The sequence below is a fragment of the Chionomys nivalis genome, chromosome 8 (assembly GCF_950005125.1).
Source record: "Chionomys nivalis chromosome 8, mChiNiv1.1, whole genome shotgun sequence".
Lineage (NCBI taxonomy): Eukaryota > Metazoa > Chordata > Mammalia > Rodentia > Cricetidae > Chionomys > Chionomys nivalis.
In genome coordinates this window covers 97,412,438-97,484,526 of record NC_080093.1, presented here as the reverse complement: position 1 = coordinate 97,484,526, position 72,089 = coordinate 97,412,438, and positions in this window count along the sequence as shown.

The following is a 72,089-nucleotide window of genomic DNA, read 5'->3' as shown; positions in this document are numbered from 1 at the left end:
AGTATTTCATGAAATAAATGCACTTTCAAAAAAACGTGATTATCTTCCAAAGTAAAGCTTCTATAGAGAAAAGGAACACTGATCTCACTTCTAAAAAGACTTTGACATGTAGCAAAAACTGCTTCTCTTTACCAAGAAACACATGCGTTTCTTAATAAAGCTTTTCAAGAGATGAATACACTTTCAAAAGAACATGATTATATTTCAAAGCAAAGCTTCTACAGAGAAAAGTAACACTGATCTCACTTCTAACAGTAATTTGCCATGTTGCAAACAACTGCTTTTCTTTACAAAGAAACACTTTTGCGTTTCTTACTAAAGCTATTTTTGAAATGAACTCTTTCAAAACAATGTGATTATCTTCCAAAGTAAAGCTTCTACAGAGAAAAGGAAAACTGATCTCACTTCAAACAGTAATAGATATGTTGAAAAAAATCTGCTTCTCTATAAGGAGAAGCACATGTGCATTTCTTAATAAAGCTTTTCCTAAAATGAATACACTTTAAAAAGAACGTGATTATATTTAAAAGCAAAGATTCTACAGAGAAAAGGAACACGGATCTCACTTCTAACAAGCCTTTGACATGTCACAAAGAACTGCTTTGCTTTACAGAAAAAGACATGTGCGTTTCTTACTAAAGCATTTCAAGAAATGAATACACTTTCAAAAGAATGTGATTATCTTTCAAATAAAGCTTCTACAGAGAAAAGGAATACTGATCTCACTTCAAACAATACTTTGACATGTCGCAAACAATTGCTTCTCTTTAACAAGATACACGTGGGTTTCTTAGTAAAGCTTTTCAAGAAATGAATACACTTTCAAAAGAACGTGATTATATTTCAAAGCATAGCTTCTACAGAGAAAAGGAACACTGATCTCACTTCTAACAGTAATTTGACATGTCGCAAACAACTTTTCTTTACACAGAAAGACGTGTGTTTCTTACTAAAGCTATTTATAAAATGAATACACTTTCCAAAGAATGTGACTTTCTTTCAAAGTAAAGCTTCTACGGAGAAAAGGAACATTGATATCACTTCTAACAATAATTTGACACGTCGCAAACAACTGCTTCTCTTTACAGGGAAACACGTGTGTGTTTCTTCCTAAAGCTTTTCATGAAATGAATACACTTTGAAATAAATGTGATTATCTTTCAAAGTAAAGCTTCTACAGAGAAAGGAACACTTATCTCTCTTCCAAAAATACTTTGACATGTCGCAAAAAATGGCTTTTCTTTACAGAGAAACAGTTGTGCGTTTCTTACTAAAGCTATTTTTGAAATGAATACACTTTCAAAACAATGAGATTATCTTTCAAAGTAAAGCTTGTAGAGAGAAAAGAAAACTGTTCTCATTTTTAACAGTAATTTGACATGTCACAAACAACTGCTTTTCTTTAGAGAGAAATACATGTATGTTTCTTACTAAAGATTTTCAAGAAATGTATACACTTTCAAAAGAACGTGATTATCTTTCAAATTAAAGCTTGTACAGAGAAAAGGAATATTGATCTCACTTCAAACAATATTTTGACATGTCCCAAACAACTGCTTCTCCTAACCAAGTAACACATGTGCTTTGCTTACTAAAGTTTTAAAGAAATGAATACACTTTTAAAAGAACATGATTATATTTCAAAGCAGAGTTTCTACAGAGAATGGAACACTGATCTCACTTCTAACAATACTTTGACATGTCGCAAACAACTGCTTCTCTTTACAGAGAAACACTTGTGCGTTTCTTACTAAAGCTATTAATGAAATGAATACACTTTCAGAAGAATATGATTATCTTTCAAAGTAAAGTTGTACAGAGAAAGGTAAACTGATCTCACTTCTAACAATACTTTGACATGTCGCAAACAACTGCTTCTCTTTACCAAGAAACACATGTGTTTCTAACTAAAGCTGTTCAAGAAATGTATACACTTTCAAAAGAATGTGATTATCCTTCAAAGTAAAGCTTGTACAAAGAAAAGGAACACTGATATCACTTCTAACAAGACGTTGACATGTCGCAAAAAACTGCTTCTCTTTATCAAGAAACACATGTGTGTTAGTTACTAAAGCTTTTCAGGAAATGAATACACTTTCAAAAGAATGTGATTATCTTTCAAAGTAAATCTTGTACCTAGAAAAGGAATATTGACCTCACTTCAAACAACACTTTGACATGTCGCAAACAACTGCTTCTCCTTACCAAGTAACACAAGTGCGTTTTAACTAAAGCTTTTCAGGAAAGAATACAGTTTCAAAATAGCGTGATTATCTTTCAATGTAAAGCTTGTACAGAGAAAAGGAACACTGATCTCACTAATAACAATACTTTGACATGTCGTAAACAATGGCTTCTCTTTACAAGGAACAGTTGTGCGTTTCTTAAGTTATTTATGAAATGAATACACTTTCAAAGAATGTGATTATCTTTCAAAGTAAAGTTTCTAAAGAGAAATGAATACTGATCTCACTTCTAACAAGGCTTTGACATGTCAGAAACAACTGCCTTTCCTTACCAAGAAACACATGTGTGTTATTACTAAAGCATTTAAAGAAATAAATACACTTTCAAAAGAACGTGATTATATTTCAAATTAAAGCTTGCACACAGAAAATGACTACTGATCTCACTTCTAACAATACTTTGACATGTCGAAAACAACTGCTTCTCCTTACAGAGAAACACATGTGTGTTTCTTACAAAAGTATTTCATGAAATAAATGCACTTTCAAAAAAACGTGATTATCTTCCAAAGTAAAGCTTCTATAGAGAAAAGGAACACTGATCTCACTTCTAAAAAGACTTTGACATGTAGCAAAAACTGCTTCTCTTTACCAAGAAACACATGCGTTTCTTAATAAAGCTTTTCAAGAGATGAATACACTTTCAAAAGAACATGATTATATTTCAAAGCAAAGCTTCTACAGAGAAAAGTAACACTGATCTCACTTCTAACAGTAATTTGCCATGTTGCAAACAACTGCTTTTCTTTACAAAGAAACACTTTTGCGTTTCTTACTAAAGCTATTTTTGAAATGAACTCTTTCAAAACAATGTGATTATCTTCCAAAGTAAAGCTTCTACAGAGAAAAGGAAAACTGATCTCACTTCAAACAGTAATAGATATGTTGAAAAAAATCTGCTTCTCTATAAGGAGAAGCACATGTGCATTTCTTAATAAAGCTTTTCCTAAAATGAATACACTTTAAAAAGAACGTGATTATATTTAAAAGCAAAGATTCTACAGAGAAAAGGAACACGGATCTCACTTCTAACAAGCCTTTGACATGTCACAAAGAACTGCTTTGCTTTACAGAAAAAGACATGTGCGTTTCTTACTAAAGCATTTCAAGAAATGAATACACTTTCAAAAGAATGTGATTATCTTTCAAATAAAGCTTCTACAGAGAAAAGGAATACTGATCTCACTTCAAACAATACTTTGACATGTCGCAAACAATTGCTTCTCTTTAACAAGATACACGTGGGTTTCTTAGTAAAGCTTTTCAAGAAATGAATACACTTTCAAAAGAACGTGATTATATTTCAAAGCATAGCTTCTACAGAGAAAAGGAACACTGATCTCACTTCTAACAGTAATTTGACATGTCGCAAACAACTTTTCTTTACACAGAAAGACGTGTGTTTCTTACTAAAGCTATTTATAAAATGAATACACTTTCCAAAGAATGTGACTTTCTTTCAAAGTAAAGCTTCTACGGAGAAAAGGAACATTGATATCACTTCTAACAATAATTTGACACGTCGCAAACAACTGCTTCTCTTTACAGGGAAACACGTGTGTGTTTCTTCCTAAAGCTTTTCATGAAATGAATACACTTTGAAATAAATGTGATTATCTTTCAAAGTAAAGCTTCTACAGAGAAAGGAACACTTATCTCTCTTCCAAAAATACTTTGACATGTCGCAAAAAATGGCTTTTCTTTACAGAGAAACAGTTGTGCGTTTCTTACTAAAGCTATTTTTGAAATGAATACACTTTCAAAACAATGAGATTATCTTTCAAAGTAAAGCTTGTAGAGAGAAAAGAAAACTGTTCTCATTTTTAACAGTAATTTGACATGTCACAAACAACTGCTTTTCTTTAGAGAGAAATACATGTATGTTTCTTACTAAAGATTTTCAAGAAATGTATACACTTTCAAAAGAACGTGATTATCTTTCAAATTAAAGCTTGTACAGAGAAAAGGAATATTGATCTCACTTCAAACAATATTTTGACATGTCCCAAACAACTGCTTCTCCTAACCAAGTAACACATGTGCTTTGCTTACTAAAGTTTTAAAGAAATGAATACACTTTTAAAAGAACATGATTATATTTCAAAGCAGAGTTTCTACAGAGAATGGAACACTGATCTCACTTCTAACAATACTTTGACATGTCGCAAACAACTGCTTCTCTTTACAGAGAAACACTTGTGCGTTTCTTACTAAAGCTATTAATGAAATGAATACACTTTCAGAAGAATATGATTATCTTTCAAAGTAAAGTTGTACAGAGAAAGGTAAACTGATCTCACTTCTAACAATACTTTGACATGTCGCAAACAACTGCTTCTCTTTACCAAGAAACACATGTGTTTCTAACTAAAGCTGTTCAAGAAATGTATACATTTTCAAAAGAATGTGATTATCCTTCAAAGTAAAGCTTGTACAAAGAAAAGGAACACTGATATCACTTCTAACAAGACGTTGACATGTCGCAAAAAACTGCTTCTCTTTATCAAGAAACACATGTGTGTTAGTTACTAAAGCTTTTCAGGAAATGAATACACTTTCAAAAGAATGTGATTATCTTTCAAAGTAAATCTTGTACCTAGAAAAGGAATATTGACCTCACTTCAAACAACACTTTGACATGTCGCAAACAACTGCTTCTCCTTACCAAGTAACACAAGTGCGTTTTAACTAAAGCTTTTCAGGAAAGAATACAGTTTCAAAATAGCGTGATTATCTTTCAATGTAAAGCTTGTACAGAGAAAAGGAACACTGATCTCACTAATAACAATACTTTGACATGTCGTAAACAATGGCTTCTCTTTACAAGGAACAGTTGTGCGTTTCTTAAGTTATTTATGAAATGAATACACTTTCAAAGAATGTGATTATCTTTCAAAGTAAAGTTTCTAAAGAGAAATGAATACTGATCTCACTTCTAACAAGGCTTTGACATGTCAGAAACAACTGCCTTTCCTTACCAAGAAACACATGTGTGTTATTACTAAAGCATTTAAAGAAATAAATACACTTTCAAAAGAACGTGATTATATTTCAAATTAAAGCTTGCACACAGAAAATGACTACTGATCTCACTTCTAACAATACTTTGACATGTCGAAAACAACTGCTTCTCCTTACAGAGAAACACATGTGTGTTTCTTACAAAAGTATTTCATGAAATAAATGCACTTTCAAAAAAACGTGATTATCTTCCAAAGTAAAGCTTCTATAGAGAAAAGGAACACTGATCTCACTTCTAAAAAGACTTTGACATGTAGCAAAAACTGCTTCTCTTTACCAAGAAACACATGTGTTTCTTAATAAAGCTTTTCAAGAGATGAATACACTTTCAAAAGAACATGATTATATTTCAAAGCAAAGCTTCTACAGAGAAAAGTAACACTGATCTCACTTCTAACAGTAATTTGCCATGTTGCAAACAACTGCTTTTCTTTACAAAGAAACACTTTTGCGTTTCTTACTAAAGCTATTTTTGAAATGAACTCTTTCAAAACAATGTGATTATCTTCCAAAGTAAAGCTTCTACAGAGAAAAGGAAAACTGATCTCACTTCAAACAGTAATAGATATGTCGAAAAAATCTGCTTCTCTATAAGGAGAAGCACATGTGCATTTCTTAATAAAGCTTTTCCTAAAATGAATACACTTTAAAAAGAACGTGATTATATTTAAAAGCAAAGATTCTACAGAGAAAAGGAACACGGATCTCACTTCTAACAAGCCTTTGACATGTCACAAAGAACTGCTTTGCTTTACAGAAAAAGACATGTGCGTTTTAACTAAAGCTTTTCAGGAAAGAATACAGTTTCAAAATAGCGTGATTATCTTTCAATGTAAAGCTTGTACAGAGAAAAGGAACACTGATCTCACTAATAACAATACTTTGACATGTCGCAAAAAATGGCCTCTCTTTACAGAGAAACACATGCGCGTTTCTTACTAAAGCTATTTATGAAATAAATACACTTTCAAAGAATGTGGTTATCTTTCAAATTAAAGCTTCTACAGAGAAAAGCAACACTGATCTCAGGTCTAATAGGACGTTGACATGTCGCAAACAACTGCTTCTCATTACCAAGAAACACATGTGCGTTTCTTACTAAAGTTTTTAAAGAAATGAATACACTTTTTAAAGAACCAATTGTATTGCAAAGCAAAGCTTCTACAGAGAATGGAACACTGATCTCACTTCTAACAATACTTTGACATGTCGCAAACAACAGCTTCTCTTTACAGAGAAACACTTATGCGTTTCTTACTAAAGCTATTAATGAAATGAATACACTTTCAAAAGAATGTGATTATCTTTCAATGTAAAGCTTGTACAGAGAAAGGTACACTGATCTCACTTCTAAAAATACTTTGACATGTCGCAAACAATGGCTTCCCTTTACCAAGAAACACGTGTGTGTTTCTAACTAATGCTTTTCAAAAAATGTATACACTTTCAAAAGAACTTGTTTATCCTTCAAATTAAACCTTATACAGAGAAAGGGAACAATGATATCACTTCTAACCAGACGTTGACATGACGCAAACAACTGCTACTCTTTACCAAGAAACACATGTGTGTTAGTTACTAAAGCTTTTCTGGAAATGAATATAGTTTCAAAAAAATGTGATTATCTTTAAAGGAAAGCTTCTACAGAGATAAGGAATATTGACCTCACTTCAAACAATACTTTTACATGTCCTACACAACAGCTTCTCCTTACCAAGTAACACAAGTGCGTTTCTAACTAAAGCTTTTCAGGAAAGATTAAACTTTCAAAAAAATGAGATTATCTTTCAAAATGAAGCTTGTACAGAGAAAAGGAACACTGATCCCACTTCTAACAAACATTTGACATGTCACAAACAACTGCTTTTCTTCACAGAGAAAGACATGTGCTCTTCTTACTAAAGCTTTTAATAAAATGAATACACTTTCAAAAGAATGTGGTTATCTTTCAATGTAAAGCTTCTACAGAGAAAGGTACACTGATCTCACTTGTAAAAATACTTTGATATGTCGCAAAGAAATGCTTCCCTTTACAGAGAAAGACATGTGCGTTTCTTACTAAAGCTATTTATAAAATAAATACACTTTCAAAAGAATGTGATTATCTTTCAAAGTAAAGCTTGTACAGAGAAAGGTACACTGATCTCACTTCTAATGATACTTTGATATGCCGCAAACAACTGCTTCTCTTTACCAAGAAACACAAGTGCGTTTCTAACTTAAGCTTTTCAAGAAAAACTACACTTTCAAAATAATGTGATTATCTTTCAAAATAAAGCTTGTACAGAGAAAAGGAACACTAATCTCACTTCTCACAATACTTTGACATGTCACAAACAACTGCTTCTCTTTACTAAGAAACACATGTGCGTTTCTAAATAAGCTTTTCAGGAAATGAACGCACTTTCAAAGCAATGTGATTATCTTTCAAAGTAAAGCTTGTACAGAGAAAAAGAATACTTATCTCAGTTCTAACAATACTTTGACAGGTCGCAAACAACTGCTTCTCTTTACAGAGAAACACTTGTGTGTTTCTTAAAAGAATTTCATGCAATAAATACACTTTCAAAAGAACATGATTATCTTTCAAAGCAAAGTTTTACAGAGAAAAGGAACACTGTTCTCACTTCTAACTATACTTTTACATGTCCCAGACATCTGCTCCTCTTTTCAGAGAAACACATGTGCGTTTTACACTAAAACATTTTATGAATTTATTACACTTTCCAAAGAATGTGATTATCTTTCAGAGTAAAGTTTGTACAGAGAAAAGGAACACTGTTCTCACTTCTTAACAATACTTTGACATTTTCCAAACAACTGCTTCTCTTTTCATAGATAAAAATGTGCGTTTCTCAATAAATCATTTCATGAAATTATACACTTTCAAAAGAATGTGATTATCTTTTAAAGTAAAGATTGTACAGAGAAATGGAACACTGTTCACACTTCTAACAATACTTAGTCTTGTCGGAAAGAACTGCATCTCTTTTTAGAAAAACACATGTGTGTTTCTCACTAAAGCATTTCATGAATTTATACACTTTCAAGAGAATGTGATTATCTCTCTAAGTAAGGTTTGTATAGAGAAAAGTAACACTCTTCTCAATTCTTAACAATACTTTGACATGTTCCAAATAACTGCTTCTCTTTTCAGAGATACACATGTGCGTTTCTCACTAAACCATTTAATGAAATTATACACATTCAAAAGAACGTGATTTGCTATCAAAGTAATGATTGTACAGAGAAAAGGAACACTGTTCTCACTTCTAACAATACTTTTTCCTGTCGCAAAGAACTGCACCTCTTTTCAGAGTAACACATGTCCGTTTCTCAATAAAGCATTTCATGATATTATATACTTTCAAAAGAACGTGATTATCTTTCAAAATAAAGTTTGTACAGAGAAAAGAAACACTGTTGTCACTTCAAGCAATACTTTTACATGTCCCAAAAACTGCTACACATTTCAGAGAAACACATGTGCTTTTCTCACTAAAGCATTTAATGAAATTATACACTTTCAAAATAAGGTGATTTTCTTTCAAAGTAAAGATTGTACAGACAAATGGAACAATGTTCTCACTTCTAACAATACTTTGTCATGTCGAAAACAACTGCTTCTCTTTTCAGAGATACACATGTGTGTATCTTACTAAACCATTTCATGGAATTATTCACTTTGAAAAGAATGCAATTTTCTTTTAGTAAAGATTGTAAAGAAAAAAGCAATAATGTACTAACTTCTAACAATACTTTGTCAAGTCTCAAACAACTACCCCTCTTTTCAGAGAAACGTGTGCATTTCTCACTAAAGCATTTCATGTAATTATACACTTTCAAAAGAACGTGATTTTCTTTCAAAGTAAAGTTTGTACAGAGAAAAGGAACACTGTTCTCACTTCTAACAATACTTTTATATGTTCCAAACAACTGTTCCTCTTTTAAGAGAAACACATTGTGTTTCTCACTAAACCATTTCATGAAATTATACACTTTCAAAAGTACGTGATTTTCTTTCAAATAAAGTTTGTACAAGAAATGGAACACTGTTCTCACTTGTAACAATACTTTTTCATGTTGCATACCACTTCTTCTCTTTACAAAGAATCACATGTGCTGTTCTCACTAAAGCATTTCAAGAAATTATACACTTTCAAAAGAACGTGATTATCTTTCAAAGTAAAGTTTGTACAGAGAAAAGGAACACTGTTCTCACTTCTAAGAATACTTTTATATGTTCCAAACAACTGCTCCTCTTTTAAGAGAAACACATGTGCATTTCTCACTAAAGCATTTCATGAAAATATACACTTTCAATGAACATGATTTTCTTTCAAATTAAAGCTTGCACAAAGAAAAGCAAAACAGAACTCACTTCTAACTCTTCTTTGACATGTTCCAATCTTGATATCTTCCAAACAACTGCTTCTCTTTTCAGACAAACACATGTCCATTTCTCAATAAAGCATTTCATAAAATTATACACTTTCAAAAGAACGTGATTATCTTTCAATGTAAAGTTTGTACAGAGAAAAGAAACAGTCTTCTCACTTCTAACAATACATTTACATGTCCCACACAAATGCTCCTCTTTTCAGAGAAACACATGTGCGTTTCTCACTAAAACATTCTATGAAATTATACATTTTTAAAATAATGTGATTTTCTTTCAAAGTAAAGCTTGCACAAAGAAAAGTAAACAGAACTCACTTCTAACTCTTCTTTGACATGTTCCAAACTTGGTATCTTCCAAACAACTGCTTCTCTTTTCAGACAAACACATGTCTTTTTCTCAATAAAGCATTTCATAAAATTATACACTTTCAAAAGAACGTGATTATCTTTTAATGTAAAGTTTGTACAGAGAAAAGAAACAGTCTTCTCACTTCTAACAATACTTTTACAAGTCCCACACAACTGCTTCTCTTTTCAGAGAAACACATGTGCATTTCTCACTAAACCATTTCATGAAATTATACACTTTCAAAAGAATGTGATTTTCTTTTAAAGTAAAGATTGTACAGATAAATTGAACACTGATAATACTTGTAACAATACTTTGTCATGTTGCAAACAACTGTCCCTCTTTTCAGAGAAACACATGTGCATTTCTCACTAAAACGTTTTATGAAAGTGTACACTTTCAAAACAATGTGATTTTCTTTCAAATAAAGTTTGTACAAGAAATGGAACACTGTTCTCACTTCTAACAATACTTTTACATGTTGCAAACCACTCCTTCTCTTTACAAAAATTAAATGTGCATTTCTCACTAAAGCATTTCAAGAAATTATACACTTTCAAAAGAACGTGATTATCTTTCAAAGTAAAGTTTGTACAGAGAAAAGGAACACTGTTCTCACTTTTAACAATACTTTTATATGTTCCAAACAACTGCTTCTCTTTTCAGACAAACACATGTCTGTTTCTCAATAATGAATTTCATGAAATTATCCACTTTCAAAAGAACGTGATTATCTTTCAATGTAAAGGTTTTACAGAGAAAAGAAACAGTCTTCTCACTTCTAACAATACTTTTACATGTCCCACACAAATGTTCTTCTTTCCAGAGAAACACATGTGCGTTTCTCCCTAAATCATTTCATGAAATTATACAGTTTCAAAAGAATGTGATTTTCTTTTAAAGTAAAGATTGTACAGATAAATTGAACACTGTTAATACTTGTGACAATACTTTGTCATCTTGCAAACAACTGCACATCTTTTCAGAGAAATACATGTGCGTTTCTCACTAAAACATTTCATGAAATTATCCACGTTCAAAAGAACGTGATTATCTTTCAAAGTAAAGTTTGTACAGAGAAAGGGAACACTGTTCTCACTTCTAACAATACTTTGACGTGTTCCAAACAACTGCTTCTCTTTTTAGAGATACACATGTGCATTTCTCACTAAACCATTTCATGAAATTATTCACTTTCAAAAAAATGTGATTTTTATTCAAAGTAAAGATTGTACAGAGAAAAGGAACACTGTACTCACTTCTAACAGTACTTTGTCATGTCGCAAACAACTGCGCTTCTTTTCAGAGGAAAACATTTACTTTTCTCACCAAAGCATTTCATGAAATTATACACTTTCAAAAGAATGTGATTATCTTTCAAAGTAAAGTTTGAACAAAAAAAAGAAACACTCTTCTCACTTCTAAAAATACTCATAAATGTCCTAAACAACTGCTCCCCTTTTCAGAGAAACACATGTGCGTTTCTCACTAAATCATTTCATGAAAATATACACTTTCAATGAATATGATTTTCTTTCAAAGTAAAGCTTGCACAAAGAAAAGCAAAACAGAACTCTCCTCTAACTCTTCTTTGCCATGTTCCAAACAACTGCTTCTCTTTTCAGAGAAACACATGTGTGTTCCTCAGTGAAACATTTCATGAAATTATACGCTTTAAAAGAATGTCATTATCTTTCAAAGTAAAGTTAGTACAGAGCAAAGGAACACTGTTCTCACTCCTAACAATACTTTGACATGTTCCAAACAACTGCTTCTCTTTTCAGAGATACACATGTGCGTTTCTCACTAAATCATTTTATGTAATTATTCACTTTCAACAGAATGTGATTTTCTTTCAAAGTAAAAATTGTACAGAGAAAAGGAACACTGTACTCACTTCTAACAATACTTTGTCATGTTGCAAACAACTGCCCGTCTTTTCAGAGAAAAACATTTACTTTTCCCACCAAAAGATTTCATGAAATTATACACTTTCAAAAGAACGTGATTTTCTTTTAAATAATCTTGCAGAAAGAACAGAAAAACAGAACTCACTTATTACTCTTCTTTGAAATGCTCTAAACTAGACATGTTCCAAACATTTGCTTCTGTTTGAAGAGAAACACATGTGCATTTCTCACTAAAGCATTTCATGAAATTATACACTTTCAGAAGATAAAGATAGTACAGAGAAATGAAACACTGTTCATACTTCAAAAAATACATTGTCATGTCACACACAACTGCCCCTCTTTTCAGAGAAACACAGGGAGTTTGTCACTAAAGCATTTCATGAAATTATACACTTTCAAAGAACATGATTATCTTTCAAAGTAAAGTTGTACAGAGAAAAAGAACACTGTTCTCACTTCTTAACAAGACTTTGACATGTTCCAAACAACTGCTTCTCTTTTCAGAGATACACATGTGCATTTCTCACTAAACTTTTCATGAAATTGTACACTTTCAAAACAACGTTATTTTCTTTCAAATAAAGTTTGTACAGAGAAAAGGAACACTGTTCTAACTTCTAACAATTCTTTGTCTGATCGCAAAGAACTGCTCCTCTTTTCAGAGAAACACATGTGCATTTCTTACTTAAGCATTTCATGAAATTATACACTTTCAAAATAACGTGATTTTATTTCAAAGAAAAGCTTGAACAAAGAAAAGCAAAACGGAACTCACTTCTAACTCTTTTTTGAGATGTTCCAGACTTGTCATCTTCCAAATGTTGTCATTCGAAAACTACACTGTTCTTACTCTAACAACTTTGTCATGTTGAAAACTACTTCTCTTTTCAAAGAACATGTGCATTTCTGACTTAAAGCATTTCATGAGATTATACACTTTCAAAAGAACATGATTATCTTTCAAATAAAGTTTGTATAGAGAAATGGAACACAGTTCTCCCTTCTAATACACTTTCAGAAAACGTGATTATACTTCAAATTTAAGCTTATACAGAGAAAAGGAACAGTGCTCTCACTTCTAACAATCCTTTGACATATCCCAAACAACTGCTTCTCTTTTCAGAGAAATGCATGTGCGTTTCTCACTAAAGATTCTCATGAAATTAGCACACTTTCAAAGAATGTGATTATCTTTCAAAGAAAACTTCTACAGAGAAAAGTAACAATGCTCTCATTTCTAACAAACCTTTGACATGTCCCAAACAACTGGTTCTTTTTTCAGAGAAATGCATGTGGGTTTCTCACTAAAGCATTTTGTGAAATTAATACGCTTTATAAAAAACGTCATTATCATTCTAAGAAAAGCTTCTAAAAAGAAAAGTAACAACACTCTCACTTCTATCATTCCTTTGACATGTCCCAAACAATTGCTTCTCTGTTCACAGAAACACTTTCAAAGAAACTGATTATCTTTCAAAGTAAAGCTTGTACAAAGAAAAGTATAAATTCTCTCACTTCTAACAATCCTTTGACATGTGCTGAACAACCGGTTCTCTTTTCAGAAAAACGCATCTACATTTCTGACTAAAGCTTCTCATGAAATTAGTATATTTTCAAAACAACGTGATTACCTTTAAAAGTAAAGCTTCTACAGAGAAAAGTAACAATGCTCACACATCTAACCAACCTTTGACATGTCTTAAACAACTGCTTCTTTTTCAGAGAAACACATGTGGGTTTCTCAATAAAGCATATTGTGAAATTAATACACTTTAGAAAGAACGCCATTATCTTTCAAAGTAAAGCTAGTAAAGAAAAAAGCAACTCTACACTCAATTCTAACAATACTTATAGATATCTCTAACAACTGATTCTCTTTCAGAGAAACACGTGTGCGTTTCTCACTAGAGATTTTCATGCAATTAATACACTTTCAAAAGAACGTACTCCTTCAAAATCAAGCTTGTACAGAGAAAGGGAACACTGCTCTCACTTAAGCAATCCTTTGACATATCCCAAACAACTGCTTCTCTTTTCAGAGAAACACATGTGCGTTTCTCACTAAAGCTTCTCATAAAATAGTACTCTTTCAAAAGATCGTGATTATGTCTCAAAGGAAATCTTCTACAGAGAAAAGTAAGGTAACAACGTTCTCACTTCTATCAATCCTTTGACACATCCCAAACAATTGCTTCTCTTTTCAGAGAAACAAATCTGCATTTCTCATGAAAACTTTCCACGAAATTAATACAATTTTAAAACACTGTGATTAGCTTTCAAAGTAAAACTTGTACAAAGAAAAGCTAAAGGCTCTCACTTCTAACAATGCATGGACATGGCCGTAACAACTGCTTCTCATGAAATTAGTACAGAGAAAAGGAAAACTGCTCTCACTTCTAACAATCCTTTGTCATGTCCCAAACAAATTCTTCTCTTTTCATAGAAATACATGTGCTTTTCTCACTAAAGCATTTCATTAAATTAATACACTTTCAAAAGAATGTGATTATTGTTCATATTCAAGCTTGTACAGAGAAAGGGAACACTGCTCTCATTTCTAATAATCCATTGACATGTCCCAAATGATTCTTCTCTTTACAAAGAAACACATATGTGTTTCTTACTAAAGCTTTCATGAAATTAATACACTTTCAAAAGAACATGATTATCTTTCAAAGTAAAGCTTCTACAGAGAAGAGGAACAATGGTCTCCCTTTTAACAATGCTTTGACATGTCACAAACAACTGCGTTTTTTTTTTGAGAGAAACACATGTGCTTTTCTCACCATGTCCCAAACTGCTTCTCTTCTCAGAGAAACACATGAGCGCTTCTCACGAAAGCTTTTCATTAAATTACACAATTTCAAAAGAACGAGATTATCTTTCAAATTAAAGCTTGTACAGAGAAAAGCAACTCTACACTCAATTATAACAATACTTTTACATTTCCCAAACAACTACTTCTCCTTTCCGAGAAACACGTGTGAGTTTCTCACTAGAGATTTTCATGAAATTGGTACACTTTCAATGAACGTGATCATCTTTCAAAGGAAAACTTCTACAGAGAAAAGTAACAATGCTCTCACTTCTAACAATGTTTTCACATTGCCCAAAAAACTGCTTCTCTTTTCAGAGAAACACATGTGTATTTCTCAGGAAAGCTTTCCATGAAAGTAATACAATTTCAAAACAACATGATTATCTTTCAAAGTAAAACGTTTACAAATAAAAGCTAATGGTTCTCACTTCTAAAAATGCTTTGACATGGCAGAAACAACTGCTTCTCTTCAGAATAACACATGTGCTTTTCTCACTAAAGCTTCTTATGAAATTCATAGATTTCAAAGCAACTAATTATCTTTCATGTAAAGCTTGTACAGAGAAAAGCATACCTTCTCTCACTTCTAACAATCCTTTGACTTGTGCCAAACAACTGCTTCTTTCGTCAGAGAAAGACATGTACATTTCTCACTAAAACATCTCATGAAACTAGTATACTTTCTAAAGAATATGATTATCTTTCAAATTAAAGTTACTACAGAGAAAAGTAACAATGCTCTCACTTCTATCAATCCTTTGACATGTCCCAAACAACTGCATCTCTTTTCAGAGAAACACATGTGTGTTATTCACAATAGCTTCTCATGAAATTAGTACACTTTCAAAAGAACGTGATTATTTTTCGAAGGAAAGCTTCTACAGAGAAAAGTAACAATGCTCTCTCTTATAACAATGCTTTGTCTTGTCCCAAACAACTGCTTCTCTTTTCAGAGAAACACATGTGTGTTACTCACAATAGCTTCTCATGAAATTAGTACACTTTAAAAAGAACAAGATTATCTTTTAGGTAAAGCTTGTACAGAGAAAAGCACAACTACACTCAATTCTAACATTACTTTTACATGTCCCAAACAACTGATTCTCTTTTCAGTGAAACTCATGTGTGCTTCTCACTAGAGATTTTCATGAAATTAATAAACTTGCAAAAGAACGTGATTATACTTCAAATTTAAGCTTGTACAGAGAAAAGGAATAGTGCTCTCACCTCTAACAATGCTTTCCCATTGCCCAAACAACTGCTTCTCTTTTCAGAGAAACACAGGTGCGTTTCTCACTAAAGCATTTTGTGAAATTAATACACTTTAAAAAGAACGTCATTATCTTTCAAAGAAAGCTTCTACAGAGAAAAGTAACAAGGATGTCAATTCTAAAAATCCTTTGATATGTCCCAAACAACTCCTTCTCTTTTCAGAGAAACACCTGTGCATTTCTCCCTCAAGCTGCTCATGAAATTAGTACACTTTCAACAGAACGAGATTAACTTTCAAAGTAAAGCTAGTACAGAGAAAAGCCCACTGCTCTCACATCTAACAATGTTTTCACAATGCCCAAGAAACTGCTTCTCTTTTCAGAGAAACACATGTGTGCTTCTCATGAAAGCTTTCCATGAAATTAATACAATTTCAAAACAACACGATTATCTTTCAAAGTAAAAGTTGTACAATGAAAAGCTAATAGCTCTCACTTCTCACAATGCTTTTAAATGGCCAAAACAACTGCTTCTCTTTTCAGAATAACACATGTGTTTTTTTCACTAAAGCTTGTTATGAAATTCATAGACTTTCAAAGCAACTGATTATTTTTCTTGTAAAGCTTGTACAGAGAAGAGCATACTTTCTCTCACGTCTAACAATCCTTTGACATGTACCAAACAACTGCTTCTTTTATCAGAGAAAGACATGTGTGTTTCTCACAAAAATTTCTCATGAAACTAGAATAATTTCTAAAGAATGTAATTATCTTTCAAATTAATGCTTCTTCAGAGAAAAGTAACAATGGTCTCACTTCTATCAACCCTTTGACATGTCCCAAACAACTGCTTCTCTTTTCAGAGAAACTCATGTGTGTTACTCAATATAGCATCTCATGAAATTAGTACACTTTCAAAGAATGTCATTATCTTTCAAAGGAAAGCTTCTACAGAGAAAAGTAACAATGCTCTCTCTTATATCAATCCTTTGTCATGTCCCAAACAACGGCTTCCCTTTTCAGAGAAACACATGTTCATTTCTCAATAAAGAATTTCATGAAATTAATACACTTTAAAAAGAACGTGATTATACTTCAAATTTAAGCTTGTACAGAGAAAAGGAACAGTGCTCTCACTTCTAACAATCCTTTGACATATCCCAAACAACTGCTTCTCTTTTCAGAGAAACGCATGTGAGTTTCTCACTAAATATTCTCATGAAATTAGTACACTTTCAAAAGAATGTGATTATCTTTCAAAGGAAAGCTTCTACAGAGAAAAGTAACAATGCTCTCACCTCTAACAATGCTTTCCCTTTGCCCAAACAACTACTTCTCTTTTCAGAGTAACACATGCGCGTTTCTCACTAAAGCATTTCGTGAAATTAATACACTTTAAAAAGAACATCATTATCTTTCAAAGGAAAGCTTCTACAGAGAAAAGTAGCAATGCTCTCACTTATCAATCCTTTGACATATCCCAAACAACTGCTTCTATTTTCAGCGAAACACATGTGCGTTTCTCACTAAAGCTTCTCATGAAATTAGTACACTTTCAAATAAATGTGATTTCTTTCAAAGAAAAACTTCTACAGAGAAAAGTAACAATGCTCTCACCTGTAACAATGGTTTCCCAATGCCCAAAGTACTGCTTATCTTTTCAGAGAAACACAAGTGCGTTTCTCACTAAGGCATTTCATGAAATTAATACACTATAAAAAGAACGTCATTATCTTTCAAAGTAAAGCTTATACAGAGAAAAGGATTTCGGCTCTCACTTCAAACTATCCTTTGACATGTCCTAAACAAAAACAACTGCTTCTCTTCTCAGAAAAACACCTGTGTGTTTCTCACTAAAGCTTTTCATGAAATTAATACACTTTCAAAAGAATGTGATTATCTTTCAATGTAAAGCTTGTACAGAGAAAAGCCCACTGCTCTCGCTTCTAACAATGCTTTGCCATGTCCCAAACAACTGCTTCGTTTTTCCGAGAAATACATGTGCGTTCCTCACTAACGGTTTTCATGAAATATATACAATGTCAAAAGAATGTGATGATGTTTCAAAGGATAGCTTGTACAGAGAAAAGCCCAATGCTGTCATTTCTAACAATGCTTTCACATGGCCGAAACACCTGCTTTTTTTGTCAGAGAAACACATGTGCCTTTCTCACTAGAGCTTTTTATGAAATTAATACACTTTCAAAAGAACGTGATTATCTTTCAAAGTAAAGCTTGTACAGAGAAAAGCAACTCTACACTCAGTTATATCTATACTTTTACATGTCCCAAACAACTAATTCTCATTTCAGAGAAACACGTGTGCGTTTCTGACTAGAGATGTTTATGAAATTGATACACTTTCAAAAGAACATGATTATCCTTCAAATTCAAGCTTGTATAGAGAAAAGGAACACTGCTCTCACTTCTAACAATCCTTTGACATGGCACAAACAACTGCTTCTCTTTTCAGAGAAACACATGTGCATTTCTCATTAAAGCTTCTCATGAAATTAGTGCACTTTCAAAAGGATGAGATTATCTTTCAAATTAAAGCTTCTACAGAGAAAACTAACAACGTTCTTGCATCTAACAATGTTTTGACATATCACAAACAACTGCTTTTATTTCAGAGAAACACATGTACGTTTCTCACTAAAGCATTTCGTGAAATTAATACACTTTTAAATGAAAGTCATTATCTTTCCAAGTAAAGTTTGAACTGAGAAAAGGAACTCTACACTCAATTCTAACAATCCTTTGACATGTCCCATACAACTGCTTCATTTTTCAGAAAAACACATGTGCGTTTCTGACTAGAGTGTCTCATTAAATTAAAACACTTTCAAAGAACGTGATTATCTTTCAAAGTAAATCTTGCACAGAGAAAAAGAATAAGGCTCTCACTTCTAACAACCCTTTGAGATGTCCCAAAAATTGATTCTCCTTTCAGAGAACCACATGCACGTTTCTCACTAAAGCTACTCATAGAATTAGTACACTTTTTAAAAGAACAAGATTATCTTTCAACGTAAAGCTTGTTCAGAGAAAAGGATCTCTGCTTTTACTTCTAACTATCCTTTGACATGCCCCAAAAAACGGCTGCTCTTTTCAGAAAAACACTTGTGATTCTCAATAAAGCATTTCATGAAATTTATACACTTTCAAAACAACATGATATCTTTCAAAGTAAAGCTTGTACAGAGAAAAGCCCACTGTTCTCACTTCTAACAATGTTTTGCCATTTCTCAAACAATTGCTTCTCTTTTCAGAGAATCACATATGCGTTTCTAACTTAAGCTGTTCATGAAATTCATGCACTATCTAAGAAACTGATTATCTTTCAAAGTTAAGCTTGTACAGAGAAAAAGAACACTGATCTCACATCTAACAATCCTTTGACATAGCCTAAACAACTGCATCTTTTTTCAAAGAAACACATGTGCGTTTCTCAGAAGAGATTTTCAGGAAATTAATACATATCCAAAAAACGTGATTATCCTTAAATTCAAGCTTGTACGCAGAAAAGGTATTGGCTCTCACTTCTCACAATGATTTGAAATTTCCCGAAACAACTACTTCTCTTTTCAGAGACAAACATGTGCATTCCTCATTAAAACTTCTCATGAAATTCATACACTTTCAAAGAAAGTGATTATCTTTCAAATTCAAGCTTGTACACAAAAAAAAAAACGAATGGCTCTTACTTCTAACAATCCTTTGATATTTCCAAAACAAGTGCTTCTATTTCAGAGAAATACATGTGTGTTTCTTACTAGAGCTTTTCATGAAATTAATACACTTTCAAAAGGGCGTGTGTATCTTTCAAATCATAGCTTGTACAGAGAAAAGCAACTCTACACTCAATTCTATCAATATTTTAAATGTTGCAAACAACTGATTCTCTTTTCAGAGAAACACTTGTGTGTTTCTCACTAGAGATTTTCATGAAATTAATACACTTTCAAAAGTACCTGATTATCCTTCAAATTCAAACATGTACACAGAAAAGGTAAAACTCTCACTTCTCAAAATGCTTTGACATTTCACAATACAACTGCTGCCGTTTTCAAAGAAACACATGGGCATTTCTCACTAAAGCTTCTCATTAAATTCATATAATTTCCAAGAAACTGATTATCCTTCAAATTCAAGCTTGTACACAGAAATGCTAATGGCTCTCTCTTCTCTCTCTTCTAACAATCCTTTGACATGACCCAATGAAATGCTTCTCTTTTCTGAAAAACACATGTGCGTTTCTCACTAACGATTTTCATGAAATTAATACACTTTCAAAAGAATGTATTATCTTTCAAAGTAAAGCTTGTACAGAAAAAAGCACACTGTTCTCACTTCAAACAATGTTTTGACATGTCCCAAACAACTGCTTCTCTTTTCAGAGAAACACATATGCATTTCTCACTAAAGCTTCTCATAAAATTAGTACACTTTCAAAGAGCATGATTATCTTTCAAAGTAAAGCTTCTACAGAGAAAAGAAACAACACTCTCAATTCTAACAGTCCTTTGACATGTCCCAAACAATTGCTTCTCTTTTCAAAGAAACACATGTGCATTTCTCACTAAAGCTTCTCATGAAATTAATACACTTTCAAAAGAATGAGATTATCTTTCAAAGTAAAGCTGTATAGAGAATAGCCCACTGTTCTCACTTTTAACAATGCTTTAACATGACTCAAACAATTGCTTCTCTTTCCAGAGAAACACATGTGAGTTTCTCACTAAAGCATTTCATTAAATTAATGTACTTTAAACAGATCGTCATTATCTTTCAAAGTAAAGCTTGTACAGAGAAAAGGATCTCGGCTCTCACTTTGAACTCTCCTTAGACATGTCCCAAACAACTTCTTCTCTTCTCAGAAAAACTCTTGTGTTTTTCTCACTAAAGCTTTTCATGAAATTAATACACTTTCAAATGAACGTGATTATCTTTCAAAATAAAGCTTGTACAGAGAAAAGCCCACTGCTCTCACCTCTAACAATGCTTTGCCATGTCCCAAACAACGGCTTCTCTTTTCAGAGAAATACATGTGCGTTCCTCACTAAAGCTTTTCATGAAATATATGCAATTTCAAAACAATGTGATGATGTTTCAAAGGAAAGCTTGTACAGAGTAAAGCCCACTTCTATCATTTCTAACAATGCTTTCACGTGGCCGAAACAACTGCTTTTCTTGTCAGAAAAACACATGTGCATTATTCACTAGAGCTTTTCATGAAATTAATACACTTTGAAAAGAACATGGTTATCTTTCAAAGTAAAGCTTGTACAGAGAAAAGAAACTCTAGACTCGATTCTAACAATACTTTTACATGTCCCAAACAACTGATTCTATTTTCAGAGAAACACGTGTGCGTTCCTCACTAGAGATTGTCATGAAATTAATACACTTTCAAAAGTACCTGATTATCCTTCTAATTCAAGCTTGTAAAGAGAAAAGGAACACTGCTCGTGCTTCTAACAATCTTTTGAACTGTTCCAAACAACTACTTCTCTTTTCAGAGAAACATATGTGCATTTCTCAATAAAGCTTCTCATGAAATTAGTACACTTACAAAAGAACGTGATTATCTATCAAAATAAAGCTTTTACAGAGAAAACCAAAACTTCTCTCACCTCTAACAATCCTTTGACATGTCCCAAACAAATGCTTCTCTTTCCAGAGAAACACATGTGTGTTTCTCACTAAATCATACAGAGAAAAGGAACACTGCTCTAACTTCAGCTTGATTATGTTTCAAAGTAAAGCTTTTACAGAGAAAAAGAACAATGCTCTCACTTATAATCCTAGTACTTGAGACCCTGAGATAAGTGTACTGTCAAACGGGTTTGCTCAGTTAGACTGTTCAAAACTAAAAATGTCATGTACTGAGAACGCTGGAAGTACAGTGGGCTGGGAAGGTCTCCACATCTCTTGAATTTGTAAAAATTGCCTAATCTGGAAAATGGTCCTCACGCAAGTGATTGGGAATGCTGACATGAGAGAACCCTCGATTATGCAGGTGTGCCTTAAACATCACCATAGGTACCACTGTAAGATAGAGGTAAACGGAGAATTCATGCAGATAGGAAGATGATGACTTAGGGACCAGAGAGATGCACAACATTTGAAGAACATAGTGCTCTTCCATAGGGCCCAGGTTTAGTTCCCAGAGCCTACATGGGTAGCTTACAACCATCTGTAACTCCAGTTCCAGCAGATCTGACACCCTCTTCTGACCTGAGGATATCAGGTACACAAGTGGTACACATAAACTTAACATACATATAAAACTTAAAAAAAAAGGTGGGCAGTGATGGCACACACCTTTAATCCCAGCACTCGGGAGGCAGATCTCTGTGAGTTCAAGGCCAGCCTAGTCTACAAAGAGAGTTCCAGGGTAGCCAACACTACAAAGGGAAACCCTATCTTGGAAGAAAAAACACAAACCAACAAACCAAAAGGAAAAAAAAGAAAAAAGAAAAGACAGAGAGAGGGGAGAAAAGAGAAGGATGTGGTGGCAATTTATAATTCTGATTTTTGGAGGCAATATTTTGAGTTTGAGGTGAGCTTAGGTTATGTATTATTATGAGCCCTGGATGCTGGGGCCAGAGGATCTTCAATTCAAAACCAGCATGGGATACAAATATAGCCTTAAAAAGGAAGAAAAAAGAGGATGCAGAAAAAAGACAGTAAGAAGATGAAGGTAGAGATTAGAGTGATGTGGACATAAACCCACATAAGCTATCACCCATAAAAGCTGGAAAAAAAACAGATTCTTCCTGAGTCCTTTGGCAAGCACATATTATTGACTCTTATATTACATTTGGAGGTATGAGAGAAAAAATAATTATTATTTGTTGCAGGACAATTGTATATATTCGGTCAATCATGTTTTATTTTTTTCATGTTGTCATTTGTTTATTATATTCATAATCATCTCTGGATACACAAAACAGGTAAGGGGTTAGAGGTGGGAAGATTCATGGTCTTTGGGGGGTTTTGTAGGAGTGTTCATAGACGAATAGGACTCCATTGCATCTGCCTGCAGAAGCAAGCTACGGAATTTCATCATCCCACAAGGCCATCTTCCCTTTTCATCCTAACAATTTAGTACTTGTTTTTATGGAAGCATTGACTATGTCTTCCTCTAATTATAAGAGACTATTGAATCACAGATAATTTAAAATTAGCACATAAAGAAAAGCTACCTGCCCCCTATGTGCTTAAATCAAGGTATATATTTACAAAGACAAACATAACCTCTGGAGACAACTCTTGCACGGGTTTTGATCCTACTTCATGTTCTGGCTTTGTGGGAGCATAGACAGTTTGGATGTTCACCTTCCTAGACCTGGATGGAGGGGGGAGGACCTTGGACTTTCCACAGGGCAGGGAACCCTGACTGCTCTTGGGACTGGAGAGGGAGGAGAAGAGGAGTGGGGGGAGGGGGGAGGGCTGGGAGGAGGGGGAGGGAAATGGGAGGCGGGGAGGAGGCAGAAAATTTTTTCAATAAAAAAAAGAAATTACAAGTAGATACAAATATATGAACACACACACATTTGCGCACACGCACATGCACACTCACACATGCACACATACACACACACACGGCAGGGGGCACACTGGAGCAACTTAGAAGATAAAGAATTCTCAGAGGGTTGCTTAGAATTTCAACTGATACAACATCTTCAGCAAAGAACATAAGTGACTTAGGGAAATGGCAAGACAAAAGAAAATGTATTTGAATGGATGGAAAATAGTCTGTGGGGAGGCAGATGAAGATTCCTTAGTAAGGCTGTAGAGTTCTTCAATCATGTTTTAAATAAACGTTGATTGGCCAGTATCCAGTCAGGAAGTAGAGGTGGGTAAAACAGAAAAGAAGAATTCATTCCTCCCCAGTCCTGTCCCAACCACAGAAGAAGGAAGATGTGATTGCTCAGCTGAACTGAGCCATGTGGCCAACATAGATAAAAATAATGTGTTAATATAAGTTATAAGAGTTAATAAGAAGCCTGAGTTGATGGGCCAATCAGTTTGTCATTACTATAGACCTCTGTGTGATTTCTTTGGGGATAAATGTCTGTGGGACCTGGTGGGAGGACAGAAACCAGGCAGGATGAAAATGCAGACAATTATTAGTTTGGTTTTTTTTGAGACAGGGTCTCATGATACAACTCTGGAACTCATTTTGTAGACCAGGCTGGCTTCAGCCTCACAGAGATCAACCTGCCTCTGCTTCCCACATGCTAAGATTAAAGGTGTGTGCTCCTATGCCTGGTTGAAAGAACTAATACTGAAAACTTCATAACTACTACAGAAAGTTATCAAAGAAGGAAAAGATCACATAGCTATTTACAGAGGCCCATAGGACAATCTAAATGATCCCTTAGCTTTGCTTACCTAATCTACTAATTTCCTCATCGAGGCCACTCAGTTTCTTATCTAGGATGGAGAAATGTGACTCCAAACTGCTCATGTATGCTTTACACTTTTCAACATCTGACTACAAGGAAGTGTTCAATTTCTTTAATGATAGTAGACAATTCTTGAAGAAAAAAAGTACTAAATTAGTTATTTTTACCAAGAAGCATTCTGTATTTTTAAGAAAGCAATATTATTTACACTTACCTTAGAATCAGTCAAAAGAACTAAAAAAAAAAAAAAAAAAAAAAAACTTTGGTATTACTACTGTAACGTAATAATTTAATGAAAGACTTCAGTTCCAGATAGGGAAAAACCAAGTATAAAGTAGAAACTCAAATACTTAATATCTGATTACTTTTCAGAACAATCTAGGTGCTCCACTAATAAAACCAAGATAAAGTTAGATTGTGTTATCAGGGTTACAAGCAATGCCCGCTTTCACAGGACCTGAATTCAATTTAACAACTCTCTGTATCTTGAGTTCAGATTTGACATCTTCTTCTCTTCTCCACTGGCACAGTGTGAATGTGGTACACAGATATACATGTAGGCAAAATACCCTTACATATTTAAATAAACACCCACATTATCATCTTGCTTTTATAAAATCATGCATATTACAGTATACTCTATATGTATACACTATACCACCGTGTTTTCACTACCTAAACTCAGAACCTCTTGAAAACAATGCTCCTTGCAAGTAAATACCCCAGGGACCCTGTCCAAAGGGTAGTTTGGGCCTTATATAAACAGGCAGGAGTCCTTCATCATATTCTGAGCACCATTAGTCCACGACTGATAGACCACAAGGGAAAACAAAGTACCGCAGATACCACACATGGCTTCACTGAAAGTCTATACTATTTTACCTCTAAGAAGCTTATTTGTTAACCCATTTAAAAACACCTTTCATAAGAAGGTCTTCTCAAACAGGCTCAAAAGTCTAAAGAGTTGTCAAGTAAGTTCAAAAACATGGTTACTAACTTGTTCTTTTTCTCTTTCTTTCTCCAATCTTGCAATATCTTCATGGAGTGCTTTGTTTTCTGCCTCTAATGACTCCAGCTTGGAGTCATTATATAAATCCTCTGGAAAAGAGCCCAAACACTTCATCAGAATCAACCTACAGCATCCTTCAGGTTTTCAGTACCTTATCCTTTGCCTTCCCCCAATGCAGTAGATACTACCTTCTAAAATAGCAAGTGTTATTTTACTCCATGGAATAGCTTATGGCCCTCAACCTGCTTCAGCTTTCTTTCATAGCACCTGTTGTTATTTGCCTAATGGTTCCTCATTTAATTATCATTACTTTCTTTCTAATAGAATAAAGTCAAAATTTTCTGTTCTTTATTACTGCATTTTTGGTGCCTGGCACACAGTAGGTATGTAAAAAATATCTGAGTAGATTAATTTACATATTTAATTATATAGAGAAATATTAAATAACTCACTAAATGTTTTCCATATTAGATCACAATGAATTTTCCCTTGTGTGTGTTATGCGTGTTTATGTGGTCATGAGTATATGCATGTGTGCATACAGAAGTCAGAGGTTACATTGTGAGCCTTACTCAGCTGCTTTCATCTAATGTCTTAGATAAGATCTCTCCCTGGTTTGATCAGTTTGGCTGGCTGACACGCTCTAGGGATCTCAAGTCTCGACCTTTCCACCTGCTACACTTGATATTTTTATGTCCATGTACTCCCTGGACAGATGGAGGATAGTTACAACAGCTGAACTGTTCTCTACTCTTACATCCCTAGTGCATCTTGAGGAATGTTGGTTTTCCCCACTGATCTTTTGTGCCATAGGTGTCAAAGTGATATTCCCCCATCACTATATAACACTGAGAGAAAAATAATTTACATGAAAATATAATGACTTGTTAACTTCTTCTAGCCTCCCCCCTCTTTCTTTTTTTCCCCTGAAACAGGGTTTCTCTGTGAAGCCTTGACTCTCCTGGAACTTAGAAAAGAACACCTTTTAGTGAAGAATATAAAAGTATCCTCTTTATATATTGTTTATAGTAATTTATAGTACCTTATCATGCTTAATTCCATCTTCTGTTTCTTCTCCACAAGGTGTGCTTTCTTTCTTGGCACGATAAATCTAAATAGTAAACAAACAGCACACTAGATTAGTGGTTTAATAGTTTGTAAAATTCATTCTTTTTTAAAGATTTGTTTATTATATATACAGTGTTCTACAAGGTCAGAAGAGGGCACTGGACTCACTGTAGCTGGAGTTATAGGTAATTAAGAGCTACCTGGTGTGGGTGCGGGGACTCTGGTTCTCGGAAGGGTAGGAAGTTCTCTTAATCAAGTCATCTCGCAAGTGCTTTGATAACATTGTTTTGAGATAGAGTCTTCACCTAATGCTATAGAATGGAGCTCCCACCAGGTGAAGGTGGTATTCTCTAACAAAATACTATTTCTGAGCATTGTTCAGGGCACAGGAAATCCAAGCCAGGCCCTAACCAAAATTGATTTTGGAGCTCATGCAACCTTTTTATTTAGTCTCTAAAAGAGATGGGGCCATGGTCAAATTGCTGCTATGCAGACAGACTGTGTGCCAAGTGAGCAAAGAGGCACAGTGAAGAATGAGAGAAACTATCAAGCCACTTATAAAATATTATGAAGCAATTTGGGATCAGAAAAAATAACAAATAATGGACAGAGGCCATCAGCCAATATATTATATATGGAGGTGAAGAGAATAATAATATATTCAGAATTGGAGAGAGGGCTCAAATTGTTAAGAGTGCTTGGTGATTTTCTTGAGGACTCAAGTTCGTATATCTCACAAATGCCTGTGACATTGGTTCTAGTGGACCCAGTGCTCTCTTCTGGCCTCACACAGATTTTCACAAGCAAAGATAAGTAAAAATAATATTTTAAAGGAACATTTTCAATTGTTCCTACAACCATTATGTCAGGATCTAATACTTGCTTAGACAAGCTCCCTATACTCTCTTCCATCACCAGCCAGCAGTAACTTCATTGGGGTTGGGGGCGCTGAATTAACAGTCATATGTATGCTAGACGAGCAAACTATCACTGAGCTATTCTTAAGTTCTCTTTTCCTTTTTATCTTGTGACAGGATCTAAGTTGCACAGGCTGGCCTAAACCTCTCTTTGTAGAAGCACCTGTAAGGACAGATACCTGTGATTCTTCTGCCTTAGCTTCCTAATTAGATGAGATTACAGGCCAGAATCACTAAGCCTGGCTTAATAAGCCATTTTTGAGATAACAGCACATCCACTTCTGTAGGGAAAACACTACCTTTTATCTGAATATATCATAATTTTTGTTACATACAAAAAAACCTTTCTTTTTAAACAGTGGTAGTAATAGAAAATGATTTAGAATGGGGTAAGATAGTTTATTAAGACTAGTGAGACAAGAAAGTCTTGAAATATCACTACAAGTCTCAGCATAGAAATATAGTTAAGAAAACATCAAAACAAATGGAACTTAAAAACATGATACTTGATATTAAGAAAGCTATATCTTACTGAAGAAATAGAGATGAATAAATGAGAAAATCAATACTTCCCCAAATGTTAACGTTAAATATTGTCAAGATGGGAATGTTTCCCTAATGTTTATGAATGCAATTTGAAGCCAATGGGGGAGGGGTAAGCAAAACACAGAATTTTAAATAATATCGATAGGCTGGGAAAATGTTCTGTGGATAAAATGCTTACCATACAAGCATGACGAATTGAGTTTGGAGGCCCAATAACTATTGTGATGGGTTTTTTTATGTTTTAAAAAAGAAAGCTTGCCTGAAGATCAGAGTGCAGAGTAAACCACTAGAAGGCACATACCTTTAATCCCAGGACTAAGGAGAAAGACAGAGGGATCTGTTAGTTCAAGACCACTCTGGGTTACACATGACTGAATGTCTAAAAGAGAAACAGAGCTCCTGCAGAGGTGATCCCACACCTTCAATCCCACCACTAGAGAGGTGGAGACAGGAGTGATAGGGCTGGATGGAGAGAGGAATATAAGAGGGGAGGAGACAAGAGCTCAGAGTATTCTGAGGATTGTCCCTTTAGTCTGAGGAGAGAGCCTGAGGAGGGAGCCCAAGGAGAGGATTGCCCCTTAGGTCTAAGCATTGGTAGAAGTTAAAGTTCTCTCTAGTGCCTGGCCACTCTGTTCTTGGATTGCTCAGCTTACCCTCATAGCTGACTGCAGGTATTTATTTGAATTTGTGCTAAGGTAACCATGTAAAAGCTGAATGTGGAGATGAGCATTTGCAGTTCCAGTAGTAGGAAGTGGAGATAAGTTTTTGTAAATTGATAAGATAAAAGGAAAAAAAGTGCTAGCGAGAAGGAGGTAAAAGCATGATATACAGTTTTGGCAACCTGGGCTTGATTCCACATATATGTTGTAGCATGTGTACATGTGCCCATGCACATGCAAATACACAGTAATATCATTATTTTTTGCATCATTGCAAAAGGAAAAAAGGCAATTTTTTTTTCCTGCCATGCTTGTAGCTGGCTCCCAGCGCGCGGGAGAAGCAGAAAAAGAAGAAAAAAGAACGACAACAACAAAAAAACCGCGGCTTTTCCCCTTGCTGCTGCTCTGCAGCCTCTGCCTCCACTTGTGCAACCAGAGGAGGAGCTGCAATCACCGCAGGGGATCCAAGGTCCAGGTCACACAGGTACTTCACACAGAGGCTTCACACAGGTATAAGCTGATGGTGCTCTGGGTACCAGAGCTCAGGTGAGCTGCAGTGGTGTCAAGGCCCCTCCCCTTATCCCCCCACCCCCATCACACTCCCACCCCTCCACCCCTCATCCCCCCAACCCCCTCACCCCCCCACCGTGGCGGACACAGAACACTCAGGAGGCCTCCGGACTCTGGGCAGATATGGACCAGGACTCCAGCGCCTGGGCCATGCCCAGAGAGGCTTCAAGCTCGGGACCTGAAACAGGACCCCGAGATCCCTTGCAGGAGGTTGCAGGAAGATGCCTGGAGCACCCCAGAGTGCACCAGTTTCCTTCCCTCTCCTTCCCTCCCCTTGCCTCTCATTAAAGACTGGGCCCTTGTGACTTCAACAGCCAAAAAAAAAAAAAGATTTATTTGCTATGTATACAGTGTTCTGTCTGCATGTCAGAAGAGGGCATCAGATCTTATAATGGTTGTGAGCCACCATGGGGTTGCTGAAATTGAACTCAGGACCTCTGAAAAAGCAGTCAATGCTTTTATCCTCTGTGCCATCTCTCCAGCCCAGGCAATTACTCTTGTGTGAAACTTTGAAGTTCAACTTTAAAAAAAAAATAAAAATATAAAAAATAGCAATATTCTTTTTTTCATGTTGTCAGTTATTAAAAACATGAACAACAGACCAGACTCAGTAACCAACTCCAAAATATTATGCTATGACTTTCACATGTGTGCCACAGGATAAGTATGTTTACACATCGCTCACACACACAGAAATAACAAGTTAAAGCCTTCAAAGGCATCATCAGGACTGGGAAGTGCGGTTCAGCTGAAGAGTGCCTACACAGAATAAAAGAGGCTCTAACACTAACATGGGTGACCATAAATCTAGGGAATACGAAGTCCACTCCAAAAACCAACAACAACAAAAACAACAACAACAAAAAACAACAACAAAAACCAAACCTGGATATAATGCCAAGGACTGGTGATCCCAGTTAAGACTACCAGTGAAATACAGTTTCTATTCCAAAATGATGAACCAAAACGCCCACTCACCATATCCCAGCCATTCTTTTCTCAAAGGCACAGCAACCTGACAACAAAACCAAACCAAACCCAACAATATTCCTTCCCAAATCATTGGCTCAGTTTGAGACAGAAAGAATTTCATACAAAAAGGTTCAAATAAAATGCTGGATTAAAAGCTGGATGCAGTGGCACATACCTGTAGTTCCAGCTATTTACCAGATTGCAGTGGGAAGATTATTTGACCTTTGACCCCAGAGTACAGACTAGGCAACTTGGTGAGATTCACTCACAGAAAAAACCAACCAACCAACCAAAAAAGAAAAGTTTCAAATTAATAGCAAAATCACGTAGCGGGATATAAAACTGAGAAAACAAACAGCTTTAAAGTTTCCACATAGGTAGAGTCTGAAACAGTAATGCCTCTCCATAGGCACACAATGCTCACCCATGGCTGTGTAGAGAAGGGCTGTCTCTGCATAGACCAGGCTGTCCCTGTACTCAGAGATCTGCGTGCCTCTGCCCCAAGTGCTAGGACTCAAAAAAGTGTGCTATCACATCTGGAGGCTGAGTATTTTTAATTGCTATAAGTTTCCTTGGAGGAAAACTTGTTAATATGTAGAAAAAAGAGGCTGCTACAGATTTACATGGCACTGTTTTACAATAAAAAAAAACATTTGTTTAAAAAAATGTCATACACTCTATAAAATAAGTAGGGTAAACATGTCAGGCAACATTAACTTATGTGTTATACTCTTATATGGCTGCAGCACAGGTTTATATCAGCATCACCAGAGATGAGCAATTTTGCAATGGCTCCATCACTAAGTGACAGAAATTAGTTCATATCTGTAATAATCTTATGGGACCACCATGCCATCCATCAGTGACAGAACATCAGCAAGTAAAACATGACTGTACACAGTTTTAGAGTAAACAGGACTTTGAAACCAATATCCAGGGCTGAAGTGCACCTCAATGGTAGAGCGACCCATGGTTCAACACCTAATACCAAAGAAAGAAAGAAGGAAGGAAAGAAAGAAAGAAAGAAAGAAAGCTATATCCAAAGAAAATGACTTAAAAGTTATCTGTAAGTTGGGAAAATATTCATTCTATATTTCCCTATTTTTTGTGATTAACACTGATTCTATTTTTGAAAAATGACAAAATGAATTTCTCAAAGAAAAACGATGGGTTCATTTTTGTCTAAACTCTAACACCACAGGAAAACAATTTGTCAAGCAGAGCTTCTCCCTGCTCACCGTTCTTACACTAACAGTTTGAAGAACTTCAAATCAGACGTGCTTTGAAAGCAGAAGCAGGTTTGGAGACAAGTTGCAAAAGTCAGATAGGGAGAGAATAGAAATTCATTGTGAGGAAAAACAAAACAAAACAAAAACTAAACGTTTAAAGGTAAGATTTAAACTATCAATCAAATACCTTGATGCAGTCTATCAGCCATACCAAGGCTGCCAGGATGTTAGGCCAGGTATGAGGGGCTTCCACTGCATAGAGGGAGCTCTTGGACAGTGCAAAGAGATACCTATGAGAAACAGGAAGATAACGAGCAACCGTGTTAGCAAGCATAAAGGCTACAGTAAAAGTGTATTTTAAAGCTACACTGCATGCATACCTGTTTGAAGATATTTGAGTCTACTCTGAAGATCTTATTCATCATTAATTTTTGTGTATTCGTTCACATTACACAAATTACTTTGCACAGTGTTTAACAGCTGAGTATAGGATTCTCCTCAAAAACCTTTTCATTTTCCTACATTCAATGTACTTCTATAAGTACATTAGTCATTATCTGTCACTAAATCTCCTTTCGTCCCTGTGTCTCCAAACAAACAGCTTTCCTTCCTCAGTTTCCTGAAGTGTTGGGATCACACATGTGCAGCACCACATCTGATCTGTGCTTGTCTTTCTTTATAATACTTTTAAACTTCATCTCTCTGCTGGTTAGCTTTGTCAACCAGATACAAACTAGAGTCATCTGGAAAGATGGAACCTCAATAAAGGAAAAGTCTCCATTAGGCTGGCCCATGGGCATATCTATGAAGCACTCCTTTAACTCATGACTGATGGGAGAGGGCTAGTCCTCTGTGGGCAGTGCCACCCAAGTAGGTAATACTGGACTGTAGTAGAAAGCAAGCTGAGCAAACTATGGAGAACGAGTCAGTAAACAGCTTGGCTTCATAGTTCCCACCTCTGCTCCTGCTTGAGTTTCTGCCCTTAATTCCCTTGATGATTAATGTAATAAACTCTTCCCTCTGTTAGTGTCTTTTTTTTTGTGAAAGATTTATTTATCTCCTATGCATACAATGTGCTGGTTGTGAGCCACCATGTAGTTGCTGGTAATTGAACTGGGGTCCTCTGGAAGAGCAGACAGTGCTCTTAGCCATCTCTCCAGCCCCCTTCATTAGTTTTATTCTGTGTTTTATTCAAGTATCAGGAAATCAAAATAAGACAATCTCATCGTTTTCATCAGACCTTACTGCTATGGTTTTGCAACTATAAACAATGGTACCCAGGCTGCACTTTATGTTTTCTTGAGACCAGGACTGAGTAGCTTTGGCTGGCCTGGTATTGATCATGTAGATCAGGGTAGCATTGAATTCAGAGGATCTATTTGCCTTGGCCTTTGGAATTCTGGGATTAAAGGCCATACTAGGCTGTACATTATGTTCCTCATGGTTTGTGCTTTACGTTCTATCACCTAAACTTCTGTTATAATGGACTAGGACAATTTGAATGTTTATTCTGCAGAATTCATGTTGGTAACTTAGTCCCCAGAGTCAGATACTAATGATACAAAGACATGAGACTTCAGGCAGGTGAGAGCCCTATGAATGAATCTATTCCAAAAAAATGGGAGCTTGAAGGCATGGTCTTGTTATAAAGGTAATCCTTGCCCTGGACAGGGAACTCTGAAGTTCCTCATCCCCCACCCTATACTCCCTGGGCTCCCCGCAGGGGCTCTACACCCTGCATACTGCCTCTCTCTTCTTGTCCCACCCAGCTTGCATCCAGAACCCTTCTTCCTTCTGCCCCCTTTCCTCTTTGGGCACATAACACCATCCAGCTCAATCTGTCTGGCGCTGGGGGCAAATCCTCAGGGCAAGTAGGCAGGCAAGACTTCCTTTGTTTCTCCAGCCTGCCCGCACCAAGCAAGGTAAGGCCTTTGTTTACAAACTACCCAACCTGCAAGGAGATCTGATCTAGGCACCAGGAGAGACAGCAGCAGGGTGAGTTTGTGACCTGACTGGCGGCGGCGGAAGCAGCCCTGGACAGGAAACTCTGAAGTTCCTCATCCCCCACCCTATACTCCCTGGGCTCCCTGCAGGGGATCTACACCCTGCATACTGCCTCTCTCTTCTTGTCCCACCCAGCTTGCATCCAGAACCCTTCTTCCTTCTGCCCCCTTTCCTCTTTGGGCACATAACACCATCCAGCTCAGTCTGTCTGGCGCTGGGGGCAAATCCTCAGGGCAAGTAGGCAGGCGAGACTTCCTTTGTTTCTCCAGCCTGCCCGCACCAAGCAAGGTAAGGCCTTTGTTTACAAACTACCCAACCTGCACGGAGATCTGATCTAGGCACCAGGAGAGACAGCAGCAGGGTGAGTTTGTGACCGGACCGGCAGCGGGGGAAGCAGCCCTGGACAGGGAACTCTGAAGTTCCTCATCCCCCACCCTATACTCCCTGGGCTCCCTGCAGGGGCTCTACACCCTGCATACAGCCTCTCTCTTCTTGTCCCACCCAGCTTGCATCCAGAACCCTTCTTCCTTCTGCCCCCTTTCCTCTTTGGGCACATAACACCATCCAGCTCAGTCTGTCTGGCGCTGGAGGCAAATCCTCAGGGCAAGTAGGCAGGCGAGACTTCCTTTGTTTCTCCAGCCTGCCCGCACCAAGCAAGGTAAGGCCTTTGTTTACAAACTGCCCAACCTGCACGGAGATCTGATCTAGGCACCAGGAGAGACAGCAGCAGGCTGAGTTTGTGACCTGACCGGCGGAGGCGGAAGCAGCCCTGGACAGGGAACTCTGAAGTTCCTCATCCCCCACCCTATACTCCCCGGGCTCCCTGCAGGGGCTCTACACCCTGCATACTGCCTCTCTCTTCTTGTCCCACCCAGCTTGCATCCAGAACTCTTCTTCCTTCTGCCCCCTTTCCTCTTTGGGCACATAACACCATCCAGCTCAGTCTGTCTGGCGCTGGGGGCAAATCCTCAGGGCAAGTAGGCAGGCGAGACTTCCTTTGGTTCACTGGCCTGCCTGCACCAAGCAAGGTAGGAGCTTTGTTTACGAACTACCCAACCTGCACGGAGATCTGATCTTGGCACCAGGAGAGCCATCAGTGGTAGAGCTAATATGGGTACCAGGAGAGCCGTCTTTGGGCACGGAGATCTGATATTGATACCAGGAGAGACATCACTGGAGCACCAGGAGAGCTATCACTGCAGGGTGCCATCACTGGGAAAGTACATCAGTAGGCAAGGAGACCTGATCCGTTAAAAGAAGATCCATAGGGGAGCATTCGGAGAAAGAGATGGGCAGGCGCCAATGCAAGAATTCACCCAACAATCTGAAAAACTATATGAAACCACCAGAACCCAGCGACCTCCCAACACGAGGACATGAACACCTTAATCATGAAGAAGTAGATAAAATTGACTTTATGAAAGTGATTGACGCCCTTAAACAACATGTAAAAAATGCCCTTATAGAAATGGATGAGAAGTATAACAGAAAGTTTGAAGAATTGAGTAAATCAGTGAATGATACCCTAGGAAACCAAGGAAAAACAATCAAACAGATAATGGAAACAGTTCAAGACTTAAAAACTGAAATGGAGGCAAAGAAGAAAACACAAACAGAAGGCCAGCTGGACAGGGAAAATCTAGGTAAACGAATAGAGACTAAAGAAGCAAGCATAACCAACAGAATACAAGAGATAGAAGAAAGAATCTCAGATTCTGAAGATACCATAGAGAAAATAAACACGCTGATCAAAGAAAACAGCAAGGCCAACAAATTCTCATCACAAAACATTCAGGAAATATGGGACACAATAAAAAGACCAAACCTAAGAATAATAGGAATAGAAGAAGGAGAAGCACAGCTCAATGGTCCAGAAAATATATTTAATAAAATTATAGAAGAAAACTTTCCCAACCTAAAGAAAGATATACCTATGAAGGTTCAAGAAGCATAGAGAACACCGAATAGGCTGGATCAAAAAAAAACATCCTCTCGCCATATAATAATCAAAACACAAAGCATACAGAATAAAGAAAGAATACTAAGAGCAGCAAAGGAAAAAGGCCAAGTTACTTATAAAGGTAAACCTATCAGACATACACCTGACTTCTCTATGGAAACCAAGAAAGCCAGAAGGTCCAGGATAGATGTACTGCAGAAACGAAGAGACCATGGATGCAAGCCCAGACGACTATACCCAGCCAAGCTTTCATTCACAATAAATGGAGAAAACAAATTTTCCAGTATAAAAACAAATTTAAACAATACGTAGCCACAAATTCAGCCTTACAGAAAGTAATAGAAGGAAAATCACTAATCAAGGAGTCCAACAATGACCACAGTAACTCAGACATCTAGAGATCCTTTACCAGCACATCTCAAAGAAGGGAAACACACAAAATCTACTACTAAAAAAATGACCGGAGTTAACAACCACTGGTCATTAATATCACTTAATGTCAATGGACTCAACTCACCTATAAAAAGGCACAGACTAAGAGATTGGATATGAAAACAGGATCCAACATTCTGCTGTTTACAAGAAACACACCTCAACCACAAAGACAGGCACCTACTCAGAGTAAAGGCCTGGGATAAGGCTTATCAAGTAAATGGACCTAGGAAACAAGCAGGTGTGGCCATACTAATTTCTAACAAAGTTGACTTCAAACTTAAATCAATCAGGAGAGATGGAGAGGGACATTTTCTACTCATAACAGGAACAATTCATCAGGATGAAATCTCAATCCTGAATATCTACGCCCCTAATATAAAAGCACCCACGTACATAAAAGAAACATTGTTAAAACTCAAGGCAGCCATCAAACCGCACACATTAATAGTAGGAGACTTTAATACTCCTCTCTCACCAATGGACAGGGAAAGGTGAAGCCATCAGGGAAAGGTGAAATTAAAATGATTTATACTGTCACCTTACTAGCTCAGAATGACTTTCATCAAGAAAACAGAACAACAGATGCTGGCAGGAATTTGAGGAAAGAGGAAACTTTACTCACTGCTAGTGAGCATAAATTGCAGCTACTGAGGAAATCAGTAAGTAGGTTTGTCAAAAATGAGAAAGTGGTGGGACAGATGTCTCAGGGAAAAGCACCGGCTGCTCTTACAGAGGAACTGGGTTTGGTTCCCAGCACCCACTTGGTGGCTCAGAACCATCTATAACTCCAGTTCCAGGGAATCCCTTTCTGGCCTCCACAGTCACCACGGATGTACACATATATTGCAGGAAAAATATTCACACACATAAAAATAAAAGATAAACAAATCTTTGAGGATGACAACCAAAACTATCACATGATCTGCCTATATGCCTCAGTGATAAAGAGCACTTCTTGTTCTCCCAGAGGACCAGCATTTGATTCCCAACACTCAAACCAGGCAGTTCACAACCACCTGTAACACAAGCCCCAGGAGGGTCTGACATCTCTCATCTCTGTGGTCACACACACACACACACACAGATTTAAAAGTAAAAAAATGACATTTGTAGGAAAATGGGTGAAATTTCAATTCAGAATGTTAGCTGAAATAAACTGCATTCAGATAAGCACTATGTTTTCTCTCATGTGTGCAGCCTTGATTGAAGTTTCTATGTGTGAGTGGGTCGGTGTCCATGTGTGGATGACTCATGAAACTAGAGAACTGTGAGAGGGAAAAAGAGACCTGAAGGATTAGGGTACAGGAACACTGACAGAAGATAATGCAATATTGTACTGGGAGAGCAGAAATTAGGTTGTTGTGGGCAATGGAAAAACAGCAAGAATGGGACAGAGGGGAGGGCAAGGCAAAGGCCAGAGGGCAGGGCAGGGTGTGGAAGAAGAAAACATGTGTAAAAATGCCATTATGAAATCTACTACTTTGTAGCTAACTTAATAATCTTGTAATGGGAAATACTTGTTCCTGTAGCCATCGTCCCACTTGAAATGGAGTCCATGGGGCAGGTGTTGTGCTATATTAGTTCAGACATCTATTACAGTACCAGGCATATGGTCATGCGTAAAGCATTTGCTGAGCCAGTTGTTGCCATGCATGCATCTAATTCCAGCATTTAGAGGACTAAGGAAGGCCCAAAGATTCTGGCTAGAGACTCACCTAATCTGAGCAAGACCTTATCTTAAATAATAATTGCCTATTTGCCAAATACATTTTGATAGCAATTATTGAGCTTTGTATATTATGTCTGTCGGTGATTGGTTTGATTTTATTATGATGCCTATAAGTTGTTGTACACGCATATAGTAGCCTCTTGATAATTGTGTTTATTTTCTATGACAACTCTCATGTTTAAAAACCATTAGACATTTAATTATTTGAAAGCATTCATCTGTAAAATAATTTGTTAATAAAATCTTTTTTGAGAGTTAATATTTGATTTTTTCTGGTTATTTTGACTTTTCCATTTTGATATTTTATTGTTTATGCTGTAATCCATCTTAATATCTATTTTCTAAAATTTAGAAAGGTTTTTGCTATACATACCAGGGTAACCTTGGACTTGTTATGTAGCTCAGGCTAACCTTGAACTCAAGATTCTCCTCTCAGCTTCCAGAGTGCTGGGATTACTGGCATGCACCACCATGTCTTGCTCAATTATTTTTAAAATAAATTATGTGTCTAGGTGTTTTGTAAACTTTGTACATCATGTGCACACAATGTTCAAGTAGGCCAGAAGAGGGCATCAGATCCAGGGGACTGGAGTTACTGAGGGTTGTGATTGACCAAGCAGGTGCTGGCAATGAACACAGGCCCTTTGGAAGAACAAGTGCTCTTAACTGCTGAGCTACCTCTTCAGCCTCTCGTCAATTATTATGTACATGTATATTTATGCATATAAACATCTTCACTGCATGTAAGCATGTGTGTTGTGTGCTCCTAGATGAGAAGAACTGCAGTTACAGATGGTTTGAGTTTCTGTGTGAGTGCCAGAAATTGAATTCAGGTCCTCTGCAAGAGCAAACAGTTTTCTTAATCACAGAAAAAACCCTCCAGTCCTACATACATATAGTTTTTCTTTTCTTTTATTCTTCTTTTTTTTTTTGAGTCATGAGTTTACATAGCCCAGAACAATGGATTCTCCTGCTTTCCAAATCTGGGATTATAGGTATGTCCTACTGCACAAATATTTAGATCATCAACTCTTTTGGTTTTATGGGACAGGGTTTCTTTGTGTAGGCTTGGCTGTCTTGGAGCTCACTCTGTAGCCCAGGCTGGCCTCTAACGCATAGAGCTCTTCCTGCCTCTGGCTCCTGAGTGCTGGGATTAAAGGCATGTGCTCCCACCACTACCACCACCGGGCTATCAACTTTTTCTTCCTTCATTTCCTTCCTTCCTTCCTTCCTTCCTTCCTTCCTTCCTTCCTTCCTTCCTTCCTTTTTTTCTTTAAAAACTTATTTTTATTTATATGAGTACTCTACCTGCACGTCCAACTTTGTCAGACGAGGACATGGGATCACACTATAGACAGTTGTGAGCCAGTATGTGGTTACTGGGAACTGAACTCAGCACCTCTGGAAGAGTAAGCAGTGTTCTTAGATGCTGAGCCACCTCTTTAGACCCTCATCAACATTTTCTTATAGACTGATTTTTGTTTAAATTTTTCATGACTCAAACTAACTTGCACTATTACTAAACATAGACCATTTTTCATTTTAAGATTTCCTGGCTGTTATGTATTTTAGATAGGGTCTTACTATGTGACCCTGCCTGACCTGGAACTTGCAATCCCCCCAGTGTCTGATAACAAAGTGCTGGAATTGCTGATACAAGGCACACTCCTGACCTCTCTTTTATTGAGGAAGGGAAAAGGGTCTTCCTAGTAAAAAGTAGTTGTTTTGTTTTGTTTTGTTTTGTTCTTTTTGATGGTACTAGGAATTGAGCCCAGGTCTGAAGCCACATGCTAAGAAAGTACTTTACCACAGGGCCATGTTTGTAGCCCATGTCAAATGCCATAGAAATTGTTAACGGTGAAAACAACTTTGTGTGGATTACTTGAATAGCTATTTTTGTAAAACTGTGGGTTTTACTTATACATTGCTTTTAAAAAAAACAATAAAACTGGGTGCTAGTGGCTCACACCTTTAATCCCAGCAAATCCCAGCACTCCTGAGCCAGAGGCAGGCAGATGTCTGTGAGTTCAGGGCCAGCCTGGTCTACAGAATGAGTTCCACTGACAGCCAGAGCTAGACAGAGAAACCCTGTCTCAGACAAACCAGAATTTAAACCACACTGCAAAATCACTCAAATCAGACAATTTAATACCTTATATAGATGTTGGATATTTTTCTGAATAAATACTTTATCATGGATAGGTCTTGTATCCTTTATTTTTTTAGAACTTGAAAACATACCAAGTTGCATATTAAGAAGGCAATCAAAAACATTTCCTTCTGTGTTCAAGTCTGCATTATTTCAAGGCTATCCATCACACACACAAACACACACACACACACACATCGTAACAACAGCATCAAACATTAGTCTTTAAGCTTTAAATAACTAAAGACAATGCATTCCTTAAAGCAGGAGAGCATACCATGAAGTTACAGCAGTTTAGGTATAAAATATGGGGGGAATGAAATGTACTTCTGTGACAGGGATGTATCTCAGTGTTTTGTTCAGCTTGTGCTCAATCCTCAGCACCACAAATAACAAACCAAATTTCCTTGTGCATGACATTATCAACACATATATTATCCTTAAAGGTGTGTTTCAGGCCCATAGATCTTCTGTACCAAGTAGTCTAAAGGCCTGTTCAATAACCTAAACACTTTCGTCTCTATTTATGCCCCTATAACTGCTCCCTTTTTTGTACTCCCTTGTTTGCCATTGTGCCTTAAGGGAAAGTTGTCACCGAGTATCAAGAGTTAATATGCATGAAGAACTTAAGAGCAGTTGACCTATATAAACACTCAATAAATATTCAGAACAACTTGTAAAGGAGAGTCTGCCATTATCTCCATTAAAAAAGTGAAAAGTTCTATTTTATATTCTATGTATATTTTGTTTGTATAGGCATAACCACACATGCACGAGAGTGCCTATGGAGGTCACAAAAGGGGCACCAGATCTCCTTGAGCTGGAGTCACAGGCGGTTGTGACCTGCCCAATGTGGGTACTGGGAACTGAATTTGGGTCCTGTGGTAGAATAGGAACGACTCTAAACCACTGAGCAATCTCCCAGTATCTCCACTCTTTTTCTTTCTTTTTTTGGAAGACAGGTTTTTCTGTGTAGCTCTGGTTGTCTTGGAATTTGTCTGTAGACCAGGCTGACCTCAAACCCAGAAATTAGACTGCCTCCGTTTAATTAAATACGTGCACCACCGCTCAACCTATCCCCATTCTTATACACAAGGGATTCAAAGTACAAAAAGGTGAGGTCATACCCCAGGTCATACAAATAACAGACTGTTTCCTGTCAATCTGTATCAAACTTCCCCACCTCCAATCCAGACAACTGCTGATCTAGACTAGACATGTTCTCCAAGGTATGTATATCTAGGTATCACTACATCAAAACTAAGATGTTGTTTGTTCTTCTCATGCTCATCCTTTCATGCATACATTGCTACCTAGAGACTGGCTGCTAGGACAGTCTGAATGCAGCAGCAGAATAGATTCTAACTGTCTTTCATTAGTCAGATATTAAAGGGATCTGACGTTAAAAGGGGAGACCATGTTTTGCTGCCCAATGAAATTGTTTTGCATTGGAAATATTTTAACTTTATTACATTTATTATTGTGTGTGTGTGTGTGAGAGAGAGAGAGAGAGAGAGAGAGAGAGAGAGAGACAGAAAGAGAGCGAGCAGCTGGTGGTCAGTAGCTGCTGATGCAGCAGGTTCTCTTCTACCATGTGGGTCTGGGGATTGAAAGCAGGTGTTTGGGTTTGTTGATAAGTGCCTTTACCTGCTGAGTCATCTTGCTTACCCAGATTTTTTTTTTTAAATTAAAAGCATTGTAGGTGGTGGTGGCACGCACCTTTAATCTGAGCACTTTGGAAGCACAGAAAGGTATATCCCAAAGTTCGATGCTAACCTGGTCTACAGAGTGAATGCCAGGAAAACTAGGGCTGCATCGAGAAATCTTGTCTCCAAAACAAACCAAAACAAACAAAGAAGCAAATAAATAAATAAAACCATTTTAGTTTTGAAACCTTATAATAAGATTGTTATTTTAAATTGAGTTGATATTGACATTTTCTTAGTTTAATTGCTAATATAATTAATACTGCCAGACTTAGACAGTAAAACCAAAGCTCTCTGAAGGAATTACTAACCTTTGGAGAGTGAGCGACTCAAGTGTGGAACTAGAGAAGACCCACTTTCACCATCTGATTCTACAGTTTCTGAGAACGAGGTACAGAACATGGCAGCATGCAGCTGAGATCCATAGTTGGAGGCACTTACGCTTGACGGGTATAAAGGTCTGGTTCGTCGAGGTCCTGAGATCTTAATTCCTGTGTGGAGAGGCAGCCAGCACCACCGGTGGAAATGGAACTGCGCTTCATGCTCAGAACCTAATTCATGATTTCAATATCAGAAAAATGTTCCAGATGCAAGTGGATCATTAAGCAATAATTGTCACTTTTATTCTGAAGTAGAAGAGTAACTAAGTTTATTCCTTTACGATAGTATTTTCCCTGTGTGCTGTATTTGTTTGTCATGTATACTTAAGTCCTCACTAAAGATAACACCTATGCAACTTCAAGTATTCAATACACTCGAGCAAGACAATGCAAAAATGAACATATATGATTCCTGCATCACACGGCAATCCATGATCGCAAAATTTCAATGTGTTATCCCGAATACATCACTGGTATCTCTTATGTCTATTTCAATGGTAACTCACAGACTGCTTGACAAGAAATCTCAGGCTCCTTAACTCTCCTCAAAATGTTTCCTTTGGCTTCAAAATCAGGATTCATTCTCTTCTCCTAATATCTACTTTTCTTGCTTTATGTTTAACCCCATAGTTTAATACCCACTATTGTCTTTCTGGTTCTAATCTCCCTTTCAGTAAAGACAAGCAATCCGTTCCATAACATAATGTAGAGGCTGCTTCCATTCTCAAAATATTTTAGTATCATAAGCATATCTATGTCAGACCCTGTCTTCGTCTCTGCAGCACTAGACGCAAGCCACTCAGCTTTTTCTGGTCCTGCCCTGGCTTCTTTCTAGGATAAGACAGAACTCACTGTTGATAAAATTATATATATATATATGTAGTGAAGAGAAGTCACGCTATGCGATAAGGCTTATACAGGAGGCTTATTGGAAGATGAGAGAGAAGGGACAGAGAAGGCAGAGAGGGGAGCAGACTAGTCCCATGGGGTAAAGAGTGCGGGAGAGAGAGGGAGGTAGACACAGGAGAAGGGGGAGGTTAGGGGTAGGTCCACCTGTTACAAGGAAACATAGCAAATGTGCCCAGAAGTGGCTACAGGTGAAGTGCTCTTAGTGGCTACAGGTGAGGAGGTTTCCTGTCAGGACCCTAAGGACAGGCAGGCCAATGCAGATTCCCAAATACTAACACCAAATAATAACACCCACTTTATTGTTTGTTTGAGCTGGGGACTTTAGCACAATAGGCTGTGCACTGAGTCACATCACTCCTTGTTCGACTGCTTACATTCCACTTAGGTCTTATTCTCAAGCCTTCAGTTTCCCAGACTTTTTCTTCTTACATGGCTTTTCAGATGCTGCATTACCACAGGAACGCAGTGTTTTAACCTGTCCCTCCCAGGCAGTCCTCCCCTTCTCCCCCTCCCTGCGGAACACCTTGGTCAGCAATCAGCATCCTCTTTTCCCTCTCCAGGCGCTGCCCACACAAACTTACTGATCCCTGAACCCAGAACCTGGCAGATGCCGCCCCAGGTCTCTGATGCCACAGAGTTTCTTAGCAGGAACAGAGTTAACCCCATACCAGCAGTTACCTTTCTCTCTGGTTCTTGACCCCCAGCGCCCACTTCCAGTAAAATGCACAACTGCTTAGGAAGACACCCACCAATGCCAACCAGGAGCCATTTGGCTTTTAAAGTCTCCGCCTGCGTGACGTCAGAAAGCCTCTTGCGAGTACTCTTAAGCAAGAAGGCTATGCCAGTTCCCAGACAGTGGTGGGAAGTCCTAGGGCAAAAGCTTAGATTTCTAAATCTTGCAGCTGTTGTGCCTCTGGCTAGAATTGTAGTTTTGTCCCTAGCAGCCCTTTTGAGTTTCAGTCTTTCCTAGCCATCAGTGTGTCTCCTCATCTGTATTTGAGACAATCAAGTACTTTTGCAGCAGTGCCCAGTTGTTTTCCATAGTATCTTTTATTGTTGTTTTGTTTTGTAAAATATCCCTGGGCCTGGTGAAATGGCTCCATGGGTAAGAGCACTGCCTGCTCTTCCAAAGAAATGGGTTAAATCCCCAGGACCCATAACTATAACTCTAATTTCAGGAGGTCTGATGCCCTCTTCTGGCCTTGGTGGGCACCAGACACACGTGTGGTATACAGACATACATGTAGGCAAAACACTTTATACATAAAATAAAAATAATAAAGATCTTTTTTAAAAAAATAAAGGCAAATAAAAAGTATTCTTGTACAGTTTTATCAGGACCTAAGTTCTCAAAATTCATTTCAACACTCATCTTAGTTTCAAGATGCCTTAAGAAGTACAAAATTTGCTGGTCAGTGGTGGTACATTCCTTTACTCCCAGTACTCAAGAGGCAGAGGCAGGGGGATCTCTGTGAGTTTGAGAAGAGTCTACAGAAGAAATACAAAATCACTTTAGCTAAGACATTTGAATTGGAAGTATTATCTCTGTTTGACCAAGATCTCCCATATTTTGTCATTACAAGGTCAATTAGTAAGACTATTGTAATAGCTATTGCTTATGCATTAACTACTCCTGGATTCTTTTTATAGAAGACTGAAGTGAGAAAGGATTAATGTTCTATGGGTGCTTAAATAAAGCAAGTTTTCACATACTAGTCCTTCTAAAATCATTCCTCATCAAAGAACTCATTGAAACATTTTTTTTTTGTACAAATTTTAAAAAGTTGAAGTCTACAGTCATCAGGCTGGTAGTCATAGACACACAAAAACCTGACAAGCTTGCTTTCTATGTCTACTTCTGAATGCCACTCAGGATCAAGTGAGATAATTGTATCAGGATTTTAGCTTAGTGATACATGGCGTTAATAAATTAAAATTCATCCTAAGGAATGTAGTGGGAAGAAATGATAATGTAATCAAGTTGAATTTAATTTGCTAGATATTTTATAATGACATTTTAAGTCATAAGCAACTGTAATATACTTTACTATTAGAAACTCTTTTAATTAATGCAGGCCACCTTATTCCCATGTGGTTATGCCGTGGCAGTATCTGTGAAAAATTCTTCAGAGCAGGTAATAGGGATATGTTACATCTCTTTTTATCTTCTTTTTTTTTCTGAGACAAGCTTGTCTATTTAACAGTCTTGGCTGTGTCCCTTTTTTACCTTTTATGTTAATTCTTTAAAAACAACTACTTCTTTATTTTATTTATTGTATTATGTGTAGTTGGAATTTTCCTTTGGGCCACCAAGAAACTCCCAAATAATTTATTATGAATGCTTCTTATTAATTATAAGTGCTTAGTCTTAGCTTAGGCTCGTCCTGCTAGCTTTTTGAACTTAATTTAACCTGTTTCTATTCATCTACATTTTTCCTTGGGGCTTTTTACCTTTCTTTTATTCTGTATGTCTTGGTTTCCTGCTTCCTCCATGTGTGTCTGATTGGCCACTGGTTTCTCCCTGGTATCTCTTTTTCTTTCTTCCTTTCTAAGCCTAAATTCCTCCTGCTACTCAGTTTCCCTGCCTGCAAGTCCTGCCTATACCTCTTTCTTGCTATTGGCCATTTAGCTTTTTGTTAGACTAATCAGGTGCCTTAGGCAGACAAGGTAAAACAGCAACACATTTTTACATATAATTCAACAAATGCAACACGTCTGTACATAGTTATACAAATATTTTGTAACAATGAAACATCATTTCTCCTTTTACTTTTTTTCTTCAAACCCGCTCTTATATGCCTCCTTGTTCCCTTTCAAATTCATGGATTTTTCATTAATTTTGTTACATGCATATGTGTATGTAACCTGCCCGATCTGTATGTTACTTGTCTGTGTGCTGTCAGGGTTATAATTAGGTTGAAGGGAGATAAATACACAGGGAGAAAGGAGAGCAAAATAATAGTATGGATATGTGAAAAAAATCACAAGGATTCATACTGTTAAGTACCTAAGAAACTATAACACACGCATACTTTAATTTAGTATAATGTTATTTGTATGTATGATTCAGGGCTCACCATTTGGTATTGGATAAGCATTTCGTGTACTCTTCCCACAGTAGGACTAAAACTGTTTCTCCACTCCCGGCATTTGTGAGTTCCCTATAGTTCTTTGTGTAGGGCTGGTTGGCCCCTTGTCCCTTATAGATTGCCTCTTGTCCTTATTCAGCTCATACTTAAGCAGCCATGTTAATAAGATTTTATTGGTGTAGATTCTGACATTCCTAGGAGATACAATGTCACAGCAAACTCCATGATGCTCTGGCTCTTATAATCTATGTGTCCCCTCCTTTACAATGTTTCGTGATACTTACGTGTAGTGATATTTCATTTGTATTTTAATAAAGAAAGTTTAGCTGAAGATCAGAGAGTAAGTGGTAGCACACACCTTTAATCTCAGTAGCCACACTAGTTTGCCATAGAAACCTGGCGGTGCACGCCTTTAATCCCAGTGGTGCACATCTTTAATCCCAACCTAAAGAATGGAATGCAAGACAGAAGGAGAAAGCTCTCAGACACAGTCTCATCACCCTGTTATTTGATTTCTCTGTTAGATTGCCTTCACATATGCATTTATTTCAGGAAGCATCGACTGTATCAATACCCATGCCACTGCACACTACTTCAGTGGCCTCAGTTTTAGCTGTTTTTCCCTGTATACACTCCCTCGTCCCTCTATTTCTCTCCTTGCACCTCCCCTCACCAGCCTGTACCTTTCTATTCTATTTCTTCTTTCCTGATGAGATGCTTCTCTCCTCCTTAGACTGTTACTCTATGCTTAATCTCTGTGATTCTGTATATCCACATGTAAGCTAATACATGCCACATTTGGTTTTCTGTGTCTGGGTACCTCACTCAGGGTGATTTCTCCCCCTAGTTCTACCCATTTACTGTGAATTTAATTCTTTTTAATGGCTGAGTAATATTCATTTGTATAAAGGTTCCAATTTTTATCACGAGGTAGATCAGGTCCCATCTCTCTACGGTAAATCCACACTCATTTCCATAGTGACTGTATGAGTCTGCACTCCTACCAGCAGTGGATGAGTGTACCCCTTATTCTATGTCCTTGCCAGCAGGAACTGTCACTCGTATTATTGATCCTAGGGATTCTGACAGGTGTAAAGTGGACTCTCAAAGCAGACTTGGTTTGCATTTCACTAATGACTGAGAATGTTGAACATTTAAGTCTTTCTCAGCCACTTAAGATTCCCTATTGAGAATTCTCTGTTTAAAAATTCCCAGTTTTAATTGAGTCATTTGTTTTCTTGATATCTAGCCTTTTGAGTTCTTTATACATTTTGTTTGAGTTTTTTTGTAGAATTTTGGATATTAGCCCTCTATTGGGTGTGTAGTTGATAAAAAAATATTTTACCATTCTGTAAGCTGCCACTTTGTCTGAATGATGGGATCTTTTGTCATGCAGAAGCTTTTCAGTTTCATGAGATCCCATTTATTAATTGTTGAAATTAGTGTCTGTGTTAATAGTGTTCTGCTCAGAAAGTCTTTTCCTATGTCATTGATTTCAGGGATCTTCCCTTCTTTTTCTTCTGTTAGGTTCAAGATATCTGGTTTTAGGTTGAGGTCTGTGTGGGAATTCCTTTCCATTAAATATTTTTTGGGATGTGGGGGTGTGTCAGCAATAGGGTGGCTTCTGTGTGCTGACATGATCTCTTATAAGGGAGAGAATGGTCTCCCATGTATTTCTGGTTTCTTCATCAAAGATCAGGAGTCCGTAGGCACTTGAATTACACCTGACTTCTCAGTGGAAACCATGAAAGCCAGAATGTCTTAGATAGATGTGCTGCCAACACTAAGAGACCATGAAGGCAATCCCAGAGTACTATTCGCAGCAAAGCTTGCATTCACCATCAATGGAGAAAAAAGATATTCCAGGACAAAAACAGATTTAAATAATAGGTAGCCACAAACCCAGCCTTACAGAAACTACTAGAAGGCAAAGCACAAACCAAGGAAGCTAAGAACACCCATAATAACACAGACATCTGACAACTCTCCACCACCACAACTCAAAGAAGGGAAACACACACTCTAATAGTAGGTTTCAGCACTCCTCTCTCACCAATGGACAGGCTAAACAGACAGAAACTTAATGGAGCAATAAGAGATATCACAGATGTAGTGAAACAAATGAAATTAATAGACATCTATAGAACATTCCACCCAACAGAAAAGAAAATACCTTCTTCTCAGCATCTCATGGAACCTTCTCAAAAATTGATCACATAATCAGTAACAAAGCAAACATTCACAGATACCAAAGAAAATGTAGTAACCAGCTGTGTACTATTGGATTACCATGGAATAATGCTAGAATTCAACAACAATTCTACCCCCAGAATGCCTACAAACTCATGAAAACTGAACAGTCAACTACTCTCCAGAAGATGACATCAGATACCTTAGAATTAGAGATATAAGGGATTGTGAGCTGCCATATGGGTGCTGTTAACTGAACCTTTGTCCTCTGCAAGAGCGGCAAGTGCTCTTAATCATGGATTCATCAACCCAGCCCTAGAAGGTACTTCATTTTTTCCCTTAAACCCAGATGTCATTAGGAAAGATCCTTTTACAGATGGTGCTGAGAAAACTGGGTATGTACCTGTAGAAGAATGAAATCAGGTCGAGTCTCAAACTACATGAAACATTGAAAATAGATCACAGACTTCATGTGAAGACAGGACATGCTGAAACTGCAGGGAAGACACATCAACTATGTCCCGTGTCAACAATCATCCTATGCAGAGGTAGGAACTTCTGAATGGACTGTGACAGCAGAGAACACAACCCAAGGACTGACACATGGATTATAGCAAACTAAAAACCTGCCTAACAATGGAAGGAACCTCACAACTGAAGAGACAGCTTACAGATTTGAGAAATCATTGCCAACTCTGTATCGCATAGGGTTCTATTATGTAAAAACAGCCAAGATTAAACCAAATCCAATCCATACATGAGGTAATGAGGTGAGCAGACAGTCCTCAAAGGAAGAAATAGAAATGGCAAATAATATTTGATGATGGGTTCAACATCCTAAGCCATCAGGGAAAGGTGAAATTAAAATGATTTATACTCTCACCTTACTAGCTCAGAATGACTTTCATCAAGAAAACAGAACAACAGATGCTGGCAGGAATTTGAGGAAAGAGGAAACTTTACTCACTGCTAGTGAGCATAAATTGCAGCTACTGAGGAAATCAGTAAGTAGGTTTGTCAAAAATGAGAAAGTGGTGGGACAGATGTCTCAGGGAAAAGCACCGGCTGCTCTTACAGAGGAACTGGGTTTGGTTCCCAGCACCCACTTGGTGGCTCAGAACCATCTATAACTCCAGTTCCAGGGAATCCCTTTCTGGCCTCCACAGTCACCACGGATGTACACATATATTGCAGGAAAAATATTCACACACATAAAAATAAAAGATAAACAAATCTTTGAGGATGACAACCAAAACTATCACATGATCTGCCTATATGCCTCAGTGATAAAGAGCACTTCTTGTTCTCCCAGAGGACCAGCATTTGATTCCCAACACTCAAACCAGGCAGTTCACAACCACCTGTAACACAAGCCCCAGGAGGGTCTGACATCTCTCATCTCTGTGGTCACACACACACACACACACACAGATTTAAAAGTAAAAAAATGACATTTGTAGGAAAATGGGTGAAATTTCAATTCAGAATGTTAGCTGAAATAAACTGCATTCAGATAAGCACTATGTTTTCTCTCATGTGTGCAGCCTTGATTGAAGTTTCTATGTGTGAGTGGGTCGGTGTCCATGTGTGGATGACTCATGAAACTAGAGAACTGTGAGAGGGAAAAAGAGACCTGAAGGATTAGGGTACAGGAACACTGACAGAAGATAATGCAATATTGTACTGGGAGAGCAGAAATTAGGTTGTTGTGGGCAATGGAAAAACAGCAAGAATGGGACAGAGGGGAGGGCAAGGCAAAGGCCAGAGGGCAGGGTGTGGAAGAAGAAAACATGTGTAAAAATGCCATTATGAAATCTACTACTTTGTAGCTAACTTAATAATCTTGTAATGGGAAATACTTGTTCCTGTAGCCATCGTCCCACTTGAAATGGAGTCCATGGGGCAGGTGTTGTGCTATATTAGTTCAGACATCTATTACAGTACCAGGCATATGGTCATGCGTAAAGCATTTGCTGAGCCAGTTGTTGCCATGCATGCATCTAATTCCAGCATTTAGAGGACTAAGGAAGGCCCAAAGATTCTGGCTAGAGACTCACCTAATCTGAGCAAGACCTTATCTTAAATAATAATTGCCTATTTGCCAAATACATTTTGATAGCAATTATTGAGCTTTGTATATTATGTCTGTCGGTGATTGGTTTGATTTTATTATGATGCCTATAAGTTGTTGTACACGCATATAGTAGCCTCTTGATAATTGTGTTTATTTTCTATGACAACTCTCATGTTTAAAAACCATTAGACATTTAATTATTTGAAAGCATTCATCTGTAAAATAATTTGTTAATAAAATCTTTTTTGAGAGTTAATATTTGATTTTTTCTGGTTATTTTGACTTTTCCATTTTGATATTTTATTGTTTATGCTGTAATCCATCTTAATATCTATTTTCTAAAATTTAGAAAGGTTTTTGCTATACATACCAGGGTAACCTTGGACTTGTTATGTAGCTCAGGCTAACCTTGAACTCAAGATTCTCCTCTCAGCTTCCAGAGTGCTGGGATTACTGGCATGCACCACCATGTCTTGCTCAATTATTTTTAAAATAAATTATGTGTCTAGGTGTTTTGTAAACTTTGTACATCATGTGCACACAATGTTCAAGTAGGCCAGAAGAGGGCATCAGATCCAGGGGACTGGAGTTACTGAGGGTTGTGATTGACCAAGCAGGTGCTGGCAATGAACACAGGCCCTTTGGAAGAACAAGTGCTCTTAACTGCTGAGCTACCTCTTCAGCCTCTCGTCAATTATTATGTACATGTATATTTATGCATATAAACATCTTCACTGCATGTAAGCATGTGTGTTGTGTGCTCCTAGATGAGAAGAACTGCAGTTACAGATGGTTTGAGTTTCTGTGTGAGTGCCAGAAATTGAATTCAGGTCCTCTGCAAGAGCAAACAGTTTTCTTAATCACAGAAAAAACCCTCCAGTCCTACATACATATAGTTTTTCTTTTCTTTTATTCTTCTTTTTTTTTTTTGAGTCATGAGTTTACATAGCCCAGAACAATGGATTCTCCTGCTTTCCAAATCTGGGATTATAGGTATGTCCTACTGCACAAATATTTAGATCATCAACTCTTTTGGTTTTATGGGACAGGGTTTCTTTGTGTAGGCTTGGCTGTCTTGGAGCTCACTCTGTAGCCCAGGCTGGCCTCTAACGCATAGAGCTCTTCCTGCCTCTGGCTCCTGAGTGCTGGGATTAAAGGCATGTGCTCCCACCACTACCACCACCGGGCTATCAACTTTTTCTTCCTTCATTTCTTTTCCTTCCTTCCTTCCTTCCTTCCTTCCTTCCTTCCTTCCTTCCTTTTTTTCTTTAAAAACTTATTTTTATTTATATGAGTACTCTACCTGCACGTCCAACTTTGTCAGACGAGGACATGGGATCACACTATAGACAGTTGTGAGCCAGTATGTGGTTACTGGGAACTGAACTCAGCACCTCTGGAAGAGTAAGCAGTGTTCTTAGATGCTGAGCCACCTCTTTAGACCCTCATCAACATTTTCTTATAGACTGATTTTTGTTTAAATTTTTCATGACTCAAACTAACTTGCACTATTACTAAACATAGACCATTTTTCATTTTAAGATTTCCTGGCTGTTATGTATTTTAGATAGGGTCTTACTATGTGACCCTGCCTGACCTGGAACTTGCAATCCCCCCAGTGTCTGATAACAAAGTGCTGGAATTGCTGATACAAGGCACACTCCTGACCTCTCTTTTATTGAGGAAGGGAAAAGGGTCTTCCTAGTAAAAAGTAGTTGTTTTGTTTTGTTTTGTTTTGTTCTTTTTGATGGTACTAGGAATTGAGCCCAGGTCTGAAGCCACATGCTAAGAAAGTACTTTACCACAGGGCCATGTTTGTAGCCCATGTCAAATGCCATAGAAATTGTTAACGGTGAAAACAACTTTGTGTGGATTACTTGAATAGCTATTTTTGTAAAACTGTGGGTTTTACTTATACATTGCTTTTAAAAAAAACAATAAAACTGGGTGCTAGTGGCTCACACCTTTAATCCCAGCAAATCCCAGCACTCCTGAGCCAGAGGCAGGCAGATGTCTGTGAGTTCAGGGCCAGCCTGGTCTACAGAATGAGTTCCACTGACAGCCAGAGCTAGACAGAGAAACCCTGTCTCAGACAAACCAGAATTTAAACCACACTGCAAAATCACTCAAATCAGACAATTTAATACCTTATATAGATGTTGGATATTTTTCTGAATAAATACTTTATCATGGATAGGTCTTGTATCCTTTATTTTTTTAGAACTTGAAAACATACCAAGTTGCATATTAAGAAGGCAATCAAAAACATTTCCTTCTGTGTTCAAGTCTGCATTATTTCAAGGCTATCCATCACACACACAAACACACACACACACACACATCGTAACAACAGCATCAAACATTAGTCTTTAAGCTTTAAATAACTAAAGACAATGCATTCCTTAAAGCAGGAGAGCATACCATGAAGTTACAGCAGTTTAGGTATAAAATATGGGGGGAATGAAATGTACTTCTGTGACAGGGATGTATCTCAGTGTTTTGTTCAGCTTGTGCTCAATCCTCAGCACCACAAATAACAAACCAAATTTCCTTGTGCATGACATTATCAACACATATATTATCCTTAAAGGTGTGTTTCAGGCCCATAGATCTTCTGTACCAAGTAGTCTAAAGGCCTGTTCAATAACCTAAACACTTTCGTCTCTATTTATGCCCCTATAACTGCTCCCTTTTTTGTACTCCCTTGTTTGCCATTGTGCCTTAAGGGAAAGTTGTCACCGAGTATCAAGAGTTAATATGCATGAAGAACTTAAGAGCAGTTGACCTATATAAACACTCAATAAATATTCAGAACAACTTGTAAAGGAGAGTCTGCCATTATCTCCATTAAAAAAGTGAAAAGTTCTATTTTATATTCTATGTATATTTTGTTTGTATAGGCATAACCACACATGCACGAGAGTGCCTATGGAGGTCACAAAAGGGGCACCAGATCTCCTTGAGCTGGAGTCACAGGCGGTTGTGACCTGCCCAATGTGGGTACTGGGAACTGAATTTGGGTCCTGTGGTAGAATAGGAACGACTCTAAACCACTGAGCAATCTCCCAGTATCTCCACTCTTTTTCTTTCTTTTTTTGGAAGACAGGTTTTTCTGTGTAGCTCTGGTTGTCTTGGAATTTGTCTGTAGACCAGGCTGACCTCAAACCCAGAAATTAGACTGCCTCCGTTTAATTAAATACGTGCACCACCGCTCAACCTATCCCCATTCTTATACACAAGGGATTCAAAGTACAAAAAGGTGAGGTCATACCCCAGGTCATACAAATAACAGACTGTTTCCTGTCAATCTGTATCAAACTTCCCCACCTCCAATCCAGACAACTGCTGATCTAGACTAGACATGTTCTCCAAGGTATGTATATCTAGGTATCACTACATCAAAACTAAGATGTTGTTTGTTCTTCTCATGCTCATCCTTTCATGCATACATTGCTACCTAGAGACTGGCTGCTAGGACAGTCTGAATGCAGCAGCAGAATAGATTCTAACTGTCTTTCATTAGTCAGATATTAAAGGGATCTGACGTTAAAAGGGGAGACCATGTTTTGCTGCCCAATGAAATTGTTTTGCATTGGAAATATTTTAACTTTATTACATTTATTATTGTGTGTGTGTGTGTGAGAGAGAGAGAGAGAGAGAGAGAGAGAGAGAGAGACAGAAAGAGAGCGAGCAGCTGGTGGTCAGTAGCTGCTGATGCAGCAGGTTCTCTTCTACCATGTGGGTCTGGGGATTGAAAGCAGGTGTTTGGGTTTGTTGATAAGTGCCTTTACCTGCTGAGTCATCTTGCTTACCCAGATTTTTTTTTTTAAATTAAAAGCATTGTAGGTGGTGGTGGCACGCACCTTTAATCTGAGCACTTTGGAAGCACAGAAAGGTATATCCCAAAGTTCGATGCTAACCTGGTCTACAGAGTGAATGCCAGGAAAACTAGGGCTGCATCGAGAAATCTTGTCTCCAAAACAAACCAAAACAAACAAAGAAGCAAATAAATAAATAAAACCATTTTAGTTTTGAAACCTTATAATAAGATTGTTATTTTAAATTGAGTTGATATTGACATTTTCTTAGTTTAATTGCTAATATAATTAATACTGCCAGACTTAGACAGTAAAACCAAAGCTCTCTGAAGGAATTACTAACCTTTGGAGAGTGAGCGACTCAAGTGTGGAACTAGAGAAGACCCACTTTCACCATCTGATTCTACAGTTTCTGAGAACGAGGTACAGAACATGGCAGCATGCAGCTGAGATCCATAGTTGGAGGCACTTACGCTTGACGGGTATAAAGGTCTGGTTCGTCGAGGTCCTGAGATCTTAATTCCTGTGTGGAGAGGCAGCCAGCACCACCGGTGGAAATGGAACTGCGCTTCATGCTCAGAACCTAATTCATGATTTCAATATCAGAAAAATGTTCCAGATGCAAGTGGATCATTAAGCAATAATTGTCACTTTTATTCTGAAGTAGAAGAGTAACTAAGTTTATTCCTTTACGATAGTATTTTCCCTGTGTGCTGTATTTGTTTGTCATGTATACTTAAGTCCTCACTAAAGATAACACCTATGCAACTTCAAGTATTCAATACACTCGAGCAAGACAATGCAAAAATGAACATATATGATTCCTGCATCACACGGCAATCCATGATCGCAAAATTTCAATGTGTTATCCCGAATACATCACTGGTATCTCTTATGTCTATTTCAATGGTAACTCACAGACTGCTTGACAAGAAATCTCAGGCTCCTTAACTCTCCTCAAAATGTTTCCTTTGGCTTCAAAATCAGGATTCATTCTCTTCTCCTAATATCTACTTTTCTTGCTTTATGTTTAACCCCATAGTTTAATACCCACTATTGTCTTTCTGGTTCTAATCTCCCTTTCAGTAAAGACAAGCAATCCGTTCCATAACATAATGTAGAGGCTGCTTCCATTCTCAAAATATTTTAGTATCATAAGCATATCTATGTCAGACCCTGTCTTCGTCTCTGCAGCACTAGACGCAAGCCACTCAGCTTTTTCTGGTCCTGCCCTGGCTTCTTTCTAGGATAAGACAGAACTCACTGTTGATAAAATTATATATATATATATGTAGTGAAGAGAAGTCACGCTATGCGATAAGGCTTATACAGGAGGCTTATTGGAAGATGAGAGAGAAGGGACAGAGAAGGCAGAGAGGGGAGCAGACTAGTCCCATGGGGTAAAGAGTGCGGGAGAGAGAGGGAGGTAGACACAGGAGAAGGGGGAGGTTAGGGGTAGGTCCACCTGTTACAAGGAAACATAGCAAATGTGCCCAGAAGTGGCTACAGGTGAAGTGCTCTTAGTGGCTACAGGTGAGGAGGTTTCCTGTCAGGACCCTAAGGACAGGCAGGCCAATGCAGATTCCCAAATACTAACACCAAATAATAACACCCACTTTATTGTTTGTTTGAGCTGGGGACTTTAGCACAATAGGCTGTGCACTGAGTCACATCACTCCTTGTTCGACTGCTTACATTCCACTTAGGTCTTATTCTCAAGCCTTCAGTTTCCCAGACTTTTTCTTCTTACATGGCTTTTCAGATGCTGCATTACCACAGGAACGCAGTGTTTTAACCTGTCCCTCCCAGGCAGTCCTCCCCTTCTCCCCCTCCCTGCGGAACACCTTGGTCAGCAATCAGCATCCTCTTTTCCCTCTCCAGGCGCTGCCCACACAAACTTACTGATCCCTGAACCCAGAACCTGGCAGATGCCGCCCCAGGTCTCTGATGCCACAGAGTTTCTTAGCAGGAACAGAGTTAACCCCATACCAGCAGTTACCTTTCTCTCTGGTTCTTGACCCCCAGCGCCCACTTCCAGTAAAATGCACAACTGCTTAGGAAGACACCCACCAATGCCAACCAGGAGCCATTTGGCTTTTAAAGTCTCCGCCTGCGTGACGTCAGAAAGCCTCTTGCGAGTACTCTTAAGCAAGAAGGCTATGCCAGTTCCCAGACAGTGGTGGGAAGTCCTAGGGCAAAAGCTTAGATTTCTAAATCTTGCAGCTGTTGTGCCTCTGGCTAGAATTGTAGTTTTGTCCCTAGCAGCCCTTTTGAGTTTCAGTCTTTCCTAGCCATCAGTGTGTCTCCTCATCTGTATTTGAGACAATCAAGTACTTTTGCAGCAGTGCCCAGTTGTTTTCCATAGTATCTTTTATTGTTGTTTTGTTTTGTAAAATATCCCTGGGCCTGGTGAAATGGCTCCATGGGTAAGAGCACTGCCTGCTCTTCCAAAGAAATGGGTTAAATCCCCAGGACCCATAACTATAACTCTAATTTCAGGAGGTCTGATGCCCTCTTCTGGCCTTGGTGGGCACCAGACACACGTGTGGTATACAGACATACATGTAGGCAAAACACTTTATACATAAAATAAAAATAATAAAGATCTTTTTTAAAAAAATAAAGGCAAATAAAAAGTATTCTTGTACAGTTTTATCAGGACCTAAGTTCTCAAAATTCATTTCAACACTCATCTTAGTTTCAAGATGCCTTAAGAAGTACAAAATTTGCTGGTCAGTGGTGGTACATTCCTTTACTCCCAGTACTCAAGAGGCAGAGGCAGGGGGATCTCTGTGAGTTTGAGAAGAGTCTACAGAAGAAATACAAAATCACTTTAGCTAAGACATTTGAATTGGAAGTATTATCTCTGTTTGACCAAGATCTCCCATATTTTGTCATTACAAGGTCAATTAGTAAGACTATTGTAATAGCTATTGCTTATGCATTAACTACTCCTGGATTCTTTTTATAGAAGACTGAAGTGAGAAAGGATTAATGTTCTATGGGTGCTTAAATAAAGCAAGTTTTCACATACTAGTCCTTCTAAAATCATTCCTCATCAAAGAACTCATTGAAACATTTTTTTTTTGTACAAATTTTAAAAAGTTGAAGTCTACAGTCATCAGGCTGGTAGTCATAGACACACAAAAACCTGACAAGCTTGCTTTCTATGTCTACTTCTGAATGCCACTCAGGATCAAGTGAGATAATTGTATCAGGATTTTAGCTTAGTGATACATGGCGTTAATAAATTAAAATTCATCCTAAGGAATGTAGTGGGAAGAAATGATAATGTAATCAAGTTGAATTTAATTTGCTAGATATTTTATAATGACATTTTAAGTCATAAGCAACTGTAATATACTTTACTATTAGAAACTCTTTTAATTAATGCAGGCCACCTTATTCCCATGTGGTTATGCCGTGGCAGTATCTGTGAAAAATTCTTCAGAGCAGGTAATAGGGATATGTTACATCTCTTTTTATCTTCTTTTTTTTTCTGAGACAAGCTTGTCTATTTAACAGTCTTGGCTGTGTCCCTTTTTTACCTTTTATGTTAATTCTTTAAAAACAACTACTTCTTTATTTTATTTATTGTATTATGTGTAGTTGGAATTTTCCTTTGGGCCACCAAGAAACTCCCAAATAATTTATTATGAATGCTTCTTATTAATTATAAGTGCTTAGTCTTAGCTTAGGCTCGTCCTGCTAGCTTTTTGAACTTAATTTAACCTGTTTCTATTCATCTACATTTTTCCTTGGGGCTTTTTACCTTTCTTTTATTCTGTATGTCTTGGTTTCCTGCTTCCTCCATGTGTGTCTGATTGGCCACTGGTTTCTCCCTGGTATCTCTTTTTCTTTCTTCCTTTCTAAGCCTAAATTCCTCCTGCTACTCAGTTTCCCTGCCTGCAAGTCCTGCCTATACCTCTTTCTTGCTATTGGCCATTTAGCTTTTTGTTAGACTAATCAGGTGCCTTAGGCAGACAAGGTAAAACAGCAACACATTTTTACATATAATTCAACAAATGCAACACGTCTGTACATAGTTATACAAATATTTTGTAACAATGAAACATCATTTCTCCTTTTACTTTTTTTCTTCAAACCCGCTCTTATATGCCTCCTTGTTCCCTTTCAAATTCATGGATTTTTCATTAATTTTGTTACATGCATATGTGTATGTAACCTGCCCGATCTGTATGTTACTTGTCTGTGTGCTGTCAGGGTTATAATTAGGTTGAAGGGAGATAAATACACAGGGAGAAAGGAGAGCAAAATAATAGTATGGATATGTGAAAAAAATCACAAGGATTCATACTGTTAAGTACCTAAGAAACTATAACACACGCATACTTTAATTTAGTATAATGTTATTTGTATGTATGATTCAGGGCTCACCATTTGGTATTGGATAAGCATTTCGTGTACTCTTCCCACAGTAGGACTAAAACTGTTTCTCCACTCCCGGCATTTGTGAGTTCCCTATAGTTCTTTGTGTAGGGCTGGTTGGCCCCTTGTCCCTTATAGATTGCCTCTTGTCCTTATTCAGCTCATACTTAAGCAGCCATGTTAATAAGATTTTATTGGTGTAGATTCTGACATTCCTAGGAGATACAATGTCACAGCAAACTCCATGATGCTCTGGCTCTTATAATCTATGTGTCCCCTCCTTTACAATGTTTCGTGATACTTACGTGTAGTGATATTTCATTTGTATTTTAATAAAGAAAGTTTAGCTGAAGATCAGAGAGTAAGTGGTAGCACACACCTTTAATCTCAGTAGCCACACTAGTTTGCCATAGAAACCTGGCGGTGCACGCCTTTAATCCCAGTGGTGCACATCTTTAATCCCAACCTAAAGAATGGAATGCAAGACAGAAGGAGAAAGCTCTCAGACACAGTCTCATCACCCTGTTATTTGATTTCTCTGTTAGATTGCCTTCACATATGCATTTATTTCAGGAAGCATCGACTGTATCAATACCCATGCCACTGCACACTACTTCAGTGGCCTCAGTTTTAGCTGTTTTTCCCTGTATACACTCCCTCGTCCCTCTATTTCTCTCCTTGCACCTCCCCTCACCAGCCTGTACCTTTCTATTCTATTTCTTCTTTCCTGATGAGATGCTTCTCTCCTCCTTAGACTGTTACTCTATGCTTAATCTCTGTGATTCTGTATATCCACATGTAAGCTAATACATGCCACATTTGGTTTTCTGTGTCTGGGTACCTCACTCAGGGTGATTTCTCCCCCTAGTTCTACCCATTTACTGTGAATTTAATTCTTTTTAATGGCTGAGTAATATTCATTTGTATAAAGGTTCCAATTTTTATCACGAGGTAGATCAGGTCCCATCTCTCTACGGTAAATCCACACTCATTTCCATAGTGACTGTATGAGTCTGCACTCCTACCAGCAGTGGATGAGTGTACCCCTTATTCTATGTCCTTGCCAGCAGGAACTGTCACTCGTATTATTGATCCTAGGGATTCTGACAGGTGTAAAGTGGACTCTCAAAGCAGACTTGGTTTGCATTTCACTAATGACTGAGAATGTTGAACATTTAAGTCTTTCTCAGCCACTTAAGATTCCCTATTGAGAATTCTCTGTTTAAAAATTCCCAGTTTTAATTGAGTCATTTGTTTTCTTGATATCTAGCCTTTTGAGTTCTTTATACATTTTGTTTGAGTTTTTTTGTAGAATTTTGGATATTAGCCCTCTATTGGGTGTGTAGTTGATAAAAAAATATTTTACCATTCTGTAAGCTGCCACTTTGTCTGAATGATGGGATCTTTTGTCATGCAGAAGCTTTTCAGTTTCATGAGATCCCATTTATTAATTGTTGAAATTAGTGTCTGTGTTAATAGTGTTCTGCTCAGAAAGTCTTTTCCTATGTCATTGATTTCAGGGATCTTCCCTTCTTTTTCTTCTGTTAGGTTCAAGATATCTGGTTTTAGGTTGAGGTCTGTGTGGGAATTCCTTTCCATTAAATATTTTTTGGGATGTGGGGGTGTGTCAGCAATAGGGTGGCTTCTGTGTGCTGACATGATCTCTTATAAGGGAGAGAATGGTCTCCCATGTATTTCTGGTTTCTTCATCAAAGATCAGGAGTCCGTAGGCACTTGAATTACACCTGACTTCTCAGTGGAAACCATGAAAGCCAGAATGTCTTAGATAGATGTGCTGCCAACACTAAGAGACCATGAAGGCAATCCCAGAGTACTATTCGCAGCAAAGCTTGCATTCACCATCAATGGAGAAAAAAGATATTCCAGGACAAAAACAGATTTAAATAATAGGTAGCCACAAACCCAGCCTTACAGAAACTACTAGAAGGCAAAGCACAAACCAAGGAAGCTAAGAACACCCATAATAACACAGACATCTGACAACTCTCCACCACCACAACTCAAAGAAGGGAAACACACACTCTAATAGTAGGTTTCAGCACTCCTCTCTCACCAATGGACAGGCTAAACAGACAGAAACTTAATGGAGCAATAAGAGATATCACAGATGTAGTGAAACAAATGAAATTAATAGACATCTATAGAACATTCCACCCAACAGAAAAGAAAATACCTTCTTCTCAGCATCTCATGGAACCTTCTCAAAAATTGATCACATAATCAGTAACAAAGCAAACATTCACAGATACCAAAGAAAATGTAGTAACCAGCTGTGTACTATTGGATTACCATGGAATAATGCTAGAATTCAACAACAATTCTACCCCCAGAATGCCTACAAACTCATGAAAACTGAACAGTCAACTACTCTCCAGAAGATGACATCAGATACCTTAGAATTAGAGATATAAGGGATTGTGAGCTGCCATATGGGTGCTGTTAACTGAACCTTTGTCCTCTGCAAGAGCGGCAAGTGCTCTTAATCATGGATTCATCAACCCAGCCCTAGAAGGTACTTCATTTTTTCCCTTAAACCCAGATGTCATTAGGAAAGATCCTTTTACAGATGGTGCTGAGAAAACTGGGTATGTACCTGTAGAAGAATGAAATCAGGTCGAGTCTCAAACTACATGAAACATTGAAAATAGATCACAGACTTCATGTGAAGACAGGACATGCTGAAACTGCAGGGAAGACACATCAACTATGTCCCGTGTCAACAATCATCCTATGCAGAGGTAGGAACTTCTGAATGGACTGTGACAGCAGAGAACACAACCCAAGGACTGACACATGGATTATAGCAAACTAAAAACCTGCCTAACAATGGAAGGAACCTCACAACTGAAGAGACAGCTTACAGATTTGAGAAATCATTGCCAACTCTGTATCGCATAGGGTTCTATTATGTAAAAACAGCCAAGATTAAACCAAATCCAATCCATACATGAGGTAATGAGGTGAGCAGACAGTCCTCAAAGGAAGAAATAGAAATGGCAAATAATATTTGATGATGGGTTCAACATCCTAAGCCATCAGGGAAAGGTGAAATTAAAATGATTTATACTCTCACCTTACTAGCTCAGAATGACTTTCATCAAGAAAACAGAACAACAGATGCTGGCAGGAATTTGAGGAAAGAGGAAACTTTACTCACTGCTAGTGAGCATAAATTGCAGCTACTGAGGAAATCAGTAAGTAGGTTTGTCAAAAATGAGAAAGTGGTGGGACAGATGTCTCAGGGAAAAGCACCGGCTGCTCTTACAGAGGAACTGGGTTTGGTTCCCAGCACCCACTTGGTGGCTCAGAACCATCTATAACTCCAGTTCCAGGGAATCCCTTTCTGGCCTCCACAGTCACCACGGATGTACACATATATTGCAGGAAAAATATTCACACACATAAAAATAAAAGATAAACAAATCTTTGAGGACGACAACCAAAACTATCACATGATCTGCCTATATGCCTCAGTGATAAAGAGCACTTCTTGTTCTCCCAGAGGACCAGCATTTGATTCCCAACACTCAAACCAGGCAGTTCACAACCACCTGTAACACAAGCCCCAGGAGGGTCTGACATCTCTCATCTCTGTGGTCACACACACACACACACACACAGATTTAAAAGTAAAAAAATGACATTTGTAGGAAAATGGGTGAAATTTCAATTCAGAATGTTAGCTGAAATAAACTGCATTCAGATAAGCACTATGTTTTCTCTCATGTGTGCAGCCTTGATTGAAGTTTCTATGTGTGAGTGGGTCGGTGTCCATGTGTGGATGACTCATGAAACTAGAGAACTGTGAGAGGGAAAAAGAGACCTGAAGGATTAGGGTACAGGAACACTGACAGAAGATAATGCAATATTGTACTGGGAGAGCAGAAATTAGGTTGTTGTGGGCAATGGAAAAACAGCAAGAATGGGACAGAGGGGAGGGCAAGGCAAAGGCCAGAGGGCAGGGTGTGGAAGAAGAAAACATGTGTAAAAATGCCATTATGAAATCTACTACTTTGTAGCTAACTTAATAATCTTGTAATGGGAAATACTTGTTCCTGTAGCCATCGTCCCACTTGAAATGGAGTCCATGGGGCAGGTGTTGTGCTATATTAGTTCAGACATCTATTACAGTACCAGGCATATGGTCATGCGTAAAGCATTTGCTGAGCCAGTTGTTGCCATGCATGCATCTAATTCCAGCATTTAGAGGACTAAGGAAGGCCCAAAGATTCTGGCTAGAGACTCACCTAATCTGAGCAAGACCTTATCTTAAATAATAATTGCCTATTTGCCAAATACATTTTGATAGCAATTATTGAGCTTTGTATATTATGTCTGTCGGTGATTGGTTTGATTTTATTATGAGGCCTATAAGTTGTTGTACACGCATATAGTAGCCTCTTGATAATTGTGTTTATTTTCTATGACAACTCTCATGTTTAAAAACCATTAGACATTTAATTATTTGAAAGCATTCATCTGTAAAATAATTTGTTAATAAAATCTTTTTTGAGAGTTAATATTTGATTTTTTCTGGTTATTTTGACTTTTCCATTTTGATATTTTATTGTTTATGCTGTAATCCCTCTTAATATCTATTTTCTAAAATTTAGAAAGGTTTTTGCTATACATACCAGGGTAACCTTGGACTTGTTATGTAGCTCAGGCTAACCTTGAACTCAAGATTCTCCTCTCAGCTTCCAGAGTGCTGGGATTACTGGCATGCACCACCATGTCTTGCTCAATTATTTTTAAAATAAATTATGTGTCTAGGTGTTTTGTAAACTTTGTACATCATGTGCACACAATGTTCAAGTAGGCCAGAAGAGGGCATCAGATCCAGGGGACTGGAGTTACTGAGGGTTGTGATTGACCAAGCAGGTGCTGGCAATGAACACAGGCCCTTTGGAAGAACAAGTGCTCTTAACTGCTGAGCTACCTCTTCAGCCTCTCGTCAATTATTATGTACATGTATATTTATGCATATAAACATCTTCACTGCATGTAAGCATGTGTGTTGTGTGCTCCTAGATGAGAAGAACTGCAGTTACAGATGGTTTGAGTTTCTGTGTGAGTGCCAGAAATTGAATTCAGGTCCTCTGCAAGAGCAAACAGTTTTCTTAATCACAGAAAAAACCCTCCAGTCCTACATACATATAGTTTTTCTTTTCTTTTATTCTTCTTTTTTTTTTTTTTGAGTCATGAGTTTACATAGCCCAGAACAATGGATTCTCCTGCTTTCCAAATCTGGGATTATAGGTATGTCCTACTGCACAAATATTTAGATCATCAACTCTTTTGGTTTTATGGGACAGGGTTTCTTTGTGTAGGCTTGGCTGTCTTGGAGCTCACTCTGTAGCCCAGGCTGGCCTCTAACGCATAGAGCTCTTCCTGCCTCTGGCTCCTGAGTGCTGGGATTAAAGGCATGTGCTCCCACCACTACCACCACCGGGCTATCAACTTTTTCTTCCTTCATTTCTTTTCCTTCCTTCCTTCCTTCCTTCCTTCCTTCCTTCCTTCCTTCCTTCCTTTTTTTCTTTAAAAACTTATTTTTATTTATATGAGTACTCTACCTGCACGTCCAACTTTGTCAGACGAGGACATGGGATCACACTATAGACAGTTGTGAGCCAGTATGTGGTTACTGGGAACTGAACTCAGCACCTCTGGAAGAGTAAGCAGTGTTCTTAGATGCTGAGCCACCTCTTCAGACCCTCATCAACATTTTCTTATAGACTGATTTTTGTTTAAATTTTTCATGACTCAAACTAACTTGCACTATTACTAAACATAGACCATTTTTCATTTTAAGATTTCCTGGCTGTTATGTATTTTAGATAGGGTCTTACTATGTGACCCTGCCTGACCTGGAACTTGCAATCCCCCCAGTGTCTGATAACAAAGTGCTGGAATTGCTGATACAAGGCACACTCCTGACCTCTCTTTTATTGAGGAAGGGAAAAGGGTCTTCCTAGTAAAAAGTAGTTGTTTTGTTTTGTTTTGTTTTGTTCTTTTTGATGGTACTAGGAATTGAGCCCAGGTCTGAAGCCACATGCTAAGAAAGTACTTTACCACAGGGCCATGTTTGTAGCCCATGTCAAATGCCATAGAAATTGTTAACGGTGAAAACAACTTTGTGTGGATTACTTGAATAGCTATTTTTGTAAAACTGTGGGTTTTACTTATACATTGCTTTTAAAAAAACAATAAAACTGGGTGCTAGTGGCTCACACCTTTAATCCCAGCAAATCCCAGCACTCCTGAGCCAGAGGCAGGCAGATGTCTGTGAGTTCAGGGCCAGCCTGGTCTACAGAATGAGTTCCACTGACAGCCAGAGCTAGACAGAGAAACCCTGTCTCAGACAAACCAGAATTTAAACCACACTGCAAAATCACTCAAATCAGACAATTTAATACCTTATATAGATGTTGGATATTTTTCTGAATAAATACTTTATCATGGATAGGTCTTGTATCCTTTATTTTTTTAGAACTTGAAAACATACCAAGTTGCATATTAAGAAGGCAATCAAAAACATTTCCTTCTGTGTTCAAGTCTGCATTATTTCAAGGCTATCCATCACACACGCAAACACACACACACACATCGTAACAACAGCATCAAACATTAGTCTTTAAGCTTTAAATAACTAAAGACAATGCATTCCTTAAAGCAGGAGAGCATACCATGAAGTTACAGCAGTTTAGGTATAAAATATGGGGGGAATGAAATGTACTTCTGTGACAGGGATGTATCTCAGTGTTTTGTTCAGCTTGTGCTCAATCCTCAGCACCACAAATAACAAACCAAATTTCCTTGTGCATGACATTATCAACACATATATTATCCTTAAAGGTGTGTTTCAGGCCCATAGATCTTCTGTACCAAGTAGTCTAAAGGCCTGTTCAATAACCTAAACACTTTCGTCTCTATTTATGCCCCTATAACTGCTCCCTTTTTTGTACTCCCTTGTTTGCCATTGTGCCTTAAGGGAAAGTTGTCACCGAGTATCAAGAGTTAATATGCATGAAGAACTTAAGAGCAGTTGACCTATATAAACACTCAATAAATATTCAGAACAACTTGTAAAGGAGAGTCTGCCATTATCTCCATTAAAAAAGTGAAAAGTTCTATTTTATATTCTATGTATATTTTGTTTGTATAGGCATAACCACACATGCACGAGAGTGCCTATGGAGGTCACAAAAGGGGCACCAGATCTCCTTGAGCTGGAGTCACAGGCGGTTGTGACCTGCCCAATGTGGGTACTGGGAACTGAATTTGGGTCCTGTGGTAGAATAGGAACGACTCTAAACCACTGAGCAATCTCCCAGTATCTCCACTCTTTTTCTTTCTTTTTTTGGAAGACAGGTTTTTCTGTGTAGCTCTGGTTGTCTTGGAATTTGTCTGTAGACCAGGCTGACCTCAAACCCAGAAATTAGACTGCCTCCGTTTAATTAAATACGTGCACCACCGCTCAACCTATCCCCATTCTTATACACAAGGGATTCAAAGTACAAAAAGGTGAGGTCATACCCCAGGTCATACAAATAACAGACTGTTTCCTGTCAATCTGTATCAAACTTCCCCACCTCCAATCCAGACAACTGCTGATCTAGACTAGACATGTTCTCCAAGGTATGTATATCTAGGTATCACTACATCAAAACTAAGATGTTGTTTGTTCTTCTCATGCTCATCCTTTCATGCATACATTGCTACCTAGAGACTGGCTGCTAGGACAGTCTGAATGCAGCAGCAGAATAGATTCTAACTGTCTTTCATTAGTCAGATATTAAAGGGATCTGACGTTAAAAGGGGAGACCATGTTTTGCTGCCCAATGAAATTGTTTTGCATTGGAAATATTTTAACTTTATTACATTTATTATTGTGTGTGTGTGTGTGTGTGTGTGAGAGAGAGAGAGAGAGAGAGAGAGAGAGAGAGAGAGAGAGAGAGAGACAGAAAGAGAGCGAGCAGCTGGTGGTCAGTAGCTGCTGATGCAGCAGGTTCTCTTCTACCATGTGGGTCTGGGGATTGAAAGCAGGTGTTTGGGTTTGTTGATAAGTGCCTTTACCTGCTGAGTCATCTTGCTTACCCAGATTTTTTTTTTAAATTAAAAGCATTGTAGGTGGTGGTGGCACGCACCTTTAATCTGAGCACTTTGGAAGCAGAGAAAGGTATATCCCAAAGTTCGATGCTAACCTGGTCTACAGAGTGAATGCCAGGAAAACTAGGGCTGCATCGAGAAATCTTGTCTCCAAAACAAACCAAAACAAACAAAGAAGCAAATAAATAAATAAAACCATTTTAGTTTTGAAACCTTATAATAAGATTGTTATTTTAAATTGAGTTGATATTGACATTTTCTTAGTTTAATTGCTAATATAATTAATACTGCCAGACTTAGACAGTAAAACCAAAGCTCTCTGAAGGAATTACTAACCTTTGGAGAGTGAGCGACTCAAGTGTGGAACTAGAGAAGACCCACTTTCACCATCTGATTCTACAGTTTCTGAGAACGAGGTACAGAACATGGCAGCATGCAGCTGAGATCCATAGTTGGAGGCACTTACGCTTGACGGGTATAAAGGTCTGGTTCGTCGAGGTCCTGAGATCTTAATTCCTGTGTGGAGAGGCAGCCAGCACCACCGGTGGAAATGGAACTGCGCTTCATGCTCAGAACCTAATTCATGATTTCAATATCAGAAAAATGTTCCAGATGCAAGTGGATCATTAAGCAATAATTGTCACTTTTATTCTGAAGTAGAAGAGTAACTAAGTTTATTCCTTTACGATAGTATTTTCCCTGTGTGCTGTATTTGTTTGTCATGTATACTTAAGTCCTCACTAAAGATAACACCTATGCAACTTCAAGTATTCAATACACTCGAGCAAGACAATGCAAAAATGAACATATATGATTCCTGCATCACACGGCAATCCATGATCGCAAAATTTCAATGTGTTATCCCGAATACATCACTGGTATCTCTTATGTCTATTTCAATGGTAACTCACAGACTGCTTGACAAGAAATCTCAGGCTCCTTAACTCTCCTCAAAATGTTTCCTTTGGCTTCAAAATCAGGATTCATTCTCTTTTCCTAATAGCTACTTTTCTTGCTTTATGTTTAACCCCATAGTTTAATACCCACTATTGTCTTTCTGGTTCTAATCTCCCTTTCAGTAAAGACAAGCAATCCGTTCCATAACATAATGTAGAGGCTGCTTCCATTCTCAAAATATTTTAGTATCATAAGCATACCTATGTCAGACCCTGTCTTCGTCTCTGCAGCACTAGACGCTAGCCACTCAGCTTTTTCTGGTCCTGCCCTGGCTTCTTTCTAGGATAAGACAGAACTCACTGTTGATAAAATTATATATATATATATATATATATATATATATGTAGTGAAGAGAAGTCACGCTATGCGATAAGGCTTATACAGGAGGCTTATTGGAAGATGAGAGAGAAGGGACAGAGAAGGCAGAGAGGGGAGCAGACTAGTCCCATGGGGTAAAGAGTGCGGGAGAGAGAGGGAGGTAGACACAGGAGAAGGGGGAGGTTAGGGGTAGGTCCACCTGTTACAAGGAACCATAGCAAATGTGCCCAGAAGTGGCTACAGGTGAAGTGCTCTTAGTGGCTACAGGTGAGGAGGTTTCCTGTCAGGACCCTAAGGACAGGCAGGCCAATGCAGATTCCCAAATACTAACACCAAATAATAACACCCACTTTATTGTTTGTTTGAGCTGGGGACTTTAGCACAATAGGCTGTGCACTGAGTCACATCACTCCTTGTTCGACTGCTTACATTCCACTTAGGTCTTATTCTCAAGCCTTCAGTTTTCCAGACTTTTTCTTCTTACATGGCTTTTCAGATGCTGCATTACCACAGGAACGCAGTGTTTTAACCTGTCCCTCCCAGGCAGTCCTCCCCTTCTCCCCCTCCCTGCGGAACACCTTGGTCAGCAATCAGCATCCTCTTTTCCCTCTCCAGGCGCTGCCCACACAAACTTACTGATCCCTGAACCCAGAACCTGGCAGATGCCGCCCCAGGTCTCTGATGCCACAGAGTTTCTTAGCAGGAACAGAGTTAACCCCATACCAGCAGTTACCTTTCTCTCTGGTTCTTGACCCCCAGCGCCCACTTCCAGTAAAATGCACAAATGCTTAGGAAGACACCCACCAATGCCAACCAGGAGCCATTTGGATTTTAAAGTCTCCGCCTGCGTGACGTCAGAAAGCCTCTTGCGAGTACTCTTAAGCAAGAAGGCTATGCCAGTTCCCAGACAGTGGTGGGAAGTCCTAGGGCAAAAGCTTAGATTTCTAAATCTTGCAGCTGTTGTGCCTCTGGCTAGAATTGTAGTTTTGTCCCTAGCAACCCTTTTGAGTTTCATCCTTTCCTAGCCATCAGTGTGTCTCCTCATCTGTATTTGAGACAATCAAGTACTTTTGCAGCAGTGCCCAGTTGTTTTCCATAGTATCTTTTATTGTTGTTTTGTTTTGTAAAATATCCCTGGGGCTGGTGAAATGGCTCCATGGGTAAGAGCACTGCCTGCTCTTCCAAAGAAATGGGTTAAATCCCCAGGACCCATAACTATAACTCTAATTTCAGGAGGTCTGATGCCCTCTTCTGGCCTTGGTGGGCACCAGACACACGTGTGGTATACAGACATACATGTAGGCAAAACACTTTATACATAAAATAAAAATAATAAAGATCTTTTTTAAAAAAAATAGAGGCAAATAAAAAGTATTCTTGTACAGTTTTATCAGGACCTAAGTTCTCAAAATTCATTTCAACACTCATCTTAGTTTCAAGATGCCTTAAGAAGTACAAAATTTGCTGGTCAGTGGTGGTACATTCCTTTACTCCCAGTACTCAAGAGGCAGAGGCAGGGGGATCTCTGTGAGTTTGAGAAGAGTCTATAGAAGAAATACAAAATCACTTTAGCTAAGACATTTGAATTGGAAGTATTATCTCTGTTTGACCAAGATCTCCCATATTTTGTCATTACAAGGTCAATTAGTAAGACTATTGTAATAGCTATTGCTTATGCATTAACTACTCCTGGATTCTTTTTATAGAAGACTGAAGTGAGAAAGGATTAATGTTCTACAGGTGCTTAAATAAAGCAAGTTTTCACATATTAGTCTTTCGAAAATCATTCCTCATCAAAGAACTCATTGAAACATTTTTTTGTACAAAGTTTAAAATGTTGAAGTCTACAGTCATCAGGCTGGTAGTCATAGACACACAAAAACCTGACAAGCTTGCTTTCTATGTCTACTTCTGAATGCCACTCAGGATCAAGTGAGATAATTGTATCAGGATTTTAGCTTAGTGATACATGGCGTTAATAAATTAAAATTCATCCTAAGGAATGTAGTGGGAAGAAATGATAATGTAATCAAGTTGAATTTAATTTGCTAGATATTTTATAATGACATTTTAAGTCATAAGCAACTGTAATATACTTTACTATTAGAAACTCTTTTAATTAATGCAGGCCACCTTATTCCCATGTGGTTATGCCGTGGCAGTATCTGTGAAAAATTCTTCAGAGCAGGTAATAGGGATATGTTACATCTCTTTTTATCTTCTTTTTTTTTTCTGAGACAAGCTTGTCTATTTAACAGTCTTGGCTGTGTCCCTTTTTTACCCTTTATGTTAATTCTTTAAAAACAACTACTTCTTTATTTTATTTATTGTATTATGTGTAGTTGGAATTTTCCTTTGGGCCACCAAGAAACTCCCAAATAATTTATTATGAATGCTTCTTATTAATTATAAGTGCTTAGTCTTAGCTTAGGCTCGTCCTGCTAGCTTTTTGAACTTAATTTAACCTGTTTCTATTCATCTACATTTTTCCTTGGGGCTTTTTACCTTTCTTTTATTCTGTATGTCTTGGTTTCCTGCTTCCTCCATGTGTGTCTGATTGGCCACTGGTTTCTCCCTGGTATCTCTTTTTCTTTCTTCCTTTCTAAGCCTAAATTCCTCCTGCTACTCAGTTTCCCTGCCTGCAAGTCCTGCCTATACCTCTTTCTTGCTATTGGCCATTTAGCTTTTTGTTAGACTAATCAGGTGCCTTAGGCAGACAAGGTAAAACAGCAACACATTTTTACATATAATTCAACAAATGCAACACGTCTTTACATAGTTATACAAATATTTTGTAACAATGAAACATCATTTCTCCTTTTACTTTTTTTCTTCAAACCTGCTCTTATATGCCTCCTTGTTCCCTTTCAAATTCATGGATTATTCATTAATTTTGTTACATGCATATGTGTATGTAACCTGCCCGATCTGTATGTTACTTGTCTGTGTGCTGTCAGGGTTATAATTAGGTTGAAGGGAGATAAATACACAGGGAGAAAGGAGAGCAAAATAATAGTATGGATATGTGAAAAAAATCACAAGGATTCATACTGTTAAGTACCTAAGAAACTATAACACACGCATACTTTAATTTAGTATAATGTTATTTGTATGTATGATTCAGGGCTCACCATTTGGTATTGGATAAGCATTTCGTGTACTCTTCCCACAGTAGGACTAAAACTGTTTCTCCACTCCCGGCATTTGTGAGTTCCCTATAGTTCTTTGTGTAGGGCTGGTTGGCCCCTTGTCCCTTATAGATTGCCTCTTGTCCTTATTCAGCTCATACTTAAGCAGCCATGTTAATAAGATTTTATTGGTGTAGATTCTGACATTCCTAGGAGATACAATGTCACAGCAAACTCCATGATGCTCTGGCTCTTATAATCTATGTGTCCCCTCCTTTACAATGTTTCGTGATACTTACGTGTAGTGATATTTCATTTGTATTTTAATAAAGAAAGTTTAGCTGAAGATCAGAGAGTAAGTGGTAGCACACACCTTTAATCTCAGTAGCCACACTAGTTTGCCATAGAAACCTGGCGGTGCACGCCTTTAATCCCAGTGGTGCACATCTTTAATCCCAACCTAAAGAATGGAATGCAAGACAGAAGGAGAAAGCTCTCAGACACAGTCTCATCACCCTGTTATTTGATTTCTCTGTTAGATTGCCTTCACATATGCATTTATTTCAGGAAGCATCGACTGTATCAATACCCATGCCACTGCACACAACTTCCGTGGCCTTAGTTTTAGCTGTTTCTCCCTGTATACACTCCCTCGTCCCTCTATTTCTCTCCTTGCATCTCCCCTCACCAGCCTGTACCTTTCTATTCTATTTCTTCTTTCCTGATGAGATGCTTCTCTCCTCCTTAGTCTGTTACTCTATGCTTAATCTCTGTGATTCTGTATATCCACATGTAAGCTAATACATGCCACATTTGGCTTTCTGTGTCTGGGTACCTCACTCAGTGTGATTTCTCCCCCTAGTTCTACCCATTTACTGTGAATTTAATTCTTTTTAATGGCTGAGTAATATTCATTTGTATAAAGGTTCCAATTTTTATTATCCATTCATATTCATGTCTTGAATATGTTATCCAATTTCTGGGCATTATTAATAGAGCAGCAATGGACATGGTTGAGTAAGCGTCTCTGTGGTAGGATGAAGTTTCCTTTGGGTAAATGCCCAAGAGTGATAGAGCTGGATCACGAGGTAGATCAGTTCCCATCTCTCTAAGGTAAATCCACACTCATTTCCATAGTGACTGTATGAGTCTGCACTCCTACCAGCAGTGGATGAGTGTACCCCTTATTCTATGTCCTTGCCAGCAGGAACTGTCAATCGTATTATTGATCCTAAGGATTCTGACAGGTGTAAAATGGACTCTCAAAGCAGACTTGGTTTGCATTTCACTAATGACTGAGAATGTTGAACATTTAAGTCTTTCTCAGCCACTTAAGATTCCCTATTGAGAATTCTCTGTTTAAAAATTCCCAGTTTTA